At 34.2% G+C, this 72,089-nt stretch overlaps 1 pseudogene across 1 annotated transcript; it reads left to right on the top strand.

Annotated features, from left to right (window-relative positions):
- Positions 1 to 25,864: 25,864 nt before the first annotated feature.
- LOC306644534 (tubulin alpha-1C chain-like) lies at positions 25,865 to 49,237 on the top strand (annotated as a pseudogene). The gene is made up of 2 exons: positions 25,865 to 25,934; positions 48,537 to 49,237. The product of its transcript is annotated as a tubulin alpha-1C chain-like (transcript).
- The last annotated feature ends 22,852 nt before the right edge of the window (positions 49,238 to 72,089 follow it).

Raw genomic sequence — 72,089 nt, 5'->3', positions numbered from 1 at the left:
CCAATTACTTACTCTACATTTCCATAATTGGCATTTCAACTTCAACATGTCCAAAACTGAACTCATCAACTTACATTTTAAAAATTCATATTTGCCATATAAAATTTTCAAATAAAATTTAGATATAAAACCAATTCATTTATACTAACAAATAAAAACATATCATTCTTAGGATAAGTTGTCGTAAAGCAGACTTTTACTAAATGAAACCTATGTCAAGAGAGAAAACATTTTCTGAACAATTGAAAAAAAGAACTTTTAAAGACTTCTTTCTTTTTCTCCAAATGTAATTATTAGGATCATTTCAGATTTTTCTTTAATTTTATTTATGCCACACTAGTTAATTGTTATAAATAAAGTTCTATAAACTCTAATATCTGAGGATTTTTTAAAGCTCTACTTAGTATCAATGTATCACCACTGACTTGTGTTTTACCATCTGTTGCTTAAGGGGAGAGATATTTACCAATTTCTGGCTTAAGGGCTTAATCAATTAGTAAGCCATTTGGGTGTTCATGCAAACCCATTGCATTTTTGAAGCATTGTGCTAAAAATATTTCCTAACTTCTCTCTTGATATTTACTCTCTCAATCTAGAGAGCTATCCCTGGAAATAGGGATTATTGACTACATATCCTGTTCCTATTTTAAAGATACCTTCTCATAATTTAGAAATTAACATTCTTTTAAGAAACACAAATTTGAGACTCTTATTAAAGAAATGGATTATACATCATGTCTGGTAAAATAACACTGCTGTTCTTAGAAAGTCTATAGACTAGCAATAGAGAAAATAGAACATGTCTTCATAAAAGTGACTTGATTGAATTACTAAACAGAAGATATCAGTGAACTTAGAAACGTGGAGACAACACCAAGTTTCCAGGGGATCTGTAAAAATCATGGTACTGGACACTGAATAAGATTAGGATACTTCAAGGTTCTTCATTCTGTAAAAATGAAAGTAAAATAATAGGAAAATTCCCCTACTGGAATGAAGAAACTTGTCATTATAATTAATGTTGAATTGTTATTCATACCTGTCCTCTTTAATTTTTTAGACTTTGGTAGAATTTTTATAATGTAAATAATAAAATGCATTATGCTGATAAAATTCTATCAATAGGTTGTATAGGTGATAAATTCATAACCATTAATTGAAATCTGAGTTTGGGAAAAGAAAATCTAGCTAATTGGATAGATTGTCCAACTTGTAAGATTCATTATTTCATTTTGAATTGACTACTTCTATCAAAGGCAAAGATTTACTTGCTATAATTAAGCAGCCAGGCTACTTTCTGTTATATGGTAACCCTAGCACATTTTCAAAGCGTGGTGGGATGGATGAATTGATCTACCAAACACAATTACACCTGTTCATTGGGCTTATAAAAGAGTGCTAAGAAATTCCAATAAGTAATTTCAGTCTGTTCTAATGAATGGAAACTAAATCTGAAAAGCTGCTGGATTTTGAGACAAGAAAAGAATCAAACATTTTATTTATTTATTTATTTTGTAAGTTTGTCCTTGAATAGTTGTTACATTTATTTAGTGGAAATAACAAAACACATCAGTCTGGCATAAAAGAGATTAGAATGTGAATTTTTTCCATCTCGTACAATAGTATTATTTGAACAGGTGCAGAGTTTTCAGATATTGACCAATTGTTATTCTCCATGCTTTCAGCATAGTGCAAAAATAAAGATTGTGAAACAGCAAATTTTGCACTGTGAATTAAAGAGAGACTGAGTTTCAGTGATGTGGTCAGTAATCTAGCCCAATGTATCTTCTAATGGCAATATAGAATTTAAAAATTTGTCTAGGTCATTATTGGGGGAGTTGGCTATCAAGAGTCCAGAAACAAGATGAATAATGGCATAAACAAGTATTTATTTAGTAGCATGAAGAAGTAGAATTTTACACACACACACACAGCCAGAAAAATGGAGAGAGAGAGATGAATTGAGAAAGAAATCAAAACTCTTTTCACCTAGTTACTTTTTTTGAAAAGCGCTACTACTATGAAAAGCATTTCATAATAGAAAAGCTGAGCTTTGCTATTTGGTACAAATAATTTTATAAGAATATTTTGCCTCAGAGAGCAGTATATAGCATGTTGTCCAGATGGTAGTGAATAGGTTATTTGAATTGCAAGCACTAAGGCTGAATTTTCATTTATTATCTGGCTTTGTGAAGAAGTGGTCCCAGTGGTACCCATCACACTGAGGTTCTATGTAATAAGGTGATTCGCAAAGCTTGGAAGTGAGTCTCTTGCCATGTATCACCATGGGGCTAAGTTATAGAATCCAAATAAATATCAGTCATGAGAGGCAGAGTTCAGGGAATCACATAGGATGTAGAAGACTTTACAGTCTAAAAGAGGGCCAGGGAAATCGCTGAAAAGGAGATCGAAGGGTAAAGACTGAGAATTCTATAGAGCCTGGGTCAAGTGCAGCCTAAAAAACTTGTGAATAATAGATCTGAAAGAAGTATAAACACCTGTAAATTTCAAGATGGAAAACTTCTGGGTTTGCTTCAAGATATCTACAAAATGGCAAGTCCCCCAATAATAATTCACTACTTGAACACTTAACAGTGTTTCTAGTTAGCCCTGACTGCTCTAGCTAATGTCTTCAAACATCAGATAACATATACAATGGAAAGAAAGCATTGAGGTAGAGATGATTCTTCTTGGGGCTATTGAGACAAGAATCTCCCAATCCTACCAATGTTTTAAAATACCAACTGAGCAAAGGGCAACAATCACAAGTAACTTCTATGAATCTCGGTGGCTTTCTAACTCCAAGGACTCAGAATGATAATGATGTAAAATAGTATTCATTCAACCTCAGAACTGACCATTGTAAAATGATTGAGAATTAGGGATTCTCCAAAACCATAACAACACAATATATCAAAATATTACAACATGAATATGTTTTCCCAATTGTGCTTTAATTTTTCTCTATTTAACTTTACCAAAACTTGATGGAGTCCTTAACTGATACCTACCAGCAAAAAAGATACTTGAATAAAAATGTTCTGGAATTTTGGTCTGATTGAATAAAAATGGTCTGACTATTGGTTCTGCTACTCTATGATCCTGGATAAATTAATACATTTTCTGAGCTCAGGTTTTCTCCACACAGAAAATGCTGAAAATAGTACCTGTATAGTGGAGTTCTTTTGCAGTTAAATGCAAATGTGCTTAAAACTCTCTGTTATTATTTATACTATTATTACTATTAAACCTGATGACACAGAAACACATTATCTGTAAAGGGAATTTGCAGACTCAAAGGTAATGTTTACCCATGAATTATTGCTTATGACATCAGAAAAGTTAAAAGTAGTCAGAAGGACATATGGGGTAGACACTTCTGGTGATTTTTATAGTGGCAGTCTGATATATAGACCAGTACAAAAAGGAGATATCATAATCCACAAGTAAATTAATTCTAAATCAAACTTAATAAAATTTGGAAATTCTTTGAATTTTCCTAAAGTGTTAGAACTAGTTGAACAGGACTGAGAAGAACTTCTTCAAAGCTATTTTGAGAATATAATTACTAAAACATTTCCTCCTTTTTATCTTGCAATACTAAGGCTCCCATAGTCTTAAGTTCAAACTCAAATATCAATCCATGGTGTGTCCCACAGGCTGCTGAAGAATACCAGTGATATCTGTGTGTATACTTATTAGCCACCAGAGTAAATTGAAGTGTTCTTAGCCAAACTCATGCTCACCTTAAACTTTCCATTTACTATGATATTGCAGTCTTTGTTTTCCCCAATAGTAGTGCTTCTTCCAATGACTCTACTAGGTCCCAAATATCTCTAAAACCCATTAAGAATTATAGGAAGCTTTGCTTTTATTATTAATGGGATAAATATAGCTCTCTGTCCTCCACTCTCCAGCTGAATCCTATATATTCATGAAGCCCTAGACATATTATTTTGCTCAGAGCTCATATCTGTTCTGAGGTTAGTATCATCTCTATTTTCTAGGGAGGTTGAGTGTTTTATGCCACAGCTCTCTACTCCAAAATCAGTACTTTCAGCAATTGTGCTATTTGAAATCATTTCTCTATCTAACAGAGTACCTTCTGGGCACACAATGATATTTTTATTTGTTTGTTGAATAAGTGAATTAATTAAAGGAACAAGCAGAATCCTTTCACTATGAAGCTTTATCAAGGCAAAGTAAATGTAAGATGTATAAAATTAATATTATATTAGATCCGAACAATTTTAGAAAGGTCCATTTTCTTGGAAACAAATTGCTTTAATGAGTGTACAATATTATTATCATAAGTCACTTAAAATATTATTTGGGGAACAAGCCAAGAAGAATATAGAACTTATAAATCTTTATCTCCATGTTGGCATATGATTTTTGAGTTCCTTGCTTACACAAATATTCCCAGAAATGTTTCACAAAGTAGAGCTGTCAGCTTACATTTTTCAAATTTAATGGTTTTTGTTTTAGTTTGTTTAGAAATATTCTGAATGATTCGTTATTCTTACTGCTTTTGCTCAATTTAACTGGAAAGAAAACAATTTGTATTTGGGACCATCTCTCCACCTACCTGAACAAGAGGATAGGGCAGAGACAAACCCATATTTTTGTCTGTTTTTATAGTCAGTACAAATTGCCTATGATGGATTAATTATGTAGTAACTAAGGCCAGAGAAACAAAAGTTGTACCCCATTTGTGTACAATGAATCAAAAGAAAAAAGAAAAAAAAAACTATTCATGTTAACTAGACTGTGCAAACATGAGTACTTTCACAGGACAATTTCTCAGCACATCAAATTAATAGTTTTCCTTTAGAGGAAGTGACATAAAATAGTCAAAAAAGGTTAGGTTATGTCCTTCTGTAGTGATCCAACCCCACTGAAATACACTCAATTTAATCATTTCTATTCCAAGAAAGTTTCATCTTTACACAAATATATTGTATAAGCTACAGACTGAGAAAACAGGAATATTTAAAATGTTTAAATTAAATAAAGAAGTGGCCAGTTTTTTCATTTGTTTGAAAATGTTAATAAGAAGTGACACTAAGAAGAATCCATAAGAGGATAAATGTATTTCACTTTCCAACACATTCTCATTTTTATAAACACAAAACAAAATCAATGACTTTTAAGGTTACTTAAAATTTCAAAATTAAACTATTATCAATAGAGTTTGGTAAATTATATGTGCTTATACAAGAAAGAATTTTGATATTTTTCATACTTTACACTACTATGCAAAAGATTCAAAACAGACCATAGAAATAGGTGTGAAACTTAAGAACATGTTTTTCTACAGAAATGTAAGAGAAAAACATTCTATAAACATAAAACAAACAAAATCTAAACAGATTGATGAACTGGATCTTATCAACATTGGAAGCATTTTCTGAAAGGCACTGTAAAGAAACTCAATATACAAGTTACAATCTGAAGTAAAATATTTGAAAATCACCTATAAGAACTCGTATCTAGAATATATAATTCTTACAAATCATTAAGTAAACAAACACAGTTAAAATGAGCAAAATATTTGAATAGACGTATAACCATTATGTTCGCCACCTAATATCAATCATTAGGAGGAGGAAAACCACAACGAAATATCATTATATACTTTTTAAAAGACTAGAATTTAAAATATTGACCATGCCAATTGTTCATGTGGTTATAGAACTCAGGCACACAGCTGAAAGGACTGTAAAATGGTAAGAAATACTTTAGTAAGAACTTACATTGTCTTAAAATTAAATGTATGTATGATTTTAACTAACTCCTGAACAGTTAACTCACAGAAAGAAAGCACATACCCCACAAAACTTTATAAACAGAAAAGCTTTGTTTTGATTATTATTTTTATTTTTATTTAATTATTATTTTTAATATACAAATACTGTGCCAATCCAAACCTCCATTACAAATAAATCAATAAACAAATTGTAAAATATTCATGGTATGGAATGCTATTCAGCATTATAAGAAATGAAGGAAAATACAGCACATTCTCTCCCATACAAAGAAAATAAAACAAAGTTGATCTCAGATTAGAAGAGAGAAGAATAGCCATTCCCCAGAGGAAGGGGAGATATAGGGACATTGAATAACAGAACATAAAATAGAGTCAGAGTAATGAGGCTATAGTTTATAACAACATATTTCATGTTTTATGAAGAACTATAATGATAAAAATCTGGAAATACTGATCGCTCTGATCTGATTCATTATATATTCTCAACATGTATTAAAATATCACATGTACTCCATTCATATGTATAATTATTGTGTTAGTTTTTTATTGCTGGGGCCAAACGACCTGCCATAAACAACTTAAAGGAAGAAAAGTTTGTTCTGGCACATGATTTCAGAAGTTTCATGGAGGGATGGCTGCATTGCTCAGGGCCTGAGGCGAAACTCTTCATCATGGAATGGCAGGGGAAAGCTGTTCAGTTCTTGGTAGCCAGGAAGCAGAACAGAGGACAGAGGAAGGAAATGCAAGAAAATATGTATTCTCCTCAGGCAGATCCACAGGAATCTACTTCCTCCAACCATGCCTACAGTTTCCCCCACCTCCTAATAGTGGATTCAAATTATTCATCCATATGAGATGAGAGCCTTACTGATCCAATTATTTCCCAAAAGCCCCACCTCTGGACATTGCTGCACTGGGGACCAACTCTTCAACTTATGAACCTTTGGTGGACATTATAGATCCAAACCATAACAATTACTATATGTTAATTAGAAAGAAAAAATTAATTTAAAACATGTTAAGTAAATACATCTCAGGATAATTATAATGAATGGATAAAGTCAGACAAGGAAAGAGGTAATACTGTATGATTTCATCTACATAAAATCAGGAAAATGCAAACTAATATATATTGAGAGAAAGTACATCAGCAGTTGTCCGGTGGAAAGAAAAAAAAGGAAGAAGGGAATATGAATAGATAACAGGAACTTTTGGGAGGTGATGGATATGTTCATTTTCTTGTTAGTAGTGGTGGTTTTATGAGTGTATACATTTGTGGAAATTTATAAAACTGCACACTTTAAACATGTGCAGCTCATTGTATGCCAATTTTACCCAATGCTGTTTTTGCAATCTCATCAAACTACAAAAATATAATTAATTATATACCTAAATTTAGAATTAGTCTAAAATAATAAATACTGTCATTAATATACATCAGTGAAATAAATATAACATTAACTAGAATATGCTTTTTCAAACTGTGGCCTTAACATTTTCCTAGAGTTCCTGAAATCCCTCTGCTCCTTGAGAATTTCCATCTAGTTAATTAAGCCTACTTAGAACTACTGACAGCTTGCTGACTTCAAAACATTTGGGGGGAAATTTTGATTCTCTTTAAAAAAAAACCAACCTTTGGATTTATAAATATCCTAATAGTCAAAAAGCATTAAGACACTTATGTGTATATGCACCTAGCAAGAAGGTCAACTTTGTGAATTTTGGCATATTTGGATAGGCCATTATGCTTTCAATGAATTTCTACACTTTTTTCTTTCCTTTGGTACTGGGGATTGAACCCAGGGGCTCTTAACCACTGAGCCGCATCCTCAGTGCTTTTTTTAAAAAAAAAAAAAAAAATATATATTATATATATATATATTATATATATATTTTAGAGACAGGGCCTCGCTAAGTTGCTGAGGCTGACTTTGAACTCACAAATCTCCTGCCTCAGCCTCCTGAGCTGCTGGGAATATAGGCATGTGCCATTGTGCCCAGCTACACATATTATCTTGCTTGCTCTTCATAGATCTTAATCTCCAATGTCCTCCCAGACTCACTGGTTCCTCAGCATTCTAGCATATGCTCCAGTCTCACAGCCACTACCAGTTGTCTGTGGACTCCACAACTGATCCACCTTAAACTCCACCTCCAGCCAAAGTTGTTCCTGCAGTTTTTGTGTTAAAGCTATTGGAAGGGCACAGCTAGAAGCATTATTGAAGCTCATCAGAATTTGATTTATAGATGACTCTGAAGCCCTTTATGGGAGTTTTATACTTGCCATCCACTAAGGAATTGAAAAGGATTCTGAGTGGACGTTCATCAAATCTATATCTATCTGGCACTCAGAACACTATGGAATTAATCCATGTTATCCTAATATTTTTATTCCAACTAATCTTCTCTCTTCAGCATCTGTAAATTCATAATTTTCACCAATGTATTCATTTACCTTAAATTTATTTTTTTCTTTTGGTATGTAATAAAATTTATTAAATTAATCAAGAGGTAAAAGTTATATTTTCATTGATATATATATTCAACCTTAGCAATATGATTCTTGTTGAATTATATTTTACAAAGATGTTTAAAGACTTGGAATGAATATTTTAGTTGCATGACCTATTAAAGGGTGACTATCCATTCCATTTTTCACCTATGACAGCAAAGATGTCATAGTATGGGTTTTTCAAGATGGCGGACTAGAGGGTGGCTGCATTTCATGTTGCTCCAGGACTCAGGATCCAAGAAGAGGAGCTATTGAGAGACTTGGGACCAACTCAAAGCTGCCAGGTGAGTCTCTCCCATTGGGGAGGTGTCCCGGATGGGGTGGTAGTCCTGGACTGCAGGGAACTTTGTGAAGTAGACTTGCCCAACGAGACACCCCTCCCCCCACTGGAGCAGTGAACTCGGACAACTGGGGGCATCTTAGAAGAGGCCGCTCAGCACAATGCTTGGACTTGGAGCAACCCACCAGGGCTCTGGGCGGCTGCCCAGAGGAGGAGGTGCATGGCAAGCTGTTTGGACTCACAGTCACTACTCCTGAACACTGGGGGGCTGCCCGGAGGAGAGCGGCGGGTCTCTTGGACTCTGAGCTATGGCATCAGGGTTAAGGGCAGCTGCCCAGAGGAGGCCTGCGGCGGGTCCCTTGGACTCAGAGCGACCGCTCCTGAACACCGGGGGGGGGGGGGACTGCCAGGAGGAGGAGGAGGAACACGGCGGGTTGCTTGGAATTGGAGCGGCTGCACCACAGCACCAGGCGGCTGCCTGGAGGAGGAGGACGAGTGTGGTGGGTCGCTTGGACTCGGAGTGACTACACCAGGGCTATGGTGGCTGTCGGGAGAAGGAGGTGCACAGTGAGTTGCTTGGACTCGTAGCAACTGCACTGGAACTTCAGGCAACTGCCTGGAGGAGGAGGAGGTGCACGGCAGGTCACTAGGACTCAGAGCGATGGTACGGGGCTCCAGGTGGCTGCTCAGAGGAGGGGCCTCAGAGCCAGACGATTAGGTGCAGAGCAGGGTCCCAGGACCCAGGACCTAGGAGGCTTCTTGGTGGAAGAGCCGCACAGAGACAAGCTGAGGGGTGGAGTGAAGGTTCCAGGACTGCAGGCAGCTTCTCTGAGGAGGGGCAGCCTAAGGAAACTCGTCTGCAAAGGGCAGGGCTCCCAGGCCCAGGAGGTAGGGCTGGGCCCCTGGGAATGTTGCAGAGGAAGGCAGCCCAGCCCAGGAAGTAGTTGTGGATTGAGGGGAACCTCTAGGAGGGGAACTGACCAGCAAGACCTCCCCATTGGGTGAGTCTTCCCCTTTGGGTGAGGTTTTCCCACAAGGACAGTAAAACCAGAGACACAGGCCCAAACAGGCCTTGCCTCAGCCCGCAGCCTAGTTCCCCTTTGGATGACCATTGGTCAACAAGGGGAGGCACCTCAGCCCACTAGCAGGGAATATACCCCACATGAAGGCCACCACCACTAGAAAGGCAGCTTCCTTGTGGAGCACCACATTACCAACTTCCTCCAAGACTTCAGGCTACTGAAGGTTAAGAGGGGATATACTAGAAATCTTCAGGGACATTATAAGTCAATAGAGGAAATCTGCAATATCTCAGTGGTCCACAGATGCTTGAACAATATGAGAAAACAAGGGAAGAAAATGCCCCAAACAAATCAAAATGTTACATCAATAAAATCCAATGACAGCATGGCAGAAGAAATGACAGAAAGGGAGTTCAGAATTAAAATGATCAGGAAAGCAAACGATGAGATGAAAGAGCAAATGCAGGCATTGAATGATGAGATGAAAGAGCAAATGCAGTCATTGAATGACTGCACCAATTGACAGTTAAAGGAGCAAATACAGGAAGCAAAAGATCATTTCAGCAAACAGTTAGAGATATTGAAAAAAAAAAAACAACAAGCAGAATTCCTTGAAATGAAGGAAACAATAAACCAAATTAAGAACTCCATGGAAAGCAAAACCAGTAGGATAGAACACCTGGAAGACAGAACCTCAGATATTGAAGACAAAATATTTAACCTTGAAAACAAAGTTGACCAAACAGAGAAGATGGTAAGAGATCATGAACGGAATCTCCAAGAACAGTGGGATATCATGAAAAGGCCAAATTTAAGAATTATTGGGATTGAGGAAGGCTTAGAGAAACAAACCAAAGAAATGAATAATCTATTCAATGAAATAATAGCAGAAATTTCCCAAATCTGAAGAATGAAATGGAAAATCAAGTTCAAGAGGCTTATAGGACTCCAAATACACAAAATTACAACAGACCAACACCAAGGCACATTATAATGAAAATACCTAACATACAAAATAAAGACAGAATTTTAAAGACTGTGAGAGAAAAGAACCAAATTACATTCAGGGGGAAACCAATACAGATATCAGCAGATTTTTCAATCCAGACCCTAAAAGCTAGAAGGGCCTGGAACAACATTTTTCAAGCCCTGAGAGAAAATGAATGCCAGCCAAGAATCTTATACCCAGCAAAACGTACCTTCAAATTTGACGATGAAATAAAATCCTTCCATGATAAACAAAAGCTAAAAGAATTTACAAAAAGAAAGCCAGCATTACAGAACATTCTCAGCAAAATATTCCATGAAGAAGAGATGGAAAACAAAGAAGTAAATCAGCAAAGGAACTACCCTAAAGGAATTGTCAAATAAAGGAGGAACCAAGTCGTGTCAAAAAATCAATTAATTAATTAAAAAAATGAGCCAAATGACTGGGAATACAAATCATATCTCAATAATAACCTGAATATTAATGGCTTGAATTCATTAATCAAAAGACATAGACTGGCAGATTGGATTGAAAAGAAAGATCCAACAATCTGTTGCCTGCAAGAGACTCACCTCATAGAAAGAGATACCCATAGACTAAAGGTGAAAGGATGGGAAAAACATACCATACACTTGGACTCAGCAAAAAAGCTGTGATATCCATCCTCATTTCAGATAATGTGGACTTCAAGCCAAAGTTAGTCAGAAGGGATAAAAAAGGACATTTCATACTGCTTAAGAGAAGCATAAATCAGCAAGATATAACAATCATAAATATCCATGCCCCGAACAGTGGCTCATCCATGTATGTCAAACAAATCCTTCTCAATTTCAGAAACCAAATAGACCATAACACAATAATACTAGGTGATTTTAACACACCTCTCTCACCACTGGACAGATCTTCCAGACAAAAATTGAACAAAGAAACCACAGATCTCAATAACATAATCAATAATTTAGACTTAACAGACATTTATAGAATATACCATCCAACCAAGAGCGATTACACTTTCTTCTCAGCAGCACATGGATCCTTCTCTAAAAATAGACCATATATTATGCTACAAAGCTAATGTTAGCAAATACAAGAAGAGAGAGATACTACCTTGTATTCTATCAGATCATAATGGATTGAAATTAGAAATAAATGAAAGAGTAAAAAACAGAAACTACTCCAACACCTGGATATTAAACAATATGCTATTATATGATGAATGGATAACAGAAGATATTAGGAAGGAAATTAAAAAATTCTTAGAGGTAAATGAGAACAAAGAAACATCATATCAAAATCTCTGGGACACTATGAAAGCAGTACTTAGAGGAAAATTTATTTCATGGAGCGCATTCAATAAGAGAAGTAAAACTCAACAAATAAACGACCTAACATTACAGCTCAAAGCCCTAGAAAAAGAAGAGCAGACCAACACCAAAAGTAGTAGAAGACAGGAAATAGTTGAACTCAGAGCTGAAATCAATGAAATTGAAACAAAAGAAACAATAAGAAATAGACAAAATAAATAGTTGGTTCTTCGAAAAAATAAACAAAATTGGTAAACCCTTAGCTAACAAAGACAAGACAAGAGAAAACCCAAATCACTAAAATTTGGAATGAACAAGCAAATATCACAACAGACACGATTGAAATACAAAACATAATTAGAAGCTATTTTGAAAATCTATACTCCAACAAAATAGAAAATTTCGAAGACATCAACAGGTTTCTAGAGACATATGAATTGCCTAAACTGAATGAGGAGGACATAAACAATTTAAATAGACCAATTTCAAGTACTGAAATAGAAGAAGTCATCAAAAGCCTACCAACAAAGAAAAGTCCGGGACCAGATGGGTTCTCAGCCGAGTTCTACAAAACCTTTAAGGAAGAGCTCATTCCAATACTTCTCAAAGTATTCCATGAAATAGAAGAGGAGGGAACCCTCCCAAACTCATTCTATGAAGCCAATATCACACTGATACCTAAACCAGACAGAGACTCATCAAGGAAAGAAAATTTCAGACCAATATCCTTAATGAACATCGACGCAAAAATTCTCAACAAAATTTTAGCAAATCGCATACAAAAATATATTAAAAAGATAGTGCACCATGATCAAGTGGGTTTCATCCCAGGGATGCAAGGTGGGTTCAACATCAGGAAATCAATAAATGTAATTCACCATATCAATAGACTTAAAGTTAAAAATCACATGATTATTTCAATAGATGCAGAAAAAGCGTTTGATAAAATACAGCACCCTTCATGCTCAAAACAGTAGGAAAAATAGGGATAGTGGGAACACTCCTTAACATTGTAAAGGCCATCTATGCTAAGCCCATGGCTACTATCATTCTAAGTGGTGAGAAACTGAATGCATTCCCCCTAAAAACTGGAACAAGGCAGGGTTGCCCCCTTTCACCACTACTATTCAATATTGTCCTTGAAACTCTAGCCAGAGCAATTAGACAGATCAAAGAAATTAAAGGGATACGAATTGGAAAAGAAGAACTCAAACTATCCCTGTTTGCTGATGATATGATTATATACTTAGAGGAACCAGGAAATTCCACCAGAAAACTTTTAGAACTCATAAGTGAATTCAGTAAAGTAGCAGGATATAGATCAATGCTCATAAATCTAATGCATTTGTATACATAAGTGATGAATCTTTGGAAAGAAAAATAAGGAAAACTACCCCATTTACAATAGCTTCAAAAAAAATAAAATACTTGGGAATCAATCTAACAAAAGAGGTGAAAGACCTCTTCAATGAGAACTACAGAACACTAAAGAAAGAAATTTAAGAAAACCTTAGAAGATGGAAAGATCTCCCATTTTCTTGGATAGGCAGAATTAATATTGTCAAAATGGCCAAACTACCAAAGTTCTATACAGATTCAATGCAATTCCAATTAAAATCCCAATGACATCCCTTACAGAAATAGAGCAAGCAATCATGAAATTCATCTGGAAGAATAAGAAACCCAGAATAGCTAAAGCAATCCTTAGCAGAAAGAATAAAGCAGGGGGTATCATAATACCAGAACTTCAACTATACTACAAAGCAATAGTAACAAAAACGGCATGTTATTAGCACCAAAATAGAAAGGTAGATCAATGGTACAGAATAGAGGACACGGACACAAACCCAAATAAATACAATTTTCTCATACTAGACAAAGGGGCCAAAAATATGCAATGGAGAAAAGATAGCTTCTTCAACAAATGGTGCTGGGAAAATTGGAAATCCATATGCAACAGAATGAAACTAAACCCATATCTCTCACCGTGCACAAAACTAAAATCAAAATGGATTAAGGACCTCGGAATCAGACCAGAGACCCTGCACATTATAGAATAAAAAGTAGGTCCACATCTTCAACATGTCGGATTAGGACCAGACTTCCTCAACAGGACTACCATAGCACAGTAAATAAAAGCAAGAATCAATAACTGGGATAGATTCAAACTAAAGAGCTTTCTCTTAGCAAAGGAAACTATTAGCAATGCGAACAAAGAGCCTACAGAGTGGGAGAAAATCTTTGCCACTCATACTTCAGATAGAGCACTAATCTACAGAATCTATAAAGAACTCAAAAAACTCTACACCAAGAATACAAATAACCCAATCAACAAATGAGCTAAGGAAATGAACAGACACTTCACAGAAGAAGATGTACAAGCAATCAACAGATATATGAAAAAATGTTCCACCTCTCTAGTAATAAGAGAAGAAATGCAAATCAAAACCACCGTAAGAGTCCATCTCACCCCAATTAGAATGGCGATTATCAAGAATACAAAAAACAACAGCTGTTGGCGAGGATGTGGGGAGAAAGGTACACTCATACATTGCTGGTGGGGCTGCAAATTAGTGCAGCCACTCTGGAAAGCAGTATGGAGATTCCTCAGAAAGCTTGGAATGGAACCACCATTTGACCCAGCTATCCCACTCCTTGGCCTATACCCAAAGGACTTAAAAACAGCATACTTCAGAGATACAACCACATCAATGTTCATAGCTGCTCAATTCACAATAGCCAGATTAGCCAGATTGTGGAACCAACCTAGATGCCCTTCAATTGATGAATGGATAAAGAAACCATGCTGTATATATATATATATATATATATATATATATATATATATATATATATATACACACACACACAATGGAATATTACTCAGCCATAAAGAATGATAAAATTATGGTATTTGCAGGCAAAGGGATGAAATTGGAGAATATCATGCTAAGTGAGATAAGCCAATCTGAAAAAAACAAAGGACGAATGATGTCGCTGATAAGTGGATGATGACACATAATGGGGGGTGGGAGGGGTTAGTGTTAGGGTTAGATTTGGGTTAGGGAGGGGGGCAAGAATGGAGGAAGGAAGGACTGTATAGAGGGAAAAGAGGGTTGGGAGGGGTGGGGGGAAGGGAAAAAAACAACAGAATGAATCAAACAACATTACCCTATGTAAATTTATGATTACACAAATGGTATGCCTTTACTGCATGTACAGAGAAACAACATGTATCCCATTTGTTTACAATAAAAAAACAAAAAAAAGATGTCGTAGCACACTGCCCAGTACATAAGAATAGCACAGTGGTGGTTGTGGAAGCATTGAAACATGGATGAATGCTGGTATTTTTACTTTACACCACACACACGAGGCTTCCTGCACTCACTGTATTCCTCACAATATTCAGTCCCTTTCCCTCTGACTGTGGCAGGACTAGAGAATATATTCAGTTAAGTATTAGCAAGCATTAGGCCTGGTATTTTTTGATTGCGTTATTCTATTTTACTTTTTCCTTAAGTCCATGAAGAATTACTATATGGATTTGTTTCTAAACATAATAAAAGAACTTCACCACCTTCAAGTGTCATTTTGAACTGTTATTCCAGCATATTGTGAAAGCAGACAAATGTGTCAGAGATGAGGCAGAGAGTTCGCACACATACATGGTGTGGAATTGTGTGTTATATACACAAACCAAATATTTAAAAACCTTCTTAAAAGTAAAACCTTGTACGTGACAGTCTCAACTGTTTCATATAGATTCAGTAAACAGTTTGCAGATTTATAGCTGAAGAGATCAAAAAATAAAATACTTTCATATCATAACACGGCTATTTGTTTTGCTGTACTCAAAATTATAGGACTGATGAATGCACGCTTCTGTAGTACAGGAATTTTGAAACACTACACTGGAAGCACTACTGGCGTTATTAACCTGAGTTTCAACTGGAGACTTGCACTCAGCAAAAGTTCTTTAGGACTAGGTGTCTCCCAAAACACTAGTAGAAGTGAAGGAAACCTCAGTCTCATAATTACTATGTCACCTAAGTGCTCTTTTTCAATACATGAAAATGAAGACTCCATCCAGATTTCTCCAGAAATCTCAGTATATATTCCCTAAAAACAAGGAATTATCCCTATTAGTCACACGACAATTATTAAAATTCAGAAATGAAAATATATGCACCTGAAAAACAGTGTTACATTTAGATTTCCAGTAATCAAAAGAAAAGAAAAGAAAGAAATGTGAGCTTTATTATTAAATGCTTTCATTTTCCTAACATACACTGCTTTTTGGTTCAAATTCTACTTTATTATCATTACCACTATCTATAATTTCTTTAGTTTCAATATGGCTGATATATCTTTGCTTATCCCTTGATACCTAGCCATTTAAATGATGTGGTACACATATGCCTCTTACATATACCATTTAGTTATCTTTTTTAGCAACTCACCTACTAATATTTTTTTTCTATTTTGCTTAATTCACTTTGGAATTATGTAGATTATGTTACACATTTCCTTTTTTGAAATTTCTTTTTGCAATTTGGAAGTTTATAATTTGTGCTTTTATTTTAACTTTCACTTTTCATTACCATCAACAGGTATAATTGATTCTCAGACCTACTTACAAAGAAGGGATAAAATATGGAGGCTTGAATCCTCTCTTTCTGGCAATCTAGTCTTCTGAAAGTGTGAGCTTTAGCCATAAACTGGAGACCTGACCAAATACTTGAAGTTAGTCAGCATGGGACAAGTCCTTGCTTCCTTGACAAGGTGATACTCTGGGCCACATTTGTCCTAGAGCTTTACAATGCCTACTGGAGTCTGTCTGACACTATACTTCCTTTGTAGAATGAATCATCCTTTTGTTCAGAAGATTATTAAATGTACAATAAAACTATAATGAAAATTTAGTACTAATACTAATCAGACTTAATAGGGGTCCCTGGGCATGTGATCCCTCCACAGATTCCTCACAATTAATGCAGTAACCTCTCATAAAGTGTTGGTAAGTGCAGTATTAAGTGGATTCTTAATTTTTAGACAGAATTTTACTTAATTGAATGAACTTCAGTAGCATAGGCACCAAACAATAGGATAAATTTTTTATTAATAGTCAGGAAAAGAAATGCAAATAACATCAAGTGATTAGCTAGTTACTCTCTCCCCCATTATTTAAAGTCTGTCTTCTGCAGTGTAGATTACCTGCCAACATGTCTTTTGAGGATATTTCTCATTTTACTTAAGCAAGGTAACTGTAGGAAATCTCTCACAAACTCAACAATATTTCTTGGACCAACAAAGAATCCTGTCCCAGTCTGTCAGTCTATCTCCCTCTCTCCTATTCCTTTCCTTCTTTCCTTCCTCTCCCCCCTCTCTCTTTGACACATAGATCATTAACACTTCCAAATTTCCCTTTATTGTTCTGTCACCAGATGACAAGCAAACATTCTAGAAACAAACCTAAAAGGCTATTTTCTCTTCTTTTTTCCAGAGAATCTGGGATCTCCAATTTATTCAGATGGTGAATTAAGTCATATTCCTTACCTGGCTGATTTGACAAACTTTATCCAGAACCAATATTCTCCAGACAAGGATTCCAAGATCAAGACTTTGAGTATTGGAAGGTTCCCTTTGTTCTCTTCACCAAGCCACAATATCACCTTATCAAAATCTACCAGTTAGTTTATCCACTTATCATTTATCTATAGGGCATTTAAATGTGTCTCACTTAGTTTCTGATTATAATTTATTAAAGTTACATATAATCAGGGGTGTACTTAACATTCCTCCCCAAAATTCCTGTAGTTGTCATAGTAATCACCTGAGTTCATGAAATGAAAGTTATTTTTCTTTAGGTAAATTCATATAAATATCCAAACTTCTGAGAAATTATTTCTGAGATCCTGCCTATTTCTCAACTCCTACCAGCTCACCAGGATAGAAATAGGATGATGAACATTTGAAGACCCAGCTCCATTGCAAGGGAAACAAAGAGTTTACTTACCTATCAGGGTAATGTGCATCTCATTGATACCCTGATATTAGGGTTTGCAGCTCAGACTAGTTTCCATGATCTCAATCTGCTAACAAGTACACTGTGTCATTGCACTAAAATCATAATATAGGAATATTTACAATTGATTTATGTTTTCTGAGAAATCAGAATATAGCAGTTAATGTCTTCATGTATGTATGTGCTCTAAAGTTACTACATTAAGTGGGATTTGTGGGGGATGGGGAGCACTTTATGACTGGCATAACCAGAACCAGTCTTGACAACATGACTTTTTAAGTATTCTTTAATAGCCTAAGACTCAGAGATTGTCAGGAGTTCTGTATGTTTGTTAGATACCACTGGAAAATATTAACCCCAACATTTAAAATGTATGAGCTCAAAAGAGGAAGAGAGAGTGCCAAATTTCCTATGAGAGGATTATAATGTACACAGAAATCCACACATATTGCTTTACCCAAACTACACAGGGTTATAACTATTACCCACACTCTATATTTATATAGTTTGTGGTAAACCTGATGAATTTTCCTATTAATTTAACTTTTTGGCCGAGAATAATAAATAGATAACACATAATTATAAATATAATACATTATCATTATATATGATATATATGATTTCTGAAATAAGAAATGTTCTCCTAGGAGAGTAGAACTGGTGATCTTTTCTGAGTTTCCCATATTATTTTTTATTTTCTTTCCTTGATGCCTAGAAAAAATTTGGACTTTGACATTGTATAGTTTTAAAGTAGGAATAGAACTGCCTGAAACAGTTTTATATAAAGGTACATAGGTATCTATATATAGATACATAGGTATTTTTTATAGCCATGAGATGGATCAATCTTCAAAATAAAAAATGGAACTGATCTGCTAATTCCTTTTGACATAATAATCTTACTAAAATATACATGCCAATGAGGTGATTAAATTACTCATTTGGTTAGTGTTAACTTATTAATTCTAGGCATTTACCAAGCTCTAAATTTATTCACAAAACACTACATCATTCAATGATAGGACATTAGAACTACTGATGAATAATGCATGGAACTGGCCCTGGAAAAATCAGTTAGTAAATTTGAAAACCAAAAAATAACCCTGTAGACCAAGTTTTTTATAGCCTGTATATGTATCCCTATGGCTATCACCTGACTGAGTGACAGCCATCCTCACCATTCTGTTTTGTGGATACAAAACCTAACTCTGGGCCAGGCACAGTGGTACATGCCTATAATCCCAGTGAACAGGGAGGCTGAAAACAGGAGGATCACAAGTTTGAGGTCAACCTCAACAACTGGGTGAGACCATGTCTCAAAATTAAATGTAAAAAGGACTGGGGAGTGTAGCTCAGTGGTAAAGTGTCCCTGGGTTCAAACCCCTGTATCCTTAAAAAAAAAAAAAAGCTGACTATTTTCCTAATTGGACAAGAGATAGGGCTTAACTTGAAAGTGTCTCTGTTACCTGAAGCCTATAGCATGGCTTTTTTTCAGGGTCAGTCTATGTTGAACAGTGACTGCCTCACCAGTGCACGGGAAACATTTTCTGGGGGTATATGTTTAAGATGATAAATAGCCAGGTAATTAGCATTGTCAGGAAAAGCAGAAGCAGAAGTTAGCTGGGGTCTGCAGTAGAGGAATTCTGGAGTAGGAGAAATAACCCTGGGATTTTGCAGTGATAGTGAGTACCCAGACGTGTATAATGTCATATTCAATTTATTCAAGATTTTGGAAGCTAATTTTGATAACACATTAATTCTTAAATGTTCACTAACTACAGCCAACTAACCCTAATAAACCTATCCCCAAAATATTTCATCATTACTCAGGTAATAAGGTTTCTTGAAATCCTAAAATTTAATCATTATTTTTAATCATTGCTTTTATCAAACCTTAAAGGTAGAAATATATTTATAAGAAATTCAAAGTGGTATTTCTATTAAGTACTTTCCTCAAACACACAGTTTAAAACATACACTCTCACATTTAGTGTGTGCTTCCTTTTCTAATACTGTTCAACTTCAGCCTTATGTACAACAATTCACAGCCTTCTGGTATATGATTATCCTTCTGTTTTTTAAATACAAGTATCCATAATTTCATCTCTATACCATATATGATAGTTTTGACATTTGATAATATATAAATGATAAATGTAATTCAAATTCTATATTTCTATGATTTGAGGTTTTCCTCTACAAAATATTGCATTCCTAAGACTTGTTTTAGTCAACATTTTTGCTGCTGTGACTAAAGGACCAACCCAGAATAACTGTAGAGGAGGAATGGTTTATTTGAAGGTTCACGGTTTCAGAGGCCTTAATCCAAGATAGCAGGCTCCACTCCTCAGGGTTCAAGGTGAGGCAGAACATCACAGTGGAGAGAAGCAGCTCAGGTCATGAACAGAGAGAGATTCTACTTGCCAGATAGAAAATATATACCCCATAACCACACCCCAAGTGAACCACTTCCTCCAGTCACATCCTACCAGCCTTCAGTTATCACTCACTTAATCCCTGTAGGGGATTAAATCACTGATTGGGTTAAGGCTCTCACAACCCAATCATTTCTTCTCTGAACCATCTTGCATTGTCTCACATGTGAGCTTTTGGGGAACACCACATCTATACCATAACAAGACTCATTAATACTATTGCATGACATTTCATTTCAATTTCACTGTTGCACAGAGTTCCATTTTGTAAATGCTATTTATCTCTGATGTAAACTATATTATACAACTTTTATTATAAAACTTCATTTATCCTTTGTTGCTTCTTTAATAATTGCTCAAAATTTGTAATAAGCACCAAAAATGATTGTGAGGGTGCCACATCACTATGAACATTGAGTTCATAGCCCATAAAGGAAGCAGCAATATTCCTAAAACATTTCTGTTCCAGTTATAATTAACTTCAATAAGTCAAATGAATTTATTTTAGTTAAATTACATATTACATTTTCTCTTGTCCAAGACTATCAAGGGTATTTGGAATTCTTATTTGGATATTTACCATATTTTTCTGTACTTTGATTTGTACATTGCATTTGTGACTCTCTAAACCATTATTGATGTGGTCAGGAAAGGATAGATCTTGAAACCCTGAAACAAGTGTTTAGGAACATCAACTGTTTAACTAGTATCATGTGATTAGTGATTGAACTCTATTCTATTCTAACTGCTTTCTATCCAGTCCCTGTTATCATCAAGGCAGTTGAGGACTATGACAAATGCTTCATTGGAATTCAGCTCTTTCTATTGAATCCTTGTCATAAAGAGTTGATTAGTCTGTCAGAGAAAAAAATTAAGATTGGCTGAAAATAACTTGTTCTATGTGAAACCTGCTGAATTTAATATCAATTATACCATTTCTAAAGTGCAGCATTTAGCACTCAAATGTCATGGGGCAGATGAGCATTTACTTCAAGACTCAAAAGTCTTCTCTTTTAACATTTCAAAGCACATTATGCAAACTGATGACTATTCTGCCCAGTTGCAAGGCTTCTCATGAACTTTTCTTATTCTCCTCTGTAATAATAATTGCCCATTATCCATAAAGTACTGGAGCAGTACGGGGCTCTGTCTACTGTATAATTCAGTGGTTTTCTATGTTTCTTTTGGGGGTACCAGGAGGTGTCTAGGGGAGCTTACCCACCGAGTTTCAATCATGTCCATCCACATTTAGATCAAGAGGTCTCAGACTTGAATATTTCTGGCATTTGTTTTTTGGTACAGGGAATTGAACTCTACTTCTAATCTGTATCCCCAATTCTTTTTATTTCTTATTTTGAGACAGTTTCTTACTACATTACTGAGAGTCTCACTAAGTTGCTGAGGCTGACCTCTTACTAGTGTGTCTCCTGCCTCAGTCTCCCTAGTCACTGGGATTACAGGCATGCACCACTTGGCTCAGACTTTGGTTTATAATTTGGATTTCTTTTGAGATATTTTTAAGTCTTTGCTACCAAAATACTTGTAAAATCCCCCAACCTGATCTCCTGCAGTTTTCTTCCCTTCATAATTTTAATAATAAAAAGTGCCATTTCATCCATGATGACACCATACTTGTTTCCCAATCAGATTGCTAACATTTGGGAAAAGTGCTTGACACTGCCTGAATTCTTAGCTTGTCTTTGAACTTTTGAATGGGATAAAGTACATGTAGTAGAGGTAGTAGTCACACTAGAGGACTAAACCGTAGCATAGAGAACTTTTGTATACGTGAAGTATGAAAGTTCAGTAAACATGAGTGTACTGTAATGAAGATGAATGACACATTATCACATCACCTCAATAGAACAATGTTCAAAGGTGTAAGATGTTTTAAAGATTGTTAAGACAGAAATTCTGAGAAGCCACATCCTCCCATCTTCTTTGTTTCCTGTTGGTTTCTGGTTACCATGTTATTTATTCTCTTAACAATTCCTGTTGTCTTTTAAAATTGCTACCACTGATTTTTCACTTGGGAGTCACTGGTTATGAATGGACCATATCTATTATCTACATGAAACCTCTTTACATCTGGAAGGACATTTATTGATAATCATTGCAAAGAAACAGATAAGGTAAGGTGCTTTGGAGACTCCTGCTGTATAATCAACATCACTATATTTAGAAATGTAGAATAATTATTACACTCTTGTCTGTGGGACAAGAATTTGAGAGAGAACAGAATAGACAACTTGCTTCTGTTCCACAATACTAAAGTTTCATCTGTGAAAATCGAAGGCCAGTTTCATTAGAATCTTCTGGGGATGTCTTCACTCACAGAGCTGACAGTTGGTGCAAGATGACAACTGAGGTCTCATTTGGGTTGTTGGTCAAATCCTCTGCGTAACACCTTTCCATGTGATTTCCCCCACCCCCGAGATAGTTTAGGTTTCTTTATAGTAAAATGGTTGGTTATCAAAAGCAAGCATTTCCCCCCCCACGAAAATGAACAAAGTATATGGCATATTACTAATCTAATCTCGGAATTCATGTAGTCTCACTTCTTCCATATTATACAGATTAAGAAAATAAAAAATATTCACTAAGAACACGGATAACCATCTTGGGAAAATTAATCTGCCACAGTCCACTTCTGATTACTGCAATTGTTAGCCCTTCCAAATGAAAACTACATTATCTCTCCATCAGGACTGTCATGTTTGCCCTTGTGGCATCAAATCCAAGTCTGGGAACTCATAACTTAAATTAGGTTCAGGTAGAGAAGAAACTCCTTATTCTGTTCTTCTGTATCTAAAAATCTGACAATACAAGTCATGTATCTTCACATATGCAGCATACCGTGGCAGAGAGGACTATAATAACTGCTAAAGTCACTTTCTTTTAAAGTTGGAAAACAGAAGGAGCATAGCAATTTCCTGTTTATCACAATTCTGAAATCCAACTGAACAATATAACATTTCTGTCATATTTAATATAAATTTATAAGATATACTGTAGTTTTATTAGAGAGCTATTTGCAATGTACTACACTGCAGAAAGCCATACCCATAAGTCTATACTAGATAAGCCTTTACTTGCCTGGGTTTTTGTATTAGACTATAATACATTAAGAGTGGTAGATATCCTATTGCATAAAGAAACTTTGTAAGGCTCTGTGATTGAATATTTGCAATATTAATATGCTTAATATTACTTGATATTCTTATAGAGCATTTTGTCTGAACAATCCAATGAGACAACACTACGGATCATTCTGAGGTTATAAACACATAATCTTGCATTGCTTCCATGGATATACTTTTAGTCCTGAGACATTTCCCTAATCTAAGAATCATTTTCTATTCAGAAAAGGTAAAAAATAAGAAAGAATTTATTTTCAAAGATAGATGATTTTGGGTTATATATTTAGCAGATTGTCCTACAAGTCATTCTATCTTCTTTTATTATAGGCAACCACATTAAGCCAAGCATTACTTGGAATATTCTGACTTAAAATCTTTTTTGGCTTAATTAGCCAATGTGAAGGATATATTTTACATTTGCACATAACTGCAGGAAAGACTGCTGCTGAGCTCTTCATGACTACATGACAAGAATCTCTTTTCCTTTAAGCTACAAAAAAAGTATTTTTCTCGCTTTTCTTTTAGTGCTTACTCATAATGTCCTTGAGGATCTTCAGGCTTTCATTGAGCAAGCACAAAGCCCTTGAGCTTCCTCCTATCATGTGGCAAAGCTGATGCCACATGTCTTGGCTGATGTTTGTTTTGTTTTTCACAGTAATCTCCTTCTTACAGGTACCGAAAATGTCTTATTTCTAACTATAACAAATAATTGCAAAAATTAGTGTCTCAACATAACAGTATATTTTATATAGTTATTTATATATATGTTATAAAATAACTATATAAATATATTATATATATCTTATATTTTTTCCCCTATGGACATTTTCAATTTGACCAACTCCATTGCTCTGGGCCCAAGGGGAGGCAGAACATCATGGTGGAAGGGTGTGGCAGAATAAAGCAGCTCAGGACATCATATGAGGAAGCAGAGAGACACATCCCCTCACCACAGACAAAATATATACCCCAAAGGCATGCACTAATGACCCACCTCTTCCAGACATACCCTACTTGCCTGCAGTTATCACCCAACTATTCCATTCAAGTGGATTCACACAATGATTAGGTTAAGGTTCTCAAAACTTAATCATTTCTCCTCTGAACTTTCTTTCACCGTCTTTCCCATTAGCTTTTTGGGGACACTTCATATCTACACAACACGTAACTTAAAAAAAAAAAAAATGAACTTCTGCTATTGAGCTGGGGCCTGGAAGCCAGGATGATACATTTTCAAGGTGGATGCCTCACATGATGGGCTTGTTAATGCTTGCTCTCAAGTGGGAGCTCAGTCAAATCTGTGGCCCACAGATTCCTTCTATATGAGTCTTCATGTAGACTTCTGGGGCTTCTTATGCATAATGACCAAGTTCAAAAATGTGTTCAGATGTGAACATTCCCCAAAACCATTGTGGAAATGCAACACGATTCCACATACCCCTAGTTTCAAAAGTCAAAACTCACCAGTCCTGCTTCTGCCATTTGAAAGTAAGAACTGGGAACTAACATTCACTACAAACGTAGGTATGACTTTTGTAGGTCTACCTGTATCTACTTTTGTGTTTGTGTGGGTATATATTTCAGTTTCAAGACTTTATCAGCAATTAATACAAATTTATTGTATGACAAGAAAATAAAAAGAAAACATAAATTATGCAAAAATATACTAACAAAAATCACTCACCTCACCTACTAGTGTCAAACACCTCAAAAATACACAGGATTCACATCTATGTTTGAGTTCTTTAGGATTTAAGATGAGCATTCATTTTATATCAAACTTAATGAACTCACAATGTTCCACATATAAATATTATATATCAAAATAGTTTGAAAATTTCTCAAAGACCTGGAGCTTTAGTTAGAAAGACAGCAGGTCAGCCTCTCGTTGCTACATATTCATGGCTCTTAGTGTACCTGTCCATCTAGGAATAATAGCCTAGATTCCCTTCATAATTCAATAGTTGTATCAAAAATATATTGAGATGTTGTAGTAGGCTCTGGGATAAAGAATAATATTGATAACCCTAATGTCTTCCTTATAAGGGTCAACACTTTTACTATGTTTAGAGGACTTAAAGGGGTCTTGACAGAGCCACTTAGCAAAAAAAAAAAAAAAAAAAAAAATATGGGCTTATCATAAGGGAAAGAACTCGGTATATGAAATCTGTAAGGAAAAGGACCGCAAGCATGAAAACACAAAGAATTGAACTGACTTGTACATCATTTGAGTCAAGGATGTTTTCTTGCAGGATATTCAAAACTTAAGGAAGTAATACGTGTAGTAAAATTCTCTTTCCTCAGGGAAATACAAGACTTAGGTAACTCAGTAGAGACCTAGGAATGGTGACCCTGGAGCTAATGTATTAGAAACAGGGAGAGGCCATGGGGGTGCTCACCTATAAGGTGATTTGGAACACCAGAATGGAGCAGCAGGGCTCGAAGATGGACTGGTGTAAGTATCGTCAAGACTAATCACAGGGGTAAAATAAGTGAAAATGACAGAGCACAGAGTCTCAGAAAATACTCCTCTAAAAGAGCAATGAGAAAAATGACAGATATCATCAATACCAACTTTTTAAACTCAATTCAGGGAATATTTCTCAATAACAGTGAGATTTATGGAGCTTTTAGTTTTCCTAGTCTCATTCCCCCAGGAACCTTTTTTGAGGTAGCATTAAAAAATAATAGCTGGGTGCAGTGGCACATGCCTTTAATCTCAGTCGCTTGGGAGGATGAGGCAGGAGGATTCCAAGTTCAAAGCCAACCTCAGCACATTATTAGCAAGTTCCTCAGCAACATAGCAAGACCTAGTCTCAGAATTAAAAAAAAAAAATCAAAAAGGGCTAAGGATGGGGCTCAGTGGTTAAGTGCCTCTAGGTTCAATCCTGGTACCAAAAACCAACCAACCAACCTACCTACCTTCAGAGTAAAAGTAAGTACCTCTCATTCAAAGGATGGAGCAGAACATAGGGAGCAAGATGGAAGGAGAGTGCTTTCAAATTCTTTCGCCTAGACAACTGTCATCATTTGCAAGGATGACAGCACTTGCAAGTCTGTCTTCATTTGGTTTAATTTGGAATTCTTCCAGTGAGAAAGCCTTTTCTATAGAGCAATTATTAAAAATAAATTAAAGGCAAATGATTAATTGAAAGATTGCCTCATGTGTTAGATAACAATTGGAAAAATTTAAAAAAAACTAAAATCAAAATCTGAGGAATTAAATTTGTATTGTAGCTTTGGAAAGTTCCAATAATTGTTAGGATCCAAAAGGTCACAGGTGTACTCGGGGAGGTATGGATACTCAGGCATATATGCATGCTCAAGAAAGGTCTAAAACTGGCCTAAACTTTCACTTGTAGGTAATCTTTAACTTCTATTAAAAAAAAAAAAAAAGTGAAGAATAAGTGGAGTTAGTAACTGACTAGTGAATTTTGAAGGTATGTTTGTAACTACTTTTTCTATCAGATGTAAAAGATAACTAAATACCATACACATAAATCTAAACTGATTGACGATGTATATAGTTCTAATTTGTATTGTAAGAAGAGCAAAAACATGAGGAGAGTTAAAAGAGTTACAGAAATATTTGTCTAATATTGGAGCTAAGGCACTATAAATTAAAATATAAATAGTAATCCTCAGTGCAATCATTAAGAAAATAGCTCAAAGATATATTGTATAGGATATTGCAAGGGAATTATAAGCCAATGTAAGGGAATATCTATTTAATATGAAAGAATGCTGTGGTGGAGTGAGGAACAAAGACATAAGGCATAAAAAAGCAATAACAAAATGCAGTGTAAGTCAAAACTTAGTAGCAGTTACATCAAAGTTAAAAGAATTAAACTCTCCAGTGAAAAAGCAGAGATTATCAGAATAAACTGGAAAAAAAATGATAACCAGATTCTCTATAAAAGCAACATACTCTTGCTTTAAAGATGCAAATAGGTTTAAAGTGAAAGAATGGAGAAGATACACCATGTGAAAAATAACTAGAAGTGAAATTAAGTGCCTATAAGGATATCAGATAAAATAAACTTCACATCAAAAATTGTATCAACAGAGAATGATATTTATTTATCATAAAAAGTCAATTCATCCAGAAAAAATATTTAAATTAGTTCTTTTTTTTGTTCTAATTAGTTATATGTAATAGTAGAATGTATTTTGATATATTATAAATATATGGACTATAGCTTATTCTTCCAGTTGTACATGATATAGAATTACACTGGACATGTAATCATAGATGCAAACAAGGAAGTTATGTCTGATTTATTCTACTATCTTTCCTATTCCTATTCCCTCTGCCTTCCCTTTATTTGCCTTGGTCTAATCCAAAGTACTTCTATTCTTCTACCCCACTCCTACCTTATTGTGAGTTAGCATCTGCATATCAGAGAGGACATACAGTCTTTGGTTTTTAGGGATTGGCTTATTTCACTTACCATGATAATCTACAGTTTCATCAATTTACCAGCAAACACTATAATTTCATTTCTCTTTATGACTGAGTGGTGTTCCATTGTGCATATATATCACATTTATTTATCCATTCATCTGTTAAAGGGAACTTAAACTGCTTCCATATTTAGCTATAGTGAATTGAGCTACTATAAACATTGATGTGGCTGTGTTACTGTAGTATGCTTATTTGAAGTCCTTCGGCTATACGTCGAGGAGTGGGCATTATATTCTAACTGGGTCCAAGGGTGGCTCCATTCCAAGTTTTCTGAGGAATCTCCACACAACTTTCCAGAGTGGTTGTAACAATTTGCAGTCCCACTAGCAATGTATGAATCTATCTTTTTCCACACATCCTCACCAACACTTATTGTTGATTGTATTCTTGATAATTGCCATTCTGACTAAAGTGAGATGAAATGTCAGGGTAGTTTTAATTTGCATTTCCCTAACTGCTAGAGATGTTGAATATTTTTTCATATATTTGTTGACAAATAGTATTTCTTCTTCTTTGAAGTTCCTGTTCAGTTCCTTTGCCCATTTATTAATTGGAGTTTTGGGGCTTGTTGATGTTAAGTTTTTTATACATCTTAGAGATTAATCTTTATCTGAGGGGCAGGTGGGGAAGATTTTCTCCCATTCTATAGGCTCTCTCTTCACATTTTTGATCATTTCATTTGCTAATATAAAACGTATGAACACATATATTCCTAGCATACCAAAAATTATGGGATAAAGTTAAAGCAGTGCAGAGATAGAAAGTTATAGGCATACAGAGAAAAAATTAGCTACTTTTGATATAAATGTCTATATTAAAATTTAAAAAAAAGGAAAGAAATAAAAAAGTTTTTGTGAATAAATGAAATAGGAAATAGAAAAATAGAGGAAGATCAACAAAACCAAAACTTAGTTGTAAAGGTTAACAGTGTGGCAAATCAATAGGTAGATATAACAAGAAAAAGAAAGAAAAGAATCAAATTATTAACATGTTTATGGACTATATATAAATTAAAGGGCTATAAGGGAATAGTATGAATTATTATCTTTTAAGGAAGTAGAGAATTCATGTAAAATGAGTGAATTCCAGAATGACACAAACTAATTAAGGTTTTTTAAGAAAACAGAAAATCTGAATAGGCTTACATGTAGAGATATTATGTTGGAAATTAAAAACTGAAAAAAAAAAAAACTTTCTACCAAGAAAATATTGGGACCACATCATTTCACTGGTGAATTCCATGAAACTTTTAAAGAAAAATTAACATCAATACTTTCCAAATTGTTCTGAAAATTAGAAGAGGTAGAAATGTTGTCACATACATTATTCAGTCCAGTATTACCAAAATAATAAAAAATACATTTTCAAAACTCTATAAACTAATAACCTTTATGAATACGCTCAAATCAATCATCAACTAAATTTTAAAAAAATGCAGCACATATAAAGAGAATTATACATCATGACCAAATGGGATTATCCTAGGAATGAAAGTTGTTTCATAAAAAAAATTAATGTAATATTATTTCAGGGCTGGGAACTTCCAAAAAACTGAGGTAGTAGGAAGATCTCTCCACCCCTAAAATCCTGATCTTTCTTATTAACTAAAAATCAAAAATAAGGAAAAACTATCTGCTTTCAGCAACCCTATCAATATTTCATGGGAAATTAAAGCTAGAACACTTAGGAAACAAAAATAAATTCTATACATTCAGATTGTGAAAGAAGAAATAAGGATCTCTATTTGCAATGATACTATCACATGTATAGAAAATTTTGAGAAATCTATAGAAATATTACAGTTTATCAGTGAGTTTAGAAAGGTTTCAGGATATAAGATCAATGTACAAATATCAGCTACATTCCAAACAACTTAAAATTAATCAATGATTCCACTTAAAATAGCATCATAAACAGTATAATTTAGCAATTAGTTAATAAAAGAAATACAGGAGATGGAGACCAGTGGGATCAAACTCTCGAATCTGGCAAGGTCGAAGGGGGATTATAAAATTAAAAATTCACAGACACAGATCTTGAAGATTAAGCTGGCACCAGATGGAGCCTGCTCTCTGACAGAGATGCAGGTCTAAAGAGTTATGCCACCAATCTTTATTTATATAGTTCTCATTATCAGGTTAAAGACTATGCAACCATAATTCTTTGTATTCAAAAATGTTACAGAAACAAGGACATCCTGTATAGCTTTCCTACAGTTGCAGTCCATTTGCAAAATGCAATGTTAGGAGTTTTGTGTATCTCTCAAGAAAGTCCATTGTTTAAAGTTACTATAAGGTGGGCAGAAACTGGAGGAGCAGAGCTGGTGAAACATTACGGTTGTCTAGCATAAGAATTCCTTCATTCCCTGGAGCTGTGTGCCCGAGATCAAGGTTAGAAATGATAGGGCTCTTGCACAGAGCCTCCTCATGCAGGGCATTGATACAGAATTTAAGCATTCTGTGCCCTTGCACAGAAACATTCCCAGGAACTGGACATACCACAGCCATGAGGGCATCAGAAACCCCGATATCTGTATCTGCTCTTCCATCCTCCATCACCACTTTCAATAACAGAACTTGCAAACTGAAAATTACAAAATGTTATTGAAAGAAATTTTAAAAGATCTGCACAAATGAGAAGGCATTGCACATTCATAGATTAGTAGGTTATTATTAATATGGTAATAAACCCTAAATTGATGGACAGATTCAATTCGATTCTTTTTGAGATCATAGCTACTTTTTGTAGGATATAGAAATTTACAAGTTGGATCTACAATTAATATGAAATAAAATAAACTCAGAATGTTGAAAAAGGAAAGAAAACATGGAGGACTCACATTTCTTGATTTCAAAATTTTCCACAAAGCTATAATAATGAAGACCATATATATGTAACAGAGGAATAAGAATAAATATTTAAAGATCAAGGAATATAAATAGGAGTTTATAATTAAACCTATACATTGCTAATTGATTTTTGACAAAGGGACCAAAACCAATCAGTGGGCGTAAAATTATCTTTTCAACAGATGTTGCTAAGACAATAGGACATGCACATCCAAAGGAATGAAATTAAAAATCAAAATTAAAAATTAACTAGATTTCAATCAAAGGTCTCACTGAAATAACAAATCTCTAAAACTCTTAGAAGGAAATAAGAACTGTGCCCAAGCAATGATTTCTTAGTTTATGCATATGAATGAAATTTAATCAAAAGAAATATGTTTTTTGTTTCAAAAGACATTACTAAGAATCCAAAAATGAAACCCAAGTAATAATAGAATGTATTTTGTATTTGTAATTTCTGAAAATATCTAATTAGAATCTACTATACAGAATATATGAAGCATCCTTACACCTTAATGATTTGATAAGTCAACAATTACCTTTCTAAACATATAACTAAAATAATGCAAAACATGTTTATATAAAAACCAGTACATATATTTTCATAGTATTATTACTCATAATAATAATAGATTAAAAATGTAAACAACCCAAAATAAATGGACAAATGTGTTATACATGTAGAAAGGAGTGTTTCTCCCAGCATAAAAATAAATGAAATGTTTCTACACAGTACAACATGGATGAACCTTAAGTAAAAGCATATTAAGTGAAAGAAGCCAAATACAAAATGCCACATAAAGTATAAAATCATTTATATAAACTGTATAGAATCAGCAGAGTTGTCAGGACCTGCATAGAAGTGGGTAAGGAGGAATGACTGCTGATGGGTGTAGGTTCTTTCTGACAGTAGGAGATTGAAATGTCAGGAATAAGATGGTGGTTAAATACAATATACTAAGACTCACAAAACTGTACTTTTAAAAAATGGACAATTGCACAGTATGTGGATTATGACTCAAATTTTAAAATACAAATAAAACAAAGCAACCAAACAATATAAAGCAGATCATTAAGGTTAATTGCCAGAATCTAGCACTCCTTTAGCAAAACTACAGATACTTGTACAAACGTGGGGACTAGCAGCAATAAAAATGAACAGATAGGGGTTGTTCCCCCACAAGGTTGGCAACTATGTGGCAGGCTCCAACACTATACTAAATGAATAGAAAAGATGAAGTGGAATCCATAGTTAATATTGTTATCCTCAGGAGGAGTCAAAGAAAAGTTAAGGAGGGAAAGTGATAAGAAGTATGCCACCTGGTAATAAAATAAGTTTAAAGATACAGCTTTCCAATGACTAGTGTTATAGTAATGAGCTTTTAAAGACAAAATACTTGATTTTCAAAATCTATCATTTAAAAAATCTACCATCGAGCAAAGTTTATTGTACTAGCTATTATGGAAAGAGATATCAATTTTCATGTTAGGAAAATATAATCTTATTGCTTATTTTATAAGGACTTGTGCTGGGTAGGAATGAGTATTTTCTTGGTTTTTGGCCACCAAAACTTATCCTTTTTTTTCTGTCTTATCAATAAGAAATTTTAAGAGAAAGGTGTCAAATTACATATAGGGGGAAACAATACAGATATCAACAGATTTCTCAGCCCAGACCTAAAAACTAGAAAGGCTTGGAACAATATATTTCAAGCTCTGAAAGAAAATGGATGCCAACTTATCCAGCAAAACTAACCTTCAGATTTGATGATGAAAAAAATCTTTCCATGATAAACAAAAGTTACAAGAATTTATAAACAGAAAACCTGTGCTACAGAACATTCTCAGCAAACTATTTCATGAGGAGGAAGTGAAAAACAAGAGTGCAAGTCAGCAAAGGGAGGAACTACCCTAAAGGAAAAGCAAATTAAAGGAGAAACCAAGTCAAGTTCAAAATCCAAAATAAGTCAAAATGACAAGGAATATAAATCACATCTCAATAATAACCCTGAATGTTGGGAAGCTCAGATTGGGTTTCCTTTGTTATTTCCACAATCCCACAGTGCTGGGGACTCGAACCTGGGCCTCAAGCATGCAAGGCAGGCACTCTCCCAGATGGGCTATAAGACCTGCACTAACCCTGAATGTTAATGACCTAAACTCATTAATCAAAAGACATAGACTGACAGGATTAAAAAGAAAGACCCAACAATATGCTGCCTACAAGAGAATCATCTCATAGAACAAGACATTCACAGACTAAAGGTGAAAGAATGGGGAAAACATATACCATGCACCTGGACTCAGTAAAAAAAGCACGGGTTTCCATCCTCATATCCAATAAGGTGGAGTTCAAAACTAAGTTAGTCAGAATGGATAAAGAAGAATATTTCATACGGCTTCAGGGAACCAAAAAACAGCAAGACATAACAATTTTAAATATTTATGCCTCAAACAATGGTGCATCTATGTACATCAAACAAACCCTTCTCAATTTCAAAAATCAAATAGACCACAACACAATAATACTGGGTGAATTTAACACACCACTCTCACAACTGGATAGATCCTCCAAACAAAAACTGAACAAATAAATCATAGAATTATATAATACAAACAATGATATAAACTTAATGGACATATATAGATTATTTCATCCATCATCGAGTGAATACACTTTCTTCTGAGCAACAACATATGGATCCTTCTCCAAAATAGACCATATGCTATGCCACAAAGCAGTCATTAGTAAATACAAAAAAATAAAGATACTCCCTTGTATTCTATTAGACCATAGGAATGCAATTAGAAATCAATGATAAAATTAGAATCAAACACCTGGAGACTAAATATGCTATTGAATGATGCAACGATAACAGAAGACATCAGGGAGGAAATTAAAAAAATTATTTGAGGTTAAACAAGAACAATGACGCAACATATCAAAATCTCTGGGATGCTCTGAAAACAGTACTAAGAGGAAAGTTCATTGCATTAAACCCATACATTAAAAGAATAAAAAGTCAACAACTAAATGACCTAACATTACATCTTAATGCCCTAGGAAAAAAAGAACAGATCAACATCAAAAGTAGTAGAAGACAAGAAATAATTAAAATCAGAGCTGAAATCAATGAAATTGAAACAAGAGAAAAAAATGCAAAAAATTGACAAAACAAAAAATAGGTTCTTTGAAAAAGTAAACAAAACTGATAAACCCTTAGCCACACTAATGAAGAGAAGGAGAGAGAAAACTCAAATTACTAGAATTTGTGATGAAAAAGGAAAGATCATGACAGACACCACTGAAATACATAATATAATTAGAAGCTACTTTGAAAATGTATACTCCAACAAAATAGAAAATATCAAAAACATTGAAATTTTTAAGACACATGATCCTCCCAAATTGAATCAGGAAGACATACACAATGTAAACAGATCAGTTTCAAGCACTGAAATAGAAGCAGCATCAAAAGCCTACCAACAAAGAAAAGCCCAGGACCAGATGAATTCTCAATCAAATTCTATAAGAAGAACTCATTCCAATACTCTTCAAAGTATTCCAGGAAATAGAAAAAGAGGCAACCCTTCTGAATACATTTTATGAGGCTAGTATCACTCTGATACCAAAACCAGACAAAGACACATCAAGGAAAGAAAACTTTAGACCAATATCCCTGATGAACATAGATGCAAAAGTTCTTAATAAAATTCTGGTAAATGGCATACAAAAACAAATAAAAAGATAGTGCACCATGATCAAGTGGGATTTACCCAGGGATGTAAGGTCGGTTCAACATACAGAAATCAATAAACATAATTCCACATCAATAGATTTAAAGTTAAGAATCATATGATTATTTCAATAGATACTGAGAAAGCATTTGATAAAATACAATACCCCTTCATGCTCAAAACACTAGAAAAAATAAGGATGTAGGAACATACCTCAACATTGTAATGGCTGTCTATGCTAAGCCCATGGCCAACATCACTCTAAATGGAGAAAAACTGAAAGCATTTACATTAAAAATGGAAAAAAGGCAGGGATGCCCTCTTTCACCACTTCTCTTCAACATTGTCCTTGAAACACTTGCCAGAGCAATTTGACCAAAGAAATCAAAGGGATGCAAATAGGAAAAGAAGAACTCAAGCTATCACTATTTGCCGATGACATGATTCTATATTTAGAAGATCCAAAAACTCCATCAGAACACTACTAGAACTAATAAATGAATTCAACAAATTAGCAGGATAAAAATCAATATGTATAAATCTAATGCATTTCTATTCATAAGTGATGAATCCTCTGAAAGAGAAATTAGAAAAACCACTCCATTCACAATAGCCTCAAATAAAATAAAATAAAATGACAACTATAGAACACAAAAGAAATAAAGAAAATCTTAGAAGATGGAAAGATCTCCCATGTTCTTGGATAGGCAGAATGAATTTTGTCAAAATGGCCATTCTACCAAAGGTGCTATACAGATTTAATGCAATTCCAACTAAAATCCCAATGACATTCCTCATAGAAATAGAGAAAGCAATCATGAAATTCATCTGGAAAACTAAGAGACCTTGAATAACCAAAACAACCCTGAGCAGAGAAACTGAAGCAGGAGGCATCACAATACCAGATCTTAAACTACACTAAAGAGCAATAGTAACAAAAACAGCATGGTATTGGCACCAAAATAGGCAGGCAGACCAATGATTCAGAATAGTAGACACGGAGACAAACCCACATAAATACAGTTACCTCATACTAGACAAAGGAATCAAAAACATACAATGGAGAAAAGGTATCCTGTTCAACAAATGGTGCTGGCAAAACTGGAAATCCGTATGTAGTAAAATGAAATTAAACATCTATCTCTCACCCTGCACAAAAGTCAACTCAAAATGTATCAAGGACCTAGGAATTAGACCAGAGACTCTGCACCTACCAGAAGAAAAAATGGGCCTAAATCTTCATCATGTCAGCTTAGGACTAGACTTCTTTAACAAGACTCCCAAAGTACAAGAGATCCAAGAAATAATCAATAAATGGGATAAATTCAAACTAAAAAGATTTTCTCAGCAAGGGATGAAATCAATAATGTGAAAAGAGAGTCTACAGAGTGGCAGAAAATCTTTTCCACACACACTTCAGATAGAACACTAATCTCCAAAATTTATAAAGTTATAAAACTTTACACCAAAAACACAGAGAACCCAATCAATAAATGGGCCCAAGGAACTGGACAGACAATTTACAGAAGAAGATATACAGGTGATTAATAAATATATGAAAAAGTGTTCAACATCTTTAGTAATAAGAGAGAAATGCAAATTTAAAAATTCTAAGATTTCATCTTACTTCAATTAGAATGGCTATTATCAAGAACACAAACAATAATAGGTGTTGGCATGGATGTGGGGAAAAAGGCACACTTTTACATTGCTGGTGGAGTTGCAAATTGGTGCAGCCACGCTGGAAAGCAGTATGGAGATTCCTCAGAAAACTTGGAATGGAACCACTTTTGACCCAGTTATCCCACTCCTCAGTTTACACCCAAAGGACTTAAAATTAGCATACTACAGTAATGTAACCACATCAATGTTTATAGTAGGTCATTTCACAATAGTTAGATTGTGGAAACCAACCTAGATGCCCTTCAACATATGAATGGATAAAGAAACTGTGGTTATATATACAATGGAATATTATTCAGCATAAAGAAGAATAATATTATGGCATTTGCAGATAAATGGATTGAATTGAAGAATATCATGCTAAGTTAAATAAGTCAATCCCAAAAAATCAAAGGCCAAATGTTTTCCCTGGTAAGTGGATGATGATACATAATGGGGGTGAGGGGTAAGAGAAGAATGGAGGAACTTTATGTACAGGGAAATGAGAGGGAGGAGGGAGTGGGGGTATGAAAATGATGGAATGAGACAGACATCATTACCCTATGTACATGTATGATTACATGAATGGTATGAATCTACATCATTCACAACCATAGAAATGAAAAATTGTACCCTATTTTTGTATAACGAATCAAAACGCAGTCTGTAAAAATAAAAAAAAAAAAAAACCAATAAGTCAACATGCTCTAAAACTAAAAGAAAAAAGAAATATCTTCAATTAAGATATATGCAAGGGTAAATATAAATATTAGAATTATTGTAATTTTGTAACTCCATTTTAATTATAAAAATTGTGACAAAGGCATAAAATATAAATATGTCATTGGGCATCCAAAGCATATCTTTGGGGATTTAGTGACAAAGGTGGAGGACAAAGCTGTACAGGAATAGAGTTTTTCTATGCTATTGAAGTTATTTATCAATTTAAATCAGATTGTTGTAACTTTAGGTTACATATATAATGCTCATTATAATCTGAAAATACAGAAAACAAGGAATTGTGCAGGGAATAAAAAGTTGTCACTAAAAGATCAACTAAATATGAGATAGTAGTAATAAAGGAAATGAGGGATAAGAATTTTACAAAATCTATAGAAAACAACATGGCAGAAGGAATTTTATTGTCAGCAACTACTTTAAATGTAAATGGACTAAAATTTTGAATCAGAAGGCAGAAAATGACAGAATGGGAATAAATAGATACCTCAATACATAAGTTTGACGTTTGAAAATTAATAATGTAATCCATCATATCAACACACTAAGGAAGGAAAATCATGTGACCATATCAGTGAGTGAAGAAAACATTCCACAAAGTCTAGCAGCCTTTCATAATAAAAACTGTGAGCAAACTTAGAGTAGAACTTCTCAACAAGATAAACAATATCATAAAACTATGTAATTAACATACTTGATGGTAACTAGGAACTTGCCTACTAATCAGGAACAAAGCAAAAATGTCCCCTCTTATTACTCCTTTTAACATCATGATCAGGAAGTAAAATGTATATAGATTGGAAAGGAAGAAGTAAAATTGACTTCGTTCACAGATTATTTGAGTGTCTATGTAGATAGTCTGCAAGAATCAACAATAAAATCCCCTGGAACTACTAAACAATCAGAGCAGACAAGGACCCAAGGTTAATACACAAAAAAATCGATAATTGCTTTCCTATATACCAGCAATGAACGATTGAAATTTAAAGTTAACAGCAATATCACGTACATCAGCACTCCCTCAAAAAAAATATTTTGGTATAAAGCCAACAAAATGTGTACAAAATGTTCATGAGGGAAGCTACAAAACTCCAATGAAAGAAATCAAGGAACTAAATGAGGAGATAGTCCATATTCTCAGATAGGAAGAATGAATATTGGTAGATGTCGGATCTTCCCAACTTGATCCAGATTCAACAATCAAAAAGAAAAAATCTCAAGTTATTTTGTGGATATTGATAAATATTCTAACATTTATGGTAAGTAAAATCCATCATAGCCCATGTAATAATGAAGTACTTAGAGGACTATACCTATTGGCATCAGATCTGCTATTTTGCAGCCATTATTCTCTGCCCCCCCCATACCACTTTACAACCCAGATTGTTAGCCAGTAATTGGTCCAGATTTTTAGCCTGCAAACCTCCTCGCCAGCCATTGATCCATTGTTATTAGCCTGCGAAATTCTACTACTTAAGAATGTATCCACGTCATTCTTTCTCTCTTTCCCTTGCTCTTGCTCCTGCATGCGCACTCTCTCTCTCTCTGTCTCTCTCTCTCACACACACATTCACTCTCACTCTTTCTCTCTTTCTCTCTCTCACTCTCTCTTTCTCACCCTGCGGGCAGACACTCTGCCTGTCCCCTTAATAAAATCTCTTGCATGAGTTCCTGTGACCAGAGTGGTTTCTGGGTGCTTTCAATACCCACTCAACTTCAAGATTTACAATAAAATCACAGTCATCAGAAAAAAAGAAAAAAAAAAAAAAAGAAATAAAGAAATTTTAGTTCTATAATTTTTAATATGAATCATTCTTCAATTTTAAGTTAACTTGATGATTTTGTTGAGTATTTATATTAAACACTTTATTTGATTTATTAAAATGTTATATAATTCAAAAACCTTCATTCATGGCAATAAAGAGTTGGTAGGTTTTCCTTTCCCTTGGTTTTATAATTCCATTCTCATGTTAAATGTATAACTGTATTCAGAAGCTTTATAGTTCTATCTATACACAAAATTTACATATTCTCTAAACTTTTTATGATTCAAAAAGGAAAAACATGGATATAATATATACATAATGACTTATTTCAACCATTAAATTTGTGATCAGAATTTGGTAGAGAATTAACAGAGACCAGAGTTTGAGGATGTTTAGGTTGGTAGAATGTGTGCAGCAGAAGGCCAGGAGGCCACTACTAAATAAGAAGGTTGAATGAGCTACAGCATAGTCCCACCTTTTTTTTCAATGAGTTCTAATATATGAAGGACCAGGATAAAACTCTCTAAAGAGCAAAAGAACAGCTGTAGAACAGGCCCATTAAATCCTACAGGTGAGGCAAGAACTCTGGGTTCATTCCTTAAAAGGATCAAGCCCTAGTAATAGAGCTAAATTAGCTTCAGAATAAAGGTTGCTCTATATATGCCATATGAAAATTCAAGGATTGAAATTATCAAACTGATTCCAGTTAACTATGTGCTAGACCAGAATTCAATATATTTTCTAGGAATGTAGCCAAATCTAACACTGAACACCATAAAAAAATCACAATGTCTGGCATATCAGGTATGGAAAACAGTGGGAAAATATGAATATAACCATAAAAAACTCTATCAATGGAAACAGATTATGTTATTGTTCTTCAAAATAAAAATGCCTTTATAGAACTTTAAAATATGCTCAAGAAAATGTAGAAAAACATAAGCATGATAAAAAATTAATTATAAAATAAAGATCTAATGCAACTTAAGGAAATGAAAAGCATAGTATCATTAAGGAAAAACACACTGGTATGAGATATATATATATATATATATATATATATATATATATATATATAGCATATGCATATCCATAATGTTTTAGTGAGCTTCTTCATTGCTGTGATCAAAATAAATGCCAAGAACAAATTAGAGGAAAACCTTATTTTGGCTTATGGTGTTAGACTCATTGACTCATTGGCATATATTGGTCTTCTATTTGGACAATCCATGATTGTCCAACTCCAACGATCTGGGCTAGAGGTGAGGCAGAACATTGTGGTGGTAGGACATGTTGGAGGAAAGCAGTTCAGAACTTGACAACCAGGAAGCAGAGAGCTCTGTTCACCAAGGACAAAACAGAAACCCCAAAGACACACCCCCCAATGACATACTTCCCCCAGTCACACCCTAGAGTAACTGCCCAGTTAAAACATATTTATGGATTGATTCAATGATTAGGTTACCAGTCTCATAATTTAATCATTTAGCCTTTGAGAATTCACGCATGAACTTTTTGGGAACACCTCATATCAAAACCAAGACACACACATAAAAGGACCAATCATGAAAAAGGAACACCACCAAGAATACAGAGCACAACCTCAGTGAAATGTGTGACAACATCAAGTGTTGTAATATAGATAATGGCGGTTCCAAATGGAAAGAATAAAGAGGGAAGCAACAGAAACAGCATTTAAATAAACGGTTGCCCAGATTTATCCATCTTGATAAAAATACATGATTTTATGGATCAAAGACGCTTAGTGAGAGTTAAAAGGAAAAACAAGCAACAGATACACACATACCCTTCCCAATACCCTTCCCAATGCCCCATAATGACACTGCTGAAAACCAGTGATGAAGAGAAAATCCTAAAAGAAGCTGAAGGGGAAAAAGCACATTGGATTCGGAGAAATTAAAATAAAAATTACAAGTGAATTATAATCATAAACTGTGCAGGACGGAAGACAATGAATGGGTAATTTTAAAGCTCCGAAAGGAAAAACAAAATGGTAAATCTAGAACACCATACTCACTAAATTATATTTCCATAATGAAGTCAAAATAATGCTTCCTCACACCAACAGAAACTAAAAGAATTCAGGCAGAGCAGATCTAACAGTATAAGAAATATTAGGAAATTCCCAGACAGAAAGAAAATTATACCAGGTAGGAATTTAAATTTATACAGAGAAATTAACACTTAAAAATAGGGTAAATTTATTTATAAATATAATATACATTATTTTATCACCTAAAATATTTGAGATCTGTTTGAATTAATAAAAATTATAATATCATCAGATAATTAACTCATACAATAGTAAAGTTATGACAAGAATAGTATAAAAGATTTGAAGGAAAATTAGTAATAATTCACTTTTTTAAGACTTATGCAATATGGAAATTGGCATATTATTAATAAAATGAGTTTTAAGGTAGAGCAGAAACACGATATCACCCACTAAAAATAAGATTTTTAACTCACTGTTCAAAGAAAAATAAGATTGAATTATGAAAATAAAACTCAAAGGTTATTGGAAAAAAAGACAAAAAGGAATCCAAATGGAGGAAATAGGAATCTGAGAGAAAAATGTAATGAATAAACTCATCTGTTTCAAAATTTCATTAAATATAAATTATCTAAGCACTCTATTTAAAATCAAAGACATGAGTGTATAAAAAGTAAAAACAATATGGCATCCATAAGAAATTTTAAATATAAAGATACAGTTATACCGAAAGTAAGGATAATTTTATTTCCTTTGGATATATACCCAGAAATGGGATAGCTGGATCATATGGTAGTTTTATTTTTGTATTTCTCAAGGAACCTCTATAGTGTTGTCCATAATGGCTGAACTAATTTACATTTCTACCAAAAGTGTATGAAGTTTCTTTTATTCCACATTCTAGACAGCATTTGTTATATATTTATTTTTATAATCACCATTCTCCATGTATAAAGATATCTCACTGAACCCCATTAATATGTACAATTAATACATATTCATCAAAATAAAAGAATAAAAAATATATCATAAAAACAGTAACCTAAAGAAAATATTAGAAATTTTACTACTAAGAGACAAAAGAGATTCAATGACAAGGACTATTACCAGACGTAAAGAGAGAAAAGAAAAGGGCAATTAATACAGAAAATATAGCAATAGTAAATGTTTATATTATTATAACAGATTTCTATAACAATGAAGCAAAAATTGATACAACAAATAGGAGAAAATGAATAAGTATAGTTTAAAATTTTAACTCTATTCTTCAGTAAATGATTAAGTGGAGGACTTGAGCAACACTATAAAACAATTTCACTTAATTATCATTTAAAAACAAGAGCAAAATAGTGCACATTAGTTTTTAGTGCTCATGGAAAATTCAACCAGATAGATCAGAGTCAAACTTGAGAATCATGAGGAAAATCCAAAAGTATTTTGAAGTAAAGGAATGAAATGAAATCATATATCATATGAAAAAAAATAAAATGTAATTTGGGGGGAAATTTATATACAAAATATTTGCATTAGAAAAAAGAAAATTCTAGAATTAATTATCTATGATTGTATCTTAAAATACTAAACAAAGAAGAGCAAATTAAACCACAAGACGTTAAAGGAAATTTGGAAGATTGAAAGTCTTCTTTTAAATAGCAGAATAATAAAGAATGTTCATGCAATCGAAAGTCAATCTTTAAAAAGATCAAAAGTTGTTCTAAATCTCTAGATTTCATATGTTAATAGACAACTATATGCATTATAGTTGTATATGTATGCAACTCTACATATATGACTACATAGATGTAAAGGTTTATTATGTATAAAACTATATACATTATGTGTACACACGCATATTGCTCTCACACACACTGGACGGGTAGAGATAGGAAGAGAAGTGGGAGGAATGGAGAGGGAAGGGAGGAAAGAAGAGAAAGTGAAGAGGAAACATTGATTTGGGGAATAAAATAGAGGACATTATCACATAGCTTACTGGAACAAAGCAAGAAGTTTCCTTCTTACCATTTCTATTTAAGATTGAACTGGAGCTTTAATCAATAGGTAAGGATAAAATAATGAAAAGGAAAAGGAAGTAAAACATTCTTTATTTGCATAAACAGAAACTCCTAAATAATTTGCAACAAAGCTACTAGAACTAATTAGAATTTAGCATGCTTTCAAAATGCAAATACAATGCAAAATGTTGTGTATACTAAAAAATTATAAGTTAAAAGTTTTAAATATTTTTAACAGCTCCAATAATTTGAAATACATAGAAATAAACTTAAAGAATAAAAGGGAACAAAAGAGATGATGAGCAAATGTTTGCTGTTGTTTTAAACTTTTGTAAGGAAAGCAATTCTTCCAAAATTGATGTGTAAATTACCATGTAATTTGAAACTCCCCATCATTTTGAAGTTGAGAAGAGAATATAAAATGTATATCAAAATGCAAATGACCAAAAGTAGCCACATAAGTTTTGCAAAAGAAGAACTAAATTATTTTCCCTGATTCCAAGATTTACTGTAAGTGTCCAATAATCAAGAGAGTATGGCATTGGCATAAGGCATGAGGATAGATCAGTGAAGCAGAAATTCAGACACCCTTGTATGAGCAATTGATTTTAACCAAGCTGCCAAGGTAACTTAAGAAAAAGGATATTCTTTTCAATAATCCTGCTGGAACAGCTGGATATTCATATGGAAGCAGAGGAAGATGAATCTCAAGTGTTAATTCACCTGATATATGATAAACAACTGAAAATGAATCAGATTTAAACTGAAGAAGAAAACACTCAGAAGAAAATATAGGAGAAATTCATGACATCAGATTTGGCAGACAATTTTTAGAAAGTACACAAAATAGCAGGCAAAAATATTCTAAATTAAGCTTCCCCAGAATGAAAACATATTAAGGGCAGTGGCACATGGCACATGCCTATTATCCCAGAGACTCAGAAGGCTCAGGAGATGAGATAATCACAAGTTCAAGGCCAGCTCAGCAACCTCAGTAACTTAGCAAGACACTTTCTCAAAAAAAAAAAAAAAAAAAAAAAAGAAGCTGAGATGTAACTCAGTGATAAAGCACCTCTGGGTTCAATCCCCAGTAAGAAACAAAACAAAACAAAACAAAACAAAAGGAGAGAGAGAGAGAGAGAAAGAAATTAGTTTTTGTAAGACTAAAAATAAGTGAAGTTACAAGCCCCAGAAAAAAATTGAAGCATTAAATATCATATAAGTAATTCATATCCAAAATTATTTTTAAATCTTCTTGCCACAATATTAATGATATAAATAACTCAGTTTTAAAAAGGGCATTTGAAAAGACATTTGGTGAAAGAAAACATATCAACTGCAACAGGAATTCTACCAATATTTTTTGAATAACAAGTAATTAAATAAAGGCACTATTTTATGTGATGCCATAAAATTTTAAGCCAAAAACAATTTGTTGTATATTTTTTTAAAAAAAGAAAAGACATATACCAATTGAAAATGAACCCATCAAAGAAAGCTCAGTAAAATTTGTCATCAGATAAGAGCTCAAAACTGCACTGAGGGGAAATAGAAAAACCTTGGTTTGTTATCAGAGGGATGGGGAAGAGAATTGACTAGGAAGAGTCAAAAGTGACATTTTTGAGGTGATAGAAATGCTCTCTAGTTTCATGCATATATGAATATTAGGCTATGCTTACTATAAAAATTTAACTTTACACTAGAAATGGGTGAATTTATTTTGTATAAGTTATACATCTTTAAAATTAATTTTATAAATTCAATAGATGTTCATTTGGTCTTTGTCATTTGGAGCTGTTAAGAAGTGTCAAGTTAATTCTTTCTTCTTTGTTGGCAATACACCCTTTCATTTTGAACATGTCCCAAGTTAGTGAAAAAGAGTTCACTATACTTAGCATGCCATCTGTAGATACTGAAACAGTGAATACCATGGTGGCATGATTGCTTAGAATAATTTAAAATTTGCTGGTCTTTTTGAAGGCTTTAGAAAATTCAAAGATTAACAACCCCAACTTCACATCTCCAACAGTATCTCACTATTGCACCTATCTGGAATCTCCACATAAGATATTGCTAATGACCTTCGATGTCAGAATTGCTTATATTTGTTTCTTGATCAGTTTATTAATTTTTTTGTCCCTGTGCATAACAAGTCACACTTGCTGGTCACTTCTCAAAGTAGCTTTACCTGCAACATAATTGTGTTAAGATTTCTAATTGTGAAAGCTGCTCACCTTGGCTAAAAATGTTATAGAATTTACCTCTTTACCAATGGAAATTGGAAAAACTCCATGGTGTTGAATGTGTAAATGCAGGGGACCATATTAGAGAAGAGGATTTGAGGAATTTAAAGAGAATTAAGATAGTGAATGTAACACTTAGTCCCCTTTATATGAGATTACAGGACTATGCATTGCATTTTAAAACATAATTTCCCATTCAAATATTTTATAAGGATATGAATCTTTTTTGGGGGGTATGTTTCTTTAATCTTGAACAATTATCCCACATTTCCCCAGGATATTGATGTTTTTAAGAGTGCAGGCTAATTTTCTTTTTTAAAATTTTTTAATTGTTATAATAAGATGTTCATAACAATAAAATGCATTTATACATTTTGATAGATCATACATAAATGGAGTGTATTATACATATTGCAGTGATTATTCATATTGTAGGATCACATCAGTCATGCAGTCATATATGTATATGAGGTAATAATGTCTGTTTTACTCTACTATCTTTCCTACCCCACACTCTTTCCCCTCCTTTCACTCCCCCCTACCTTATATAAAGTAACTCTATTCTTCCAGATTGCCCTGCCACCTTATTATGAATTAGCATCCGCATATCAGAGAAAACATTTGGCCTTTGTTGTTTTGGGTTTGGCTTATTTTGCATAGCATGATATACTCCAACTCCATCAATTTACCAGCGAATGAATGAATCTTTGAAAATTATACATTAGATCCGTTTTAGTTATTTGGATAGAAACAAAATCATGTAAAATCTACAATGACTTAAACATACATTTTTGTTAAAATATTGAAACCATTTGTATGTATAGCCTATATAGACAAACTTCAATTCTTCTGGTCCAAAACTGGAAAATGTATAGATTCTTCAAACTGTACACTAACATGGAGTCTGAGAGAAATTACTGAAATTGCTCATTTGTGAATTTTAGCACTCATTTTTTGTCCCTTGATTATTGCCACTGAAAGCAGGAGCCAAAAACATGATAGACAGGGTGGGGACCTCAATTGCAACAGTTCTGTGTACAAAGTATCTGATGGGCCAAGCACCATGAACAGTACATGATCAACATCCTGATTGGATGGGGGATACATGATCACTGAGCATATCACTCTGACTGTAGAAAAAACTTCCTTCCTTAAAAATCATCAGCCAGTAGCATTAGCAGTCAACTACAGTAACACCTTATAAACCCCTAGACAGCAACACCTCTGAGGCAACCCACTCAGGACCCCTCCTGTGGGAGTATATACTTCCTCTCTGTTTCAAAAATAAATTGTGTTACTTTGCCCTTACCCTCCATTGTCTATAAGTCTCATTCTTTGGATCCTTCAGATATAAGAATCTGCATCTCACCATATCTCACTGCTAAGATGGATTATAAGAAGAAATGGTAAAATCTTTAGTTCTCTAGATATTTACAAGGAAGGCATAATTATATTGCTACCATGGGTTAAATGAAGCTCTATTTAAAAGAAGAGTGGGGTTAGGTATTATTTTACGATTTCTATTAAAAGAACACCAAAATTATTTTTTATTACATGCTGCTTTAATTCCTTAATTGATGAGGGGTAAGTTTACCCAGGGGCACTTTATCACTGAGCTAACACCGCCAGCACTTTTTTTTATTTCCTTTTGAGACAGGGTCTCACTAAGTTTTCCTGGTTAGCCTTAAACTTGCAATCCTCCTGCCTTGGCTTCTGGAATAGCTGGTAGTACAAGGTTGTGTCATCCACTCCCTGAAGGAGGTTTTCTTTTTGTTTTTGTTTCTTTTACACCAAGGTGAGAGCTATGTTCAATTTAAGGGAGGGATGGAAATAATTAAATAGAGTCTAGCCAAGTTTTTGCAGTACACAAATATATATGTCACAAAATGTAACTGTATGAGATAGGTGCTTTCCTATAACAAGTTCTTAAATAAGAGGGCATGGAACACACCTAGTGCTTGACTTGATGTAATTTAAAGCATAAGAAGACTTAAAAATTCAATGAGAGAAAAAAGAAAACACATTTTGACAGAAAATAATAATTTCACAATAAACAACTGAACACATTTGGAAAGAGTCTGCAATGGAAACTTGAAAGGGAAGTGACAATTACAGTCTGATTGAGAAGGACATATGACATTAGGAACAAAGAGAGAAAAAATAATGCTCAGCTCTCCAGCAGTGAATAAATACATGACTGAAAACAAAATGAAGAAATTTTAATTCCTAAGAAACCAGTCAAAATACTCTCTAGACTGAGAAATAACAGCAAATGGTAGGAAGTCCTAGCTTATTATTCACTAAGCCATCGATTTGAACCTAGGGTAGTTTTTAGACCCTTAAATATTTACAGCTCTCTTCTCAATATAAGTAGAGCCCAAATCATTATTCACTCCTTTAAAGAAGGTCAAATACTCCAGAATTAGTATTAGTATACATTTGTGGGGTTCAGAAACTGAAACAAACCCAGGTCAAAAATGTAGGTATTGAGACATATGTAACTGGCTGGAGTTGTTGACCTTTCTGTATTTTATTATCTTCATACGGTCTAACCTGACAATTGTCCATATTTCTGGAACAGAATCAGCCTTGGGAAAACAGTGATGGACAGAAAGATTGCCTCTGGGGCCTGAGTATTAATAACATCAGTACTCCTAGTTTCCTCTCAGGCGTCTGATTTGTAAATTCCAATTTCATGAAATCTTGCTAAAAGATATCTTTTAACTAACACATAAGGTTTGCTTGTGGGTTTTTTTTTTTTTTTTTGCATCAGAATATTTCTTGATTAATATTAGATTTAGAAGAAATCAAAAGTCTCAGATACTACCTTATGGTTAGATTCCTCATTCTCTGTCAATGAGAGCAACTTAGCTCAAGTATATGGTCAAGGCAATTAACCTCAGAAACCAATTTGAGAAATTGTGATTACATAGTAGGAAAAAAAAAATAGTGTGTGTCGGGGGTGGTGGGGATGGTGTTTGATCACAAGGAACCTGATCCAAGGACATACCCGAGGTCTAGCTTGTCACTGTCTCTTTTTATCAACTGACTTGGCTTCAAACTAGGTCAGTGGGGCAGGAGCCCTAAAATTGTTATTATTTCTTTCACAAGATTTTATATATCACAAGGTTCACCAATCTGTTAAGCTCCTAGAAGGCAGAAATATGCCTCTTGTATTTATTTACTACAAACTTTAAATATAAAATTCAATGTATGTGTGTATACATAGATATATCTGTATGTATCTATATTGATATAGATATAGATTTTTAAAAAATATAATACCCTGAACTTCTCCTCCATTAACAATCACAAAGATGTTAATGGTCACCATGTATATCAACACACTAAGCACTACTCACAAAAATAAAAAGGATTACTGGAGAAATTATGACTTACCTGTTTAGGCAATTATATTCATTATCTCCATTCATCAGATGTGCCAACAAAAATTCAGAGATTAGATGTCTTTTCCATAGCCATACTACTAAAATATGGTGACATATAAAAGAGGGAAGAGTTCTTGGAGGAAGATGTACCCTGAGGAAATCTGATTGTACCTTCACGTAGATCTTGAGGCCATCTATGATATCTGTTGCAGAAACCTTGACATTGATGCCCAACCTACACTAACCTTAACTGCCTCATTAGTCACATTGTGTCTTCTATCACCGCTTTCCTCAAATTTGATGGAGATGTAAATGTTGACCTGACAGAATTCTAGACCAACTTGGTGCTCTATCCCGGCATCCACTTCCCACTGGCTGCATATGTCCCTGTCAACTCTGCTGAGAAAGCCTACCATGAACAGCTTTCTGTAGTAGAGATCACCGATGTTTGCTTTGAATCTGCCAACCAGCTGATGAAATGTGTTCCTCCCTATGGTAAATACATGGCTTGATGCCTGTTGTACCCTGGTGATGTGGTCTCCAAAGATGGCAATGCTGCCATTGCCACATCAAAACAAAGTGTACCATCCAGTTTGTGGAGTGATGCCCCACTGGCTTCAAGATTGGCATTAATTACCAGCCTCCCACTGTGGTACCTGGTGGAGGCCTGGTCAAGGTGCAGCCTGCTGTAGGTACATTTAACAACACCTCAGCTGTTGCTGAGGCTTGGGTTTGCCTGGATTAAAAGTTTGGCATGTGGTTGAAGGGATGGAGGAAAGAGAGTTTGCTCAGATCCAAAAGAACATGGCTGCCCTAAAGAAAGATTATGAAGAGGCTGGAGGAGATAGTGCTGAAGGACAGGATGAGGGTGAAGAGTATTAACTTTTCTGCTGCAATTTCACATTTCATTGTCTTGGATTCATCTTATTTCTGTTCTTTGTAATTAATTGTCAGTTTTAGACCTAAACTATCAATAAATATATTTCCATTTTAAATATCAAAGGACAGTTAATGAAATTTGAAAATCAAGTTATGAAAACCTATGAAGGTTGACAGATAAACTATGGTATGCTAAACTAAGTTTGGATTTCATAAAAATTAAATCATTTTTAGTGTAAGTATATCCCACCCAACATTTAGAAAAGTGCAGTACTACATAAGAAATATGTTTTAGTCAACTTTTTCACTGCTGTGACTAAAATGACCTGACCAGAACAATTATAGAGGAGGAAAGGTTTATGTAGGGGATCATGGTTTCAGAGGTCTCAATCCATAGGCAGCAGGCTCCATTCCTCAGGACTCAAGTTGAGGTCGAACATCATGGCAGGAGAGTGTGGTGAAAGGAAGTAGCTCATGTCATAATTAAGAAGCAAAGAGCTACTCCACTTGCCAGATACAAATATATACTCCAAAGTCATGCCCCCAATGCCCACCTCCACCAGCCACAACCTACCACTTTAGTTACCAATCTGTTAATTCTGATCAGGGGATTAAATCACTGATTGGACTGAGACTCTCACAACACAATAATTTCTCCCCTGAACCTTCTTGCAATAAATTTTTGCACCTTACTTGATATCATGAAAATCTGTTTCTGAAAAATTTTGATAATCATTGGAAACTTAAAGAGAAGCAACCTCTACTTGCTGAGAACTGTGCTGAGACAGAAGATACATGACAAGGTCTTTTACTTTCAAAGAGTTCATAATCAAGTCAGGCAGAGAAACCCCATAAAAAGTAGCAGTGAACAATAGAGGAAAATGAGCTAGAAAGTATTGGATTGTGAGTTAAGAATAGAGGGCAATCAAAACAATAATGACTAGCAAGAGAAGATGTACCAGCAGAATGGAAAGGAGGCCAAGTTGGAACATGAGCCTGTCTGGGAAAAGTGTGCATCCAACTTCCACGTGACTCCTTCACATCTGTGACTTGGGTAAGTTCAGGACCTGCTGTTGACTGTGTTCAATGGAAGCCCAAGTCCCCCCAACTAAAAGTGTGATCATCAGGAGAGGAATAATGAGGAAGAGCAGACAATGATGTAAAGGTAAGATGACACTTTGATGAGAGAATAGCAGTTGTTCTCAAAGGGAAGATCCCAGAGAGCAACAATACAGCAGCACCTCAGAATTTTTGAGAAATGCACATCCTTTCATTTCACCCCCAAAATACTCACCAGCATTTCTAGGGGTGAGGCTTAGCAATCACAATTTCAACAACCCTCTAGAGAGCCTGACACATAGTAACAGAACAACAAACAGCTTGCAAAGATATTTTCCTTTTTCTTTCAACAAAATCAGCCTGTGTAGAATGTATCTACACAATACAGGGCTAATCTCCAATATCAAGTACAAAGTTGACAAATAGAAAGACAATATTCAGGCACCTAACTGTCCCAAGCATTTGGTTCTTTGAAACCATTCAAACTTGCTGCCAGTTGGCAGAAGAATCATGATTAGGAGGTCAAAATTCTTAACAAACACTTTAGTAAGGAGCCTTTTACTCCTAGAGGCAGTAACTATCACTTTCAAGTATTTAGTCATTTCATTCTTACAACAGTTACCTACTTGACCTACATTTATTGAAATAGTTTAGTATGATATTTTTTTTCTTTTATACCAGCATATTTAACTAAAACATAATGTGAAAAAAATTAAGTTTCTATGAGCATGCTATACATTTTCAAATAGAACTTGAGAATAAAAGAGCTCAAGGGGATAACTGACTTTTAAAGTTTTAGAGCAACTAGTTATGAATAATAATAGCTGATGCTTACTAAGTCATGACTGACAGATTGTGGAGATGTGTATGTGTTTGTACATATGTGTGTGCATGCATGTGTGTATGTATACATACATGTGTGTCTACATGTGTATGTATACATGCATTTGTAGTCAGTTTATCCTCAAAATAGGGATATGTTATTCTTATTTTTATATGGGAAAAGTGAGGCATTCATAGGTTACGTAGTTTGCTTAATGTCATAAGCAAAGTAGAAGAAGAACCATTTTTACAAGAAAGATGATCCCAAGCTCTTAACCATAACAACGAACCACACTCCATATTTGAGCAGGAGCTCACCATTAAGAAGCAAAAATCTCCATGGGATCATCTGATAAATATTAACTAGTTTGTGAAAAGAGATTTGCTTCTTAAGGGAAAATCACCACTGTAGACTGTGGAATATCAATTGAGATTTAAGTAAATGTTTCAATTATCAAAATTAGGATTTTTTTTTAAATTGATTTTTAAAGTCAGAAAAACAAAGGAAAAGTGTAACATTTGAAACAGTATAATAATTGCAATAACAATTCTTTGCAAGTCTGAAGCATTTTGTATAAATTTATTTTTGAAATACCAAAATATTGTAAATTGTAACCACTTATGATGACAATCTAAGTCAGATTGCAGGTACATATGTGTATGTAGGTATATATGTATTCACAAGTATTCTTGTACAAATTTTCTATTTCAACATATAATAAATATAAATAGGTATTTCATTGTTCAGAGATTGTATTATAAATATTCATTCAAGTGTTGTTAGGTATTACAAGAGTTTAGAAATATGAAGCATATCTGTCCAGTTACAAGCAGTGTGACTCATAGTTACTTTTCCATATACATAAGGCACAAAGTTGCAGAAATGTGTTGGGGTAATAAAAAAGAGTACTATTACAGCTGAACTCTCACAATCCAATTACCTTACCTGTAAACATTGCTGCATTAACACAGGACCTTTTGGGGGCACCTCATATCCAAACCAAAACAGATGCTTTTGAGATTGCCCAGGTAACAGTAGATGGAGGTTTGGATTAGAGTCTTTCAAGCAACAAAGGCATCTTTCCAGGAATATAATGAATATGTATAGAGATAGGTGTTGGTAATAGGTTGGGAAATGTCCCAAAGTCAAATTCTAACAGTTTTTTAGATATCGTTTGCAAACACACACACACACACACTCTGTAAATGAGATAACTGAATCAATTTCTGGTCCATATTCTTTTAGTAATTTGATGACAACTCATTTGCTGGTAACAACTGCATCATTTTATGTTATCCAAAATATGAAGCTTTTGTAAAGTTTGAGTTTTGGGTTATAATCTCCAGAATCCCAGTTGACAACCATCTTTAAGAACCAGGTAAAACACTTAAGTAGCAATTTGCAACTATTGCCTCACAGCAATAAACAACTAAAACAACAACAAAATCTTTTTTTTTTTTTCTAGTTTCCTTGAAGAACAGCTTAATTGAACTCTTTATTTGAACATCCCTTAAGTAGTGTGGTCTTTAAAATTGGTGACTTTAATAATTAATATATTTAAGACAACAGAATCTGGCTGAAAATCAAGATGTACCAAAGTATTATTTTCTCTTAACCCTCCAACTTCCATGCAAATTTTCTAAACTTACTTTCAAATTTTAATAGAGAAAATAACTTTGCAGCACATAGACATTTTAAATAACTGTCAGCTTTTTTTTTTTCCTATAGATCATTTCAGACTGGCTTTTGATATCTTCCAGTATCCTTCTCTAATTATGTGAAAATTTTCTCATTTGTTTTTTGTCCATCCCCAAGAATAACCCTTTTACCAACAATACAAGCCATTCTATACAACTTCCTCTTTGTTTTTCCCTGTGAAGAATTATTTTTCCTCCCTCTTCCTAAGTGAATCCTATCAGTTTTCAGAAGTGATCCTCCATTCCTAACACTCCTTCTTTGACCTATACTCAGATTCATCTTCCCAAACAATACTTTGCATCCTGTAATCTAAACTCATTCACAATTAACCCCACCATTTGCTTTACCTTATATGTTTTATTATTTCAACTAGATTTTTCTTCTCTACCATGATGGGTAACATCATCTTCTCTATTTGACAACTTTGTTCAGTTCTTACCCAAGTGATGGAAACACATTATGGATCGACATACTAAGGCATTTTCTTTAAAATTTCCGTCTTTGGATGAGGTAATTAAGTGTAGCTGAAAGCCTCTACTCAAAATGCTATCTGAATTCATGGGCTCCACATCCTCAGATTCAACCAGTCATGAATCAAAAATACTTGAGGGCTGGGAAAATAGTTCAGTTGGTGGAGTGCTTGCCTTGCAAGTGCAAGGCCCTGGGTTCAAATCCCCAGCACTGAAAAAAAAATTACTTCTGTATTGAAAATGCAGGCCTTTTTATTATTTTCTAAATGATTCAGTATAACTACTGTTTGCAGAGCATGTATATTGTATTAGGTATTCTAAATATAGAGATGATTTAAAATATAAGGATATGCAGGTTATATGCAAATAATATTCCATGTTACATAAGGTACTTGAACAATGCAGAGTTTGGTATCTGATGGGGTCCTAGGACTAATCCTCTGTGATGATTGTTATGGGTTTATTTAATGAATTGATTTAAATAATGCCTTTTGTTTATTTTTAATGAGCTTTTAAATAGCTACTATGTTTAAAATATCAGAATAAACATACAGAAGATAAATATAATGCAATAAAATAAACCACCAGAGAATTCCATTGATATACAGACAGTAATCAGAATTTTTTCTTTATGAGACATATCTAAAGACCATTTCGAATTCAGTTAATTTAGAATGGACTAACCTGTGTTTGACTGCATACACTGCAATTGTTCTGGATGTGCTCCAGGTGTTCCTCATCATCCTTGAATATTTTGAACTCCACTTCAGTGTTCCATAAGACAAGGTACAATTACAATTTACTCTTCTTCAGTTCATCTCATTTCCAGAACCACATTACTTACCCTTTCCCAGTCATATATCCCAAACTTCCATTCAAAATTAGTTTCTGAGAAAATGTAAATGAATTACAATTATACCTGAAAGCACAACTAAATTAGGTCAAAACCTTGTTAACTACAGGAGAATCAATTCGCAGGCATTGGAATCTGGGTGGAAGACAAACCAATGCTGGGACTAGAATAAATTACAGCACAATGTGCAGAATAGGAATCAAGTATGTTTAACAGGTAACAGTTCCATGCAAAGGAGGAAGAGTTTGTGTAGAGATCTACACAAATCTGAGAATCCTGAATGCTCATGATGGTGGTGAGCAGTTGGTATTGTGTATCCCTGAACAGGTCATGGGGCAATAACCATCAGAGGTGGTATATTTCTGAGAAATTTAGAAATGTATAATTTGTGAAGATAAAATCTCGGCCCTCTGAGAAACACGCGTGCGCGCGCACACACACACTCACATACACACACACACACACACAGAACCAGAACATTAGAAGAAACTCAGGCTCTAGCAACAAAGCAAGGCTTGATCATTATAACTTGGTTACTTACAAGTCAAAACCAGATGATTTCATAAAGTTGAAATCCTTTTAAATAAGATATGGAGAGTTTAAATACTTCAATATTACCCTTGATTGGATAGAGGTTGTACTCGAAGATAAGAGCCAAAAAACACTGACTGTAGGAAAAGAAAATAGGATGGCTATTAGCAAAGATCCAATACATTCTAAAATGTATTGGTGGATAGCATTATATTTGTTAGGTAGTAAAATTGTCTTGATAAAAGTTTCTTAAATCTCTAACATCTTCTGAAATTATGCTAGTCCAAAGGAGCTGCTATGCAAGATCTTTAGAATATTTACCTCCAGAATAATATTAACAAAATAAATAATATAATCTATATGACACTGGATTTCAGCCCACTCTTAACATGTTAAAATGTTATATTATGACCTCGCTTTGAACAAAATTCTCTATACAAAAATGAAAAGGCATCTCACATAAAATGTATCTTTATACAACCTTTTCTCTTATAAAACAAAAACTTATACCTAGGAAGTTTTCAACCTAGAAAGAAAGAAAACCAGAGACATTAAATTATTTCTCTGAGGTAAAAATGCCAGTCTCTTCAATTCCAATCACATATATCCAACTTTCACAAAAGTCTGATATTAGAGGCCACTCCAATGTCTCACAGTATTATAGAATTTCCTATGACATTAGAACTTTCGTATCTTCAAGAGATGATTATGATGATGATGATGATGATGATGATGATGATGATAATGATGATGACAAGCATGAAAATGTATGCCAGCTACTATTTAGTTAAGAAAAATAATTCAGGGCACACCTTCTTTATTATTATATTTCACATTGATGAATTTCCACTGTAAATGGTATTACTATATTTTATCAATCAGAAAATGAACTCAAAGTATTTTATTAATTTCTTTGAGGTTCCACAGCAGGTAAGTAGAAGTTGTTTTGCAAATTTAGGCCCGAGTCTATGATGTGGAACTTATATTCCAGGAAATGAGAAAAAAAGCATTGTTTCTCCTCTAAAGGATATAAAATTTTATCATGCATGCTTCTCCCCAACTTATTCCCACACAGATACTTGAAAGCTTATCCAGATATGTCCACAGGCCCCAGGAGAGCATTAAGACATAATCTTAAGGCATGGTATGGCTTAAATATATATTGTCAAATGTCCCTGGTAGTAATTAACTAGAAAGAACTTGTTTATATCATTGGCAGAACCTTGTAAATTATCTATGGCGATGAGAAAGGCAAGAGAAGCTCGTATCATTGAAAAAGTGGAAAACCAATCTGTAGACTGAGATGGCAACAGATGTTAAGAGTCAGATATCAGATTCCAGATATTTCATACCCAATTTGCCATTGAAGCAACCATTATGATGTCAGAAAGGAAAAAAAAATTTCCAACCGTTCTTAAATAAGTCAATCACTTGTTTTAGTCAGCTTTTTCACTGCTGACTAAAATCCCTAACAACAAACAATTTTAAGGGAAGAAAGGTTTATTTAGGGACTCAGAGTTTCAGAGGTCTCAGTCCATGAACCAGCTCTATTCCTTGGGACTCCAGGTAAGGCAGAACATCATGGTGGAAGAGTGTGGTGGAGGGAAGTAGTTCACATGATGGACAGGAAGCAGGGAGAGAGAGACTCCAACCACCAGATACCCAATGTATATCCCAAAGGCATGGCCCCAATTACTCACCTCCTCCAGACATACCCTACCTGTCTTCAGTTACCACAGATTTAATCTCATCAGGGGGATTAATTAACTGATTGGCTTAAGGCTTTCATAACCCAATCATTTCTCCTGTAAACATTCTTGCATTGTTTCACACATGAACTTGTTGGTGACACATAAAATCTAAACTGTAAAACTTGTTAAGAGTCCAAGAAAAAATTTAAGTGCCCACTTTGATTATCCCCCACAAATAGATTGAGGAAATCAAGCTATTCTGAAATCATGCAGCATGCAGGCAATCAGGCACATGCATTGTCATTTCATGGAGTAGTCAACAAAATTTCACACTGATAGAGTGACTTGTTCAAAGTCATATAAGTTGCAGTGGTAGCATCACTAAATGCACATGTTCTTTTTCTTAATGCAGGATTGTTGTGGACTAAATTGTGTTCCCCACAGTGTGATGGCATTTGGTGATGTGCTCCTGGAGGTCCTCAAGCTTAAATGAAGTCCTTAGGGAAGAGCCTCCATGAGGGCATTAGTACCCTTATACAAAAAGACACCAGAGAGTGTGCTTTTCCAGATGAGGATAGAGTGAGAAAGTGGCCATCTGAAAGTCTGAAAGAAAGTCCTCTCTACAAATTGGTCCACATCTTGATCGTAAACTTCCTAGTTTCCAGAACTTTGAGAAAATATATTTCAGTTACTTAAGCTATTCAGTCTATGATACTTTTGCATGATAGCTGGGGTTGACCAGAATAAGGACCTGTTCCCCCTTCTCACTGCTTGACTGTGTGAAAACCAAGGGACCCCAGGCTGGGAAGAAGGAGTCTAAAGGCAACATTCCTAATCTCTTTCTGCTTAGACATCTGCTGTGATTTGAATGTGTCCTCTCCAAAATTTGAATGTTGCTAATGTGATGTATTATGCGGCCAGTGCTTTAAGTAGTGGCTGGGGTAGCTGCTCCCTCTTGAATGGGATTAAAGTTCCTATGAAAGAAATTTCAGGCAATATTTGGTTGACTTGCTATTCCATCTTCCTCAATGTGAAGACAGAACTCCTCCTTGTGGAGGATGTAGCAATTAAGGACACTTGGAAGCAGAAGATGGATCTGACCAGGTAAGACAACCTACTGACCTCTTGATGTTGAATTCCCAGCCTACAGAACTGTGAAGAAATAAATATCTGTTCTTTACAAATTATTCATTCTCAGGGATATTATGGCAAACCATACATTCTATAGCAATATCCCTCTCAACAATACCCCTAGATTTCATTTCCTCTTTCATCTCAAGGGGCCTCCTCCAATAAGCGTTCACTGTAGTACAGGTGACAAGACTCTGAAAATGGTCCTCAGAAATCTTTACCCAGTCTAAGAAGAGATCTGTGTTCTGTAGTTGAGCTTCTAATAAGGTCTACTGATATTCTTCCTGAAGTATATTACCCCCTCTTTTCAGACAAGTGCCATTAAAGAATATCACCACAAAAGAAAATTATTTTAAAAGTTAACTAAGTTGATAACTTCCATTTTAACTTCCTCTTTTGCTCATAAACCAAATGAGAGTACATCTCTGCTTTAAGGATCATTTACATAGAAGTTCATAATTTTTTTGTTTATTTTAAATTTTTTCCATATTCTTTTTTTTGGGGGGGGGGTACTGGGGATCGAACCTAGGGCCTTGTGCTTACAAGGCAAGCACTCTACCGACTGAGCTATCTCCCCAGGCCCTCCATATTCTTATTAGTGCATTATAGTTGTAAATAATGGTGGAATTTGTTGTTATATACTCATATATGTACACAACATAGCAATATAATTTGGCCAACATCATTCCTCAGTATTTCCCTTATTCCTCACCTCCTCCCTCCCCATGTTCACTTTCCTCTACTCTGCTGATCTCGCTTTAATTTTCATGAGATCTGACTCCACCTTTCTTTTCTGTTTTACTCTCTAGTTTCTGTGTATGCCCCTTGACCTTGTAAGTTTGGTTTCTTTCACTTGACATAATTGTCTCAAATTCCATCCATTTTCCTGCAAATTATATAATCTCATTTTTCTTTATGGTTGAATAAAACTCCTTTGTGTACATATACCACACTTTCTTTATCCATTCATCCACTGATGGACACGTAGGCTGGTTCCATAGTTTAGCTGTTCTGAATTGTGCTGCTGTAAACATAGATATTCATTAATCACTGTCATATAATGACTTTATTTCTTTAGGATAAATACTCAGGAGTGGTAAATGTGGGTCATATGATAGTTTCAACCCTAATCTTTTGAGAAAACTTCATACTGATTCCCATAGTGCTTGGAATATACACATTTTTAATTTGAAACTATTTGAAGCAGAAAACAAATGGTGAGCACATTGTAGTGAATGATGGATGACAAGAACTGACAATTTTATTTTAAAATATATTTTTCTAATATTGCATGCTAGACTTCACTTCCAGTGATATTGAATATAAATTTCCACCATTAAAAATACTTAATGGAATATTCATTTGCCCTTGGAATGGAAAAAGTCATTTACAAATATTCCTTACTTTTTATAAAATATCCCCAAAAGATTACCAATATGAAGTGAAATATGGCAAAAGAACTATAGTGTTTTTTTTATTGTTATTCTAACAAAACATTGGCCCCAGAAATAGTTTCCTAAAATCATTGCCTCCAAAAATGCACTTGGTTCCAGATTTTTAATCAGACCAACTCATCTTTTCCAATATCAACATTTCTCTTAAGCTCTGAAGACCTGGGCTAAACCAATGCATTACCCAAAACTGTTTTTTAAAGAGGACATGACATCTCTGAAGATGATGATTCTAATCTCAAAAGGGGCAGGGTATTGACCTCACCTACTTATCTTTTCACTCAATTTTTTGTACCTAGGATTTACAACATTGTCAACTGTGAGGAAATCACCTGAAATTATCTTTACCTACTTTCATCTTACTTCTCAATATTTGAATAGTAAATAAAAAAGACCAATACATTTAAAATATATCATAGAGTATTTGATTCTGTGATTTTGTAAGAATATTAATATGTAAGTTAGATAAATTTTAAGTTAATTGGTTTTATTTAATAAGGCTTTTAAAGGTGTAGATAAATAGCAATCACATAAATGAATAGATACATGTGTACCTGTATTTGAGTTAAAATGTTTCCTTAGGAAAGAAGTAAAGTTTTTAAAAACATCTATGAAAACAAATAGCATGGACAACGTAATTTAGTTTTTGAACAGCAAACGTGTTTTGTAGCACCTCAGGTTTGTGCAAAATATAGGTGGCCTAATTTCTCATTTCATCACCAATATCTCACTATTTGTGAGATATTACAGAACTTAACCTCTCTCAATTACACTTTTGTCATAGGTGAATGAGAACAATTACACCTTACACGTCCAGCAGGTAACTGTACCTGCTGAAGCTTAAGCTACCTCTCTGCTGTGATTCCATGGTATCCTCAGAGTTAATATTTTAACCACCTATATACCCATTATCCTTTTTAGGTCTATTCTTTTCCATAAGCTATTACTTCCCTTTTCTCATAAACATGTAAGAAAATATTATTATTTTCAATACCATTAAAAATTATTCCACATCATTAAAGAAGTTTGACAAAAGATGCTACTGCAGACCACAACTAAATTCTTCTACATTAACCGGCTTCCTCATTCAATGAAATTAGCCTACCTTCATGTATTTTCTGCTGCAAAGATGATGTTTGGTTGAAATGAACATTTATAAAAAACTTTAATCTGTAAAGGAAAAGCTTTATAACAGGCTATTAAATAAAAAATTGCTTTATGGTTGGGTGTTAGTGCTTTTCCAAACACCATAGATGATTTCAGAATTCTAGAAGGTAGATAGAGACTGAAATCTGCCCTTTCTTCTAAATTTTCCTGAGTTTCAGCACTGAAAGTGAAAAACCATCCTGAAAAGAAGGAATTTTTTTAAAGTTCCTAGGTCCCCAATCTCTGTTCACTACCTATGGCCAGTTCCTGCATCTTGACAGATGTATGCTGGCATTTAGTTAGTGAATTTGATAGATTTACTGAGGACAAATAGCCAAGGCTTTTATTCTTTTGCCATTCTTTTATTCTCTTCAAATATTCATTTATTTCCTCCTTAGTGAGTTAAAGAAATAGAAGTTCTTATATGTCGATTTTATTTTGGTAAACTGGTGAACACAGCAAACTGAATCCATTTTGTTGCTGGTAAATCTACAAGAATTTTTTTTTTTTTTTTTTTTTTTTTTTGGATGAAGAGTAAGGATCTGGAAAAATGGAACACTGACCTTATAAACTTAGCCTTCTTCCTGGATTCTTTAACTTAATAATTTAATTAACTGTTAGGAATATAGGAATTGTTATACAAAGTCAATAATACTTTTCTTTCTCAGAATTTATTTGCTTATCTTACCAGTATTATTCTTAATATTCTTTCCCAAACTATTCTTTCTCCTCTCTGAATTTGACTTTCTTGTTCCTAACATCTGTTTGTCTGCAAGAGTGAACAAATAGATTCCCTGCTGAAAATCCTTCCCTTATTCTAGTGCCTAGAACACTAATCCCCAATGTAGGTGCATCCCAGTCCCTTCCAATAACACACATGGTAAATTATTGGTGTTGAGGAAGAAAATACTAAAATTTCCTTTTATGATTTATCTTCTTTTAAAATGCATATTTTATGTGTGTTTTATACTGTTTCAAAAATAATATTGGGGTGGCACTCATGTATAAATGTTTACATTAAAAGTATATTCTTAGAATACATTTTAGTGGCAAAGTACTGAACGAAACACTTTGGAATCCATTTGGGAAAGCACAGAACTTATCATGGTCTGTGAGGCTGTTAGGTGACTTTCACAGTCTTGTCTCCTGCCAGGGACTGTCTTGTGCACACTCAAGTGGCCCTAATTTTAAGTATCTCTTCTACACAATAAGCTATTTCGTATTTTTGTACCTTTATTCATCCTCTTCCTTCTGCCAAGAATACACTTTCCTGTTCTTCAGGTGTCTAAATTTTATGCCTCCTTAAAGACTCAATTCAATTATCAGCTCCTCTAGAAAGCTTCCCATAGCTACATAAGGTGAGGTTAGGGGTTGGTCCTCTGTGCTTCCATAATACTCTGTATGTACTTCTGTTGTTGTAGCAGTAATTATTATCATGTGTGTCTCCTCTCCTTAAAGACAGGACCCTCATTTATTCATATGGGTATTTATAGGCAATATTTCAAGCACATTTGTTGAAGTAGTATTTTAAAAATGCAGTGGACAACATGCAAGCTCCTGTTCCTGAAAATCATGCATGTGATACATGAAAGATACTGGGGCAAGTGTTTCCCAAGGTTAATTTGAAGGCATCATTTAGATAGATCAAATATACATACCATTACTTTACTGTATTTGCAGCAAACATATCCATTTTCACAGTCACTGGGAAAACATGCTTTGGTTGTCAGTGTAGGGGTTGATTTATAGCACTCTGTTTCCTGGTTACATTTGCTAATGGTTGGTATTTCTACATACTACATAAGAATCTTTATATAAGGTTTCAGGCATAAGCAGCAGGATCTAGAGTGAATTTGATTTAAACCGAATCAATTTAAATCACCATTTCAAACCACAATTTAGAACGCAGCGACAAAACCTAGGCTCAGTCCTTATTCTTCAAACTATTCTGTCAAATTATTTTTTGATAATACCTGAATGCAGGTGCTTCTTGATCCACACACTATTTAATTTTAGACAGCTTACAATCACATTTACAGATTTAAATAAGTAATTTGAAAAATTAATTTTAATGTACTTATCAGGTCAAATTACATATGGGTACTCTGGTTATTGGATCAAAGGCTCTTTGAACAGTCTGGTTTCACTCCTGATGCTTGCTTTTTTTAGCATAAACAATATTATTCTACTCTTGGTTATCCTCTTTCACAAAGTGTCTGAAAAAATTTTATACTGTCCTATAATAGCAGTCATTTTCTTCCAGGACTAAGTCTACCCCCAATCTATACTGCTTCCATATGTTATGCAATCTGACTTAACATAGGCAATCAATTCAGCAAGGACTAAATTTTTCTGTTTTTATTACTTCATACCTTCCAAGTATTTTCTTCCCTTGATAGACAAGAGATACCTGCCTTCTTTTAAGCCAAACTTTATTTATAGTTTCAATCTCAACCATTCCTATTTCTTTATCTTCTCCAGAGTACCTGAATTATCCACCCACTTCACACACCACCACACACACACACACACACACACACACATCCCAAGAGTCCTACTTCAGAAACTTTAGAGAAACGTGGGTCTTCTTTTGTATATGGTGAAATAGACTTCATGTGGATGCCTCTTGTCTTATCTAAATGAAAAAGAATATACTTCTAAAAATGGGACAATTTTAGTTATTTTGTTTACTTAAATACTTATTAATTATTTCTGCCAAGTCAGTATATGTGAAATGCTGACTTGCATGGCTCAAATATAAGTTTTTCCAGCCTGCTTATCAGGGGATTAGAAATGAACTGTCTTCATATTGAATTTTATGTTTAATGTTTCTTCATTTTCCAATTTGTCTGTTAGCATGCAATATTTCAAGAGGAATGGGTATGGACAAGAAATAATTCTTGAGCATGCAGAATGAAAGCCTATTATAAAAATGCTCAACAACAAATACTAATGTGTATCTTTTATGTACAAGTAACTGTCAAAGTCCCAAGATATGTCACAGATTACTCAATTGGTCTGAATTCCTCACCTCCCCCTCATCCATGCCCTTTGCCATGTAACTTTACATTTTCTTCCACCTCAAGTGTTCTTCACCATGACTTGACTTTAGGTTTGCTAATGTGACCTATTTTTTTTTCGATGAGATGTTAGCAAATATGATACAAGTGGAGGCTTGAAAAGCACTCTTGGATTTGCTCCTTTCACCCTTGCAATCTCCATGAGAACCATGAGCAGTAAGTAACCCAGTGCTCCACAGTTCTCCAAGTCAAGACACTCTCTTTATTGTTTCTAAAATCAATTTTTAACTAGAGAAGTTTTAATAGTGTCATATTCACAAGAGATTTTGATATACATCCAAATACCAGTTTATTAATTTCACTGAGATTTTGATACATAGTTCACATGTCCTCTGTTTTCTGGTCTATATGAGTATCTGGTTTCATAAAATTCCTGTCTGGATATAGAGTTTGAATACAGGTGAATTAGGAGAATTTAGCAAACATTTCTGCAACTAGGGTAACTGGAAAAAGTTGCTCCTTTGGTATTATTACGGATTATGACATTGTATTGTCACATCTTTGTCTCCTTAGCAAAATTTGCTAAAGTTGAAGAATGTCAAGAGTATTACTTTCCATCCACTTTCTAGGCATTTCTCTATTCTGATCTAACCCACCTTCTTTGTCTCTTTCTTGTCTCTCACACGTATATATGTGTGTGTAGCCAAGGCAATGTATGCACATACTAGTGCTTCTATACTATACTCCGTCTTACAAAGAAGAGACATGTCTTCTTTTGATTACCTTCATCTGGGTTTATATAAGCTTATGTTAGTATTTCTGTGTTCTTAGTTACCAATTTTATCATCTTTTATTTATCTTGATTGATTCTAAAGATTGAAAATCAACAGTTTGCTTTCTTATGATTGCATGTGATTTACTATGCAGTTAATTAATATATTAGTATTGGAATACCTTTCTCACATGCCCATTGCTTTCTCTGACTTTTTAAATTGCCTTTATTTGCATTTAATGCTATGTTGATATGATTGGTTAATTTGATGCAAAGGACTGACATATATGATAATTTTACTCAACACCAAATTCTGATAACAATGAAAAGCACAAGTATTAGTTGTGCTCAAAGCAGTATTTTCCCTTATAAATCCTAAACTGCCATTTGTATGCTTCAAATGAATTCATTTTCCACATAATGATATGATTTGGTTTCATAGTATCAGATAAATCTTGAGCAATATAGGCAGAAACCATGTTCAGAAAAGAAACCATTTCCATGCCAATATCCTTCCCTTTTAGGTCCCATCAGTTATTTAGTGATGCCCTATAAATTTATAATCCCAGATATATTTATAATTAGCAGTGAGTCAAATCAGGTATGTCCTACTGAAAACCTTTTACAAGAAAAAACTCAAAGTATCCTTCTACTGGTAATGTCATTTATATTTACCAATGTCATTAACAGGTTTTAACAGAAATGCCTTGGTGATTCTGTCTCCTAGCCACACTGAAGAAGGACTGACAGACTGGTATGAACACTTTTCTCATAACATCCTTGAAATGTTTTAACTTTTAAGTGTACCTAATCTTAAGACTAATTTTCCTAACTTTCCACTATACCCCCAACACCATTATTCCGGAGACTTCAATCACTTCTCAAATCACTTGCCAGTAAAAATTGTAAGAAAGGTCAATATTCTGTGTCTTTTAAATACATACATAATTTTTTTTTTTTTTTTTTTTTTGGCCTGGATCCAGATATCTAAGTTGAGCACCATCTTTCTCCAGAACTTTAGAGTTCATAATAGATTATCCTCCAGTATGTGGTACAGCTGAGGAGAAATATAATTTCTCACTGATGCATTGATTCCTATTTTTAATTGCTGTATAAAAACAAAAACTATACATATTAGTGGGATATCATGTAATATTCAATACATGTATACATTGTATAATGGTGAAATCTGGTTGAACATATTTGTCTCCTACAATAGGTATCAATTCTTTGTGGCAAAACTAAAATTCCTTTCTTATAGTTTTTTGAAATGTACAGTAAATAACTGTTACCTATTGTCATCATACTGCACATTAGTAGCAAAGAGCTTCTTGGGTATAACTAACTGTAACTTTTTAACCATTGATTAAGTATCCCCAGTAACCACCATTCTTCTCTCAACTTTTGATATCAACCTTTTTAGATTCCACATATAAATGAGATCATGTGGTCTTTTTCTTTCTGTACCTGACCTATTTTACCCAACAAAATCATCTACAATTCTACCCACATTGCTGCAAATGACAGAATTACATTCTGTTTTATGACTGCATAAAATCATGGAATCATTGTGTGTATGTTCCACATTTTCTTTATGCGCTCATCAGTTGATGGACACTTAGATTTTTCTCCATTTCTTGGTTGTTGCAAATTGTGTGGCAATGAACAAAGAAATATAGATCTCTTTTTGACACACTGATTTCATTAGATTAATATTGCTACATCATGTGGTGGTTCTATTTTGAATTTTTTGAAGATCTTCTGCATTGGTTTCCATAATGTCTGTACTAATTACATTCCAACTAAGAGTATACAAGGGTTTCCTTTTCTCTACATTCTTGCCAGCACTTGTTATGTTAGTCTTTTTGATAATAGCTATTCTTCTTGAGTGGGATGATATATCACTGTGGTTTTGATTTACATTTCCCTGATGAATAGTGATATTGAGCATCTTTTCATATATCTGTTGACCATTTGTATATCTTCCTTTGAGAAACGTCTGTTTAGATTTATTACCTAGTTTCTCACCAGATTATTTGGGTTTTTGTTGCTATTGTTGTTGTTATTGATTTTTTTTAAATTAGTTACATATGATGGATATAGATTTCCTATCATATGTATATATTGTGAATATTTTCTTCAATTATGTAGGTTTTTTCTGCACTGCATTGAGTATTTGCTTTGTATAAAAATTTTGTTTTACTTAATAAAATTTGCATATTTTTGCTTTTATTTCCTGTTTTTTTTACAATCTTATCCAAAAAAATCCCAAAGTCCCAAAGTATTTTTTCTTTCTTTTTTTTTTTTTTTTCCTAGTAATTTAACAGCTTTCAGGTCTTACATTTAAGTCTTTAGTACATTTTGAGCTGATTTTTGAAAGTGATGAGAGACAGGGGTATAGCGTCATATTTCTGCATGTGAATATCTAAATTTCCCAGTGTCATTTAGTAAAAAACTATCCTTTATCCAATGTGTGCTCTCAGTCCCATTGCCAAAATCAGTTGGCTGTAGATGCACAGGCTTACATCTAGGCTCTCTATTTTGTTTCATTTGTCTGTGTGTCTGTTTTCATGACAAGATGATATTTTGACTACTACAGCTTTGCAGTATGTTCTGAAGTCATGGAGCATAATGCCTCCTGCTTTATTCCTTTTTCTCAAGATGACTTTGTTTCTCTGAATTTGTTGTAGTTCCATATACATTTTAAATTTGACTTTTCTAGGTCCATGAAGAATGTTTTTAACATTTTCACTGGAATTCCACTGAATCGGTAAATAGTTTTGGATGGTATGAATATTTTAACCATACTGATCAGAAGGAAGACTTTACACTTTTCATGTACTCTTCAATTTATTTCTTCAATGCTTTAGAAATTTCATTGGAGAGATGTTTTACCTCTTTGGCTACATTTTTTCCTAAGTATATTCTTGGTATCCATAATTCTTGGATGTTCTGTTCATGATTTCTTACCATCTTCTCTTTGGTCAAGTTTATTTTCAAGATTAAATATTTTGTCTTCGTTGTCTGAGGTTCTGTCTTCCAAATGATCAAGTCTGTTACTAATGCTTTCTAGTGAGTTTTTTTAATTTGGTTTATTGTTTCCTTCATTTCAAGAATTTCTGTTTGGTTTGGATTTTTTGTTTGTTTGTTTGTTTTCAGAATCTCTATTTCTTTATTAAAATGATCTTTAGCTTCCTGCAGTTGCTCTTTTAACTTTCTAATGGAGTGATCATTCATTCCCTGCATTTGCTTTCTTATCTCATCCTTTGCTTCATGGATCATTTTAATTATGTATACTCTGCTCTCCTTTTCTGACATTTCTTCTACCATGCTGTCATTGGATTCTATTAATATAGAATCTTGGTTTGTTTGGAACACTTTCTTCCCATGCGGATCTGGGGTATTGCAGTTTCCCCCCTATAGGCTTATAGTGACACTTTAGGATTCCAAAACCTCTCCTGACAATGAGCTTCCAGTCTCCAGCAGGCATGTCAGGATGGGATTTGTCCCACATAAAGATATCCACTTCCAGGATAATCCAAGATGGCTGAACTGGCTTCCAAACGTATTGGCAAATGGGGAGCCCCAGCCCAGGGTGTGGGAGGGGTGTGGACCCAGGGTCTGAAGGCAGGGTGTTGTCTGGCTGGCTGGGTGTCCTGCAGGTCTGGCTACTGTCTAAAAATAGTAGCAGCCACCTGTCACCAAACCTGCAGGTACTGTGACAATGGACTTCCAGACAACAGTGGGCAGCAGGCAATTCACTGGCAGTCTGCGAGTGACCAGCAGGCTAAAAATGAACAATTGGCAGGTGCACATTGGGCAGTGGGTAATGGGTAGGTGAAAGACATGTGATGGGCAGTCAAGAGGCAGGCAAACAGGCAAATGGTGGATGCTAGGTATCAGTCAGTGAGCAGTCTACACTCCAAAAGTAAACGATATGCAGGTAGATGGTGGGTAATTGCAGTGGACAAATGGGGTGAACAGTAGAAGATGAATGAGCAGCAAAGACTGTCATAGAGAAACAGATTTCCTTTGCTTGAATCCGGAGTTATGGAGCGACAAGGAACCCAACTTCCCTCTAGTCTGCCATCTTGGATTCTGTAGTCCCTAAGTATTGTATTAATTTTTATAGCTACCAGAAGTGGAATTGCTTCCTTGATTGTGTTTTATATAACTCTTGATTGGCATCTAGCCATGCCCAATTTACATTTACAAATTTACAATTTACATTTACAATTTACAAATTACAATTTACAAATTACATGCCAAGTTACAGGATTTTGTATCCTGTAACGTTGACTTCTTTTCAAATTTGTATGTCTTTTATCTTTTTTCCTTGCCTAAAAGCACTGACTGGGATTTCCAGCATTATGATGAATAAAAGTGGTGTAGGGCAACCTTATTCCATATCTTAGAGAGAAGGCTTTCAACTTTTCTCCCATTCAATATAATGTTAGCTATTGGATTATTATCAATGACCTTTATTATGTTAATGTACATTACTTGTAGGTCTAATTTTTTCAACTATTTTTATCACAAAGGGTTTTTGCTGTTAAATTTTATTTAATGCCTTTTGTGTGTTTAATTGAGATGACCATGTGGATTTTGTCATTCATTCTGCTGATATGTTGTGTCACCTTTATCAATTTGCATATGTAAAATTATCCTTTCATTCCTGAGATGAATTCTACTTGATCACTTGGTCATGATGAATAAATTTTAACATGTTATTGGATTTGATTTTATGAGTGTTTTAGTCAGCTTTTTTGGTACTGTGACTAAAGAACTTGACCAGAACAATCCTAGAGGAGGAAAATTTTATTTAGGGGATCACAGCTTCAGAAGTCTCAATCCATAGACAGCAGGCTCCATTCCTCGGGGCTCAAGGTGAGGCTGAACATTATGGCAGAAGAGTGTGGCAGAGAAAAGTGGCTCACATGATGATCAGAAAGCGAGAGAGAGAGAGAGCTCTTCACTTGCCAGATACAAATATATACCCCAAAGCCACACCACCAATTTCCACATTCTCCAGCCACACCCTACCAGCCTTTATTACCTCTCAGTTAATCCCTATCATGGGATTAAATCACTGATTGGGTTAAGACTCTCATGACCCAATCATTTCTCCTCTGAACCTTCCTACATTGTCTCATTTGTGAGCTTTTGGGCACACCTCCCATCCAAAACCATAACAATTACTATTTTGTTGAGAATGTTTACTTCTATGTTCCTCAAAAATAGTTTCCTGTAGTTTTCTTTTTCTTCCTTTTACTGTTTTGTTGTTGTAATCTTAATCTGCTTATCTGATTTTGGTATCAGGATTATGTTGGTCTCATAAAATATGTTGGAAAAATTCCTTCCTCTTCTATGTTTTGGAATAACTCAAGAACAATTATTAGTTTTATTTAAATGAATTCAGCAGTAAATTCATCTGTTTTTGGGTGTTTGCTGAGTGGTATCTCCATTTTCATTTGTTTCAAGAAGTTTTGTTTTAATTTTCTTTCCAAAGTTTTTTTCCTGATCCATTTGTTGTTTAAAAGTAAGTTATTTAATTTCCTTGTGGCTTTTACCATTTTGAAAGCTTTCCTTTTTATTAAATTTTAGCTTTATTGCGTTTTTGTCAGAAGACATTTGATATGATTTCAACTTTTTAAAATTTGTTGAGATTTGTTTTGTGGTGTATCATAAGATCTATCCTGGAGAATGTTCCATGTCTGATGAGAAAAATATGTTTTCTATGGCTGCTTGTTGTCATGTTCCAGAGATCTTACATTCATTCAACAGAGAGTACAAATTAACTCTGCTGTTTCTTTATTGGTTTTCTATCTATGATTATCTGTCCACTGATGAAAGTAGGATGTTAATATCCCCAGCTATAATTGTATTGCAGTATACGTGTTCTTTTATGCCTTTTGACAACTTGTTTTATATATATGTGGGTGCTCTGATATTTGGGTATATATATAAAAATTGTTATTTGCTCTTGCTGAATTGACCATTTTGTCATAATGAACTTTTTTGTCTCATTTTGATTTAAAATATGCTTTATCTTATATTATTCTGGATGCTATTGTTTTGTTCTTTGGGTTTTTTTTTCTTTGCATTTACTTTGCAAGGAATGTCTTATCATATCCACTCACATTCAGTCTGTGTGCACTACAAGGTGAAGTGAATTTCATGTGAGCAAGATGTAGTTATTTTTTTAATTCATTCAGTTACTCTGTACCATTTAAATGGAAAATTTAATCCATTTATAGTTAAAGTAAATATTGGTAGTTAAGGGTTTATTCCATGCCTTATGTAACTTGTTTTCTAGATTATTTTGTAAATCCTTCTTTTCTCCCTCTCTTACAGTCTTTCTAGGTGGTTAAATGAAGTATTCTAGTAGTTTGTTGTGATTCTTTCTTAATTATTTGTTTTGTTTATTAAGGAATTTTGTGTTTACAGTGAGGCTTATGAAACATCTTTTGAATATAACAAGCCATTTTGAAATGATAACAAATTCACATTATCATAAAGATAACAAAAAACAACAGAAAATATATTCATAAAAAATATCCTCCAGTTGCATTCCATTTTTCTCCATGTTTAGAAATTTTAATATCCCATTTCACATCTTCCTGTATTATCTATTACTTAGAATATTATGTAGTTAACATTTTTATTGTTTTATGCATCATACTGAAGCAATAAGCGATTTATGCACTATGCTTAAAATATTGTAGCATTCTGATTTTGTATAAGTGCTCTTATCAGTGAGTTTCATACCTCTCTATGTTTCTTCTTACTCATTAATCTTTCTTTCACTTTAAAGAACTTCCTGTAGTATTTCTTGTAAAATAATTCTGTGGAGATATAATCTCTCAGCTTTTGTTGGGAAACTTTTTATTCTTCTTCATTTTTAAAAGATAGTATTTTTTAATACAGTACTTTCAGTCAACTCTTTATTCATATTTCCTTCAACATTGCAAAAATCTCATGCCACTTTCTCCTGAACTGTAAGGAATCTGCTGAGGTGTCAGCAGTCAAGTGAATTTGAAATATTCCTATGTGTTCTTTTCTCTTACATCCTTGAGAATCTTTTTCTTTACTTTTCCACCCATGAGAATTTGATTATGATAGACTCGGTAGACTCGTTGAGTTAAATTGTCTGATGATCTTTGACCTTCTTGGTACCTGGATATATGTATCTTTCTATGGGCTTGGTACATTTATTGTCCTTATTTCTTTGAATAAGCATTTTAAAACCTTTTGGACACTGAAAACCTTCTTTAGACCCCAATAATGCAAATATTTGCTCCTTTAATATTTCCCCAAATTTCCCATAAGCTTTTATTATTTTTTCTTCTCCAAAATATGTATTTTCAAATAATTTGTCTTCAAGTTCACTAATTCTTTCTTTTGCCCAATTTATCCGCTGTTTATTTCATTGATGACATTTTTAACTTCATTGACTGCATTTTTCAACTCAACAATTCTGAATGATTTTTAATTGCTTCCACATCTTTGTTAAGTTTCTGTCAGAATATCAAAATTTTCCTCCATGTATTCTAAAGTTCATTGAGTTTTCTTACAAGTACTAGTTTAAATTCTTAGTGTTCCTATGCAGATTACTTCATCATCAGTTTCTGGCATCTTATTTTGAGTAGCAGGTGAGATCATGGTTTCCTGGAAGCTCTTGATGGTTGTTGGTATATGACATCATTTGTGCATTGAAGAAGCAGATATTTATTACACTTTTGTAATCTAACTTTGTGCCTGTCTCTCCAGAGAATCTGAGCAGGCTGCATATTTTGTCTTACTATATTATCATTTCCACTATTTCAGCATTAGCTGATAGATGGCTCCAGATTTCTGAGGGGTTTTTATTGGTGTGTTGTCATTGTTTCAATAAGTAGAGGATAATATAAATTTAGGTTACTTTGTTGGTATATTATTCAGAAACAAACAAGAGTAGTCTGTTCCACAAACCTCTCCCTGGAGCCAGGACAGGTCTGGATGTTTCATCCACAGTCCACAGTTACTGATTTGTGGTCACACACTGCAAGAATCTACCTGGCTATGGATAAAATCACCAGGGATAGACCAGCCTCGGGCTCCTATGTCACATTTGTGGACACTAACATTATCAAGATGAGTTACAGCCTGACCTAACAACCCATCAATATCAGCACAACACCTGGTTTAGGACCAAAGCCCATACATCTGTG

The sequence above is a fragment of the Sciurus vulgaris genome (genome assembly GCF_902686455.1).
Source record: "Sciurus vulgaris genome assembly, chromosome: 14".
In the NCBI taxonomy this organism is placed as follows: Eukaryota; Metazoa; Chordata; class Mammalia; order Rodentia; family Sciuridae; genus Sciurus; species Sciurus vulgaris.
The sequence above is the reverse complement of the archived record's forward strand: the minus strand, read 5'-3'. Positions and strand labels throughout refer to the sequence as shown.